The 70,910-nt window shown below is 29.0% G+C and overlaps 1 protein-coding gene across 1 annotated transcript; it reads left to right on the top strand.

Moving 5' to 3' along the window:
- The first annotated feature begins 10,377 nt into the window (after positions 1-10,377).
- On the top strand, positions 10,378-39,781 carry LOC111675498 (neuroligin-4, X-linked). Its single transcript, XM_046947962.1, has 10 exons — positions 10,378-10,468; positions 14,205-14,441; positions 17,162-17,359; positions 17,544-17,924; positions 18,069-18,105; positions 28,283-28,495; positions 34,167-34,305; positions 34,887-35,038; positions 35,154-35,266; positions 36,405-39,781. The coding sequence occupies exons 1-10, from the start codon at positions 10,378-10,380 to the stop codon at positions 37,541-37,543; spliced, it is 2,700 nt and encodes an 899-aa protein (XP_046803918.1). The 3' UTR covers positions 37,544-39,781.
- The last annotated feature ends 31,129 nt before the right edge of the window (positions 39,782-70,910 follow it).

The following is a 70,910-nucleotide window of genomic DNA, read 5'->3' as shown; positions in this document are numbered from 1 at the left end:
TAGACTAGACTATATACTAGACTATAGACTAGACTATAGACTAGACTATAGACTAGACTATAGACTAGACTATAGACTAGACTATAGACTTGACTATAGACTAGACTACAGAGTAGACTATAGACTAGACTATAGAATAGACTATAGACTAGACTATATACTAAATTATAACTAGATTAGTTAATAAACTAAATTATAACTAGATTACTTAATAGACTAAACTATGTACTAGATTTGTCTATAGACTAGACTATATATTAGACTATTGACTAGACTATGGAATATATTATAGTCTATATTTTTTAGCACGTTTATTTAACCTTTACTGTATTTTACAACATTTTCCAGCTAAAGCATTTTAACTTTTTCATCAACTTCCGGTTCGAATTTTGTCTCCAACTCTTGCTGCACATATAGATATATAAATGAATATGGGAAAGAAAGGTTGTTTCAACTTTTTTTTTGCAATTTTTCGCTTATTTTCTCATCTTAAAATTGAATACATTTAGAAGATTTTTTTTGCTTACAACTTTATTTCTTCATATCAGCCACAAGAAATAATGTACTGGTATAGAGAGCAAAAAAAAACATAAGAAAAGTTTAAAGTCTTTAGGTCTTCTTTCGCTTGTCAAGTATCTTTATGTGTAATATAACATACATTAAGTAGAAAATAAGGTGATATACAGGTTTCTTATTGCATACTTTGTTAAATAGTGTTTCTTTCTTACTCAGCTTCCCTACCCTATTTGATAAAACTTCTTTATCGTTTTTTGTTTTGCGTTTTTTTTTTTTGTGCCATTTACCTTGTGAGTTCTTTTTTTAATAGAAAATTTTTCAATTTACTTAAGCAGTTTTACGCTTGAACGCCATATTATATTGTTAAATGTTAATATGAGCAACATGTAGCAACAAATACCCGGTTCAAATAAATACACCCAAACACTCGTGTGTGGATATTGTTATTTTGTGGGAAAGCAGTAGTAGCTGTAGTAGATATGAGGGAGAAAGAGACAAGGAACCGCAAAATCCTTACGACAAATTGCATAAATTTCAACAGTAATGTTATTCTATGGTATCCCATTAAAACTTGAGACTCAAAATGTTTTTCTTTCATTTTGTTAACTGAAAATGAGTTTAGGAAAAAAATGTAAATTAAATAAAATTGATTGCTAATGATGAGAGTAAAAGAAATTCGGGTTTAATTTTGTAAGAAAAAAATAGGTATTAAAATTGAATTCACGACAAGGGATAAATGAGTTGAATTTTAGGTTTATTTTAATAAAAACTTTGTTTTGCTTCAAAAAAACTAATTTTAAAATATAATTACATTACACATACTTATATTTAGGAAAATAAATTGACTATCGAAGGCGTATGATTGATATTGATATGATAAAAAAATGTGGTATACTTTCAGGTGTCATAATAATTTCGTTAACTTAAATGTTTTGGTAATTCAATATATATAAAATCTTACAAATTCTAATCAACTGTCTGAAACATATGTTTTATAAAATATTTTTATATTGTTTTGTTTTTTTTTAGCAAAAGATTATTTGCTTTTATTCAAAATATATGCTTTATTTTGGCAATTATATTTTCTTGGCATCACAACTTCTCGGTTATTGTCTTCTTATTGAATGAGAAACAGGTGTTGAAATGTAGTGTTCAATTAAAGCAGTCTAAAGTATACCTTTACAATATTTTCATATTTTGTTTGTATATATTTCAGCCTCATACATATTTTATGCATTTGTCAGGCCACAGCAAACAACGAATCAGAAATGATATTATTGTTGTTATTTCTTACTGATTTAATAGACCTTAAATTACAATAACGTGCCGTTAAGCAAATAAAGTTAGTTGTTATTACATGTTATTTGTATAATAATCATCATCATAGAAATAATAATTTTCTTTTTTGAAATAATTGAGAAAAAATGGTTGTGAATTTTGTTTTCCATTAAGTTTTATATCAAGAATTTATACACACTTTCTACAATAAAATATTCTTATAAACATCAAACAAATAGATTGATGAAATTTTCGAAAAATAGATGAATGTTTGCTTTTGAAAAGTTTTCCAAAATACTTTGACACAAAACACACTGTCATATACTTGTGTTTGTGTGAGAAAAAACAAGCATTAGCTGACATGTAACAGGAGAAAAACAGCAGCAGCTAAATAAAAACTTTTAAACTATTAACAAGTTTTATATTGGTATTGTTATTGTTGTTGACACCATTTCTCAACTATAAATTGAAGTTTACAAGAAAACCCGAACACAAGTATCATAATCATATTAAATAAAATATCATTATAATAGCTTGTGTCTTTTTCTTTCTCTCTCTCTCTTCTTATTTAAGTAATTCATTGTAAATATAAAATAAGTGATTTTTATTAAGTTTTTTTTTTTGCCACAGAAAAACTAATAACAGCAGTTAAAACAAAAGAGTTTAGAGAACAAGAAATTATTTAAGTTTTTAAAACTTTTTATTTATTTTTAAGATACATAGTATATATGTATGTAAGTGGTGTGTGGCACAGAAAAAATATTAAGGGTTTTTTATTTTTTATTGTCAGATGCGATCAAGGACAAATTAATGAATTACTCTCATTCTGCAACACATATATTGAAAAATTTGGCATTAATTTAAGAAAATAGTACCATTTATATTTCAGTTCTAGTTCAATTTCAGTTTAGTTCTAGTTCAGTTCTAGTTCAGTTCTAGTTCAGTTCTAGTTCAGTTCTAGTTCAGTTCTAGTTCAGTTCTAGTTCAGTTCTAGTTCAGTTCAGTTCTAGTTCAGTTCTAGTTCAGTTCTAGTTCAGTTCTAGTTCAGTTGAGATTCATCTTATAAGGCATTACATTTTCCAAAATACTCAACACATATTTATATATACTTAACATCTATGTAATATACATAAGAATACTACTAAGATTTTACATATTCCCAAAATATAAAAGTACAAGTATTAAAAAGTATAGCAGCAAATGTTGCTATATGCAAAAGATGACAAAAGTTAAAAGTTTTTTCTTTTAAATGGTGTTTACATGTTACATTCTCTGTGGTAAAGTTCTTGTTGTTTTAGTTACCAATACCAATTTTGCTGATTGTGTTGTTATTGTAGCCAAAAACTTAAATAAAAAATATTCCATTTACTTCGTACACTTTCTTGTATCTTAAGAATGTGTACACTTTTTTCTCAGCATACAAATCGTGTTTTTGCTTTATATTTGTTGGCAGTAAAAGGATTTTATTCTATTTTTTCACTTTGTGCTTTAAAAAAAGGGTAAAAGGCACTGATTTCTAAAGATTTGTTAAAACAATTTTTGTGGCTTAATAATGTTAGAAAAGAAAATTTGTAAAAGTTTCATTTCTTTAGTAAAATGTTTGCATTTTTTCCCAGAATTTTTGTGGTTTTTTATATAAGAAAATTACATTATTATAATAAAACCCCTTAAGTGTATTGGAAATAAAATAAGAATTTTTCATACATATAGTATATACATTGTATTTTGATATTTAGATACATGTCATTTTCATGGCTTATTAAATTTTTGATACACACGCAGCCATATGCATGTATATACACATACATATGTCTATTGTATATACCAAAATAGTAAACATACCTGGAGTATAGTTGAATGTTGAAAATAGATGATTAAGCTTTGAAAAAATTAATAAAGTTTTTATTTAGATTTTGTAATCTTTCTTTGATATATTTAACGTTAAAAATTAAGGGTTAGTAATTTTATTTACATTTTTTGCCAAATATTCAGTTCTAGTTTAGTTCTAGTTCAGTTCTAGTTCAGTTCTAGTTCAGTTCTAGTTCAGTTCTAGTTCAGTTCTAGTTCAGTTCTAGTTCAGTTCTAGTTCAGTTCTAGTTCAGTTCTAGTTCAGTTCTAGTTCAGTTCTAGTTCAGTTCTAGTTCAGTTCTAGTTCAGTTCTAGTTCAGTTCTAGTTCAGTTCTAGTTCAGTTCTAGTTCAGTTCTAGTTCAGTTCTAGTTCAGTTCCAGTTCAATTCTTTGAAATATACGTTATACAAATATACATATTTATATAAATGTATCTAAAGCATTTCCGTAAATCCGTAAAACATTTAACCCTCTTATTTATTTCATGTATTTAAACAGCATATTTTATTTTTTTATATTTTAAACCTTTCTGCTCAAATTGTTAGTATCATATGAAATCATTGAAGCTTAAATAGGGCGTGAAGAGAAATATTTCCCGCCAATATATAGTACTTCTCGGAAACTTCATTGGCTTTTGTGTATAGATTTTTCTTCTCACTAAGCCTGACATATTCATATTGATTCATTAAATTAGCGCTAGGTGTGAATAACACGAATGAATACTTTGTGTATTGACATTAGTCAGAGAGAAATAGTAGAACGCTTGGTGGGATTACTAATGTGAACAAGAGGAATATATAGTAAAGTAGGAAGTTGAAATGATATGATGTTATTGTGTCACCACTTACGTTTGATAGTGATTTATATTAAGTTTTAGGTAGAATAATTTTTTTTCATATAATTCAAGAGATATTATTAAATAAAATGTTTTAAAAGATTAGTTATGTTTTTATTAACTAAGCAAATTAAATTATAATATATATTGAGAAAGAAATACAATCATTTATGCTATTCCTCCTTTTAGTAACCCACTGAGCATTGGCTTATAAGGTGCTAAGTATATTAAATGTATTAAAAATTTTATATATTAATTTTTCAAAAGTTTGTTGTGTCTGTTTAAAGCTAGTAAAGATATTAAAGTAACCTCTGGCTTTTGTATGCCTACGGGCTTATAAAAAAACTAAGATATTCAAATCCAATGACCATAAAATATATTTATTAATGCAAATTATTAATGAAAAGCTTTGTCTCCGAAAAATAACTACCAAATTTCCTAAAATATATATCCATATAGCTAATGTAAATATTTGTGCACCATTTAACAGACAAACAAATAATTACGTGCGAGTTAGTTTAATCATAAAACTACATATTTTTACATAAAGTTACTGACTAACTTATACACAATAAGAACATTTTAACGCTTTGATAAACGATTTAAATTTTCTTCCGTTTTTATTTTATTTAAATTCTTAATATCCTTTTGTGTTGTATTCAGTACTGATACGTATTTGTTAAGTGGAAATTTGGTAAAGTGTTTTTTTTTTCTTTGATTGTGTGTGATGTAGTGGAAACAAACAATACGCTGAAGTAAGAAAAACATGTTTTTTTGTTTGGCTGTAGCAGTTATTATTCACAACATTCATAGCTTCTGTTAAAGTTAAAATAAAAAATACGTTTTCTATATAGTTTCTGTCTTCTTTTATTACTCCTTTTTTCTTTATATTAAATTTGAATCTATTTAACTAATATATATGTCGGTTTCAAACTGCTTTACCATTTAGTTTGTTACTTAATCTTAATTTTGGTTACATCCAAGAACTAATTTGATATCACTATTGAGAATTCTCATGAGGTTTAAAGTGAGGTATGGATCTATTTCAGTTCTAGTTCAGTTCTAGTTCAGTTCTAGTTCAGTTCTAGTTCAGTTCTAGTTCAGTTCTAGTTCAGTTCTAGTTCAGTTCAAGTTCAGTTCTAGTTCAGCACCATTTAACAGACAAACAAATAATTACGTGCGAGTTAGTTTAATCATAAAACTACATATTTTTACATAAAGTTACTGACTAACTTATACACAATAAGAACATTTTAACGCTTTGATAAACGATTTAAATTTTCTTCCGTTTTTATTTTATTTAAATTCTTAATATCCTTTTGTGTTGTATTCAGTACTGATACGTATTTGTTAAGTGGAAATTTGGTAAAGTGTTTTTTTTTTCTTTGATTGTTGTGTGTGATGTAGTGGAAACAAACAATACGCTGAAGTAAGAAAAACATGTTTTTTTGTTTGGCTGTAGCAGTTATTATTCACAACATTCATAGCTTCTGTTAAAGTTAAAATAAAAAATACGTTTTCTATATAGTTTCTGTCTTCTTTTATTACTCCTTTTTTCTTTATATTAAATTTGAATCTATTTAACTAATATATATGTCGGTTTCAAACTGCTTTACCATTTAGTTTGTTACTTAATCTTAATTTTGGTTACATCCAAGAACTAATTTGATATCACTATTGAGAATTCTCATGAGGTTTAAAGTGAGGTATGGATCTATTTCAGTTCTAGTTCAGTTCTAGTTCAGTTCTAGTTCAGTTCTAGTTCAGTTCTAGTTCAGTTCTAGTTCAGTTCTAGTTCAGTTCAAGTTCAGTTCTAGTTCAGTTCTAGTTCAGTTCTAGTTCAGTTCTAGTTCAGTTCTAGTTCAGTTCTAGTTCAGTTCTAGTTCAGTTCTAGTTCAGTTCTAGTTCAGTTCTAGTTCAGTTTTAGTTCAGTTTTAGTTCAGTTTTAGTTCAGTTCTAGTTCAGTTCTAGTTCAGTTCTAGTTCAGTTCTAGTTGCGTTCTAGTTCAGTTCTAGTTCAGTTCTTGTTCAGTTCTAGTTCAGTTCTAGTTCAGTTCTAGTTCAGTTCTAGTTCAGTTCTAGTTCAGTTCTAGTTCAGTTCTAGTTCAGTTCTAGTTCAGTTCTAGTTCAGTTCTAGTTCAGTTCTAGTTCAGTTCTAGTTCAGTTCTAGTTCAGTTCTAGTTCAGTTCTAGTTCAGTTCTAGTTCAGTTCTAGTTCAGTTCTAGTTCAGTTCTAGTTCAGTTCTAGTTCAGTTCTAGTTCAGTTCTAGTTCAGTTCTAGTTCAGTTCTAGTTCAGTTCTAGTTCAGTTCTAGTTCAGTTCTAGTTCAGTTCTAGTTCAGTTCTAGTTCAGTTCTAGTTCAGTTCTAGTTCAGTTCTAGTTCAGTTCTAGTTCAGTTCTAGTTCAGTTCTAGTTCAGTTCTAGTTCAGTTCTAGTTCAGTTCTAGTTCAGTTCTAGTTCAGTTCTAGTTCAGTTCTAGTTCAGTTCTAGTTCAGTTCTAGTTCAGTTCTAGTTCTGTTCTAGTTCAGTTCTAGTTCAGTTCTAGTTCAGTTCTAGTTCAGTTCTAGTTCAGTTCTAGTTCAGTTCTAGTTCAGTTCTAGTTCAGTTCTAGTTCAGTTCTAGTTCAGTTCTAGTTCAGTGCTAGTTCAGTTCTAGTTCAGTTCTAGTTCAGTTCTAGTTCAGTTCTAGTTCAGTTCTAGTTCAGTTCTAGTTCAGTTCTAGTTCAGTTCTAGTTCAGTTCTAGTTCAGTTCTAGTTCAGTTCTAGTTCAGTTCTAGTTCAGTTCTAGTTCAGTTCTAGTTCAGTTCTAGTTCAGTTCTAGTTCAGTTCTAGTTCAGTTCTAGTTCAGTTCTAGTTCAGTTCTAGTTCAGTTCTAGTTCAGTTCTAGTTCAGTTCTAGTTCAGTTCTAGTTCAGTTCTAGTTCAGTTCTAGTTCAGTTCTAGTTCAGTTCTAGTTCAGTTCTAGTTCAGTTCTAGTTCAGTTCTAGTTCAGTTCTAGTTCAGTTCTAGTTCAGTTCTAGTTCAGTTCTAGTTCAGTTCTAGTTCAGTTCTAGTTCAGTTCTAGTTCAGTTCTAGTTCAGTTCTAGTTCAGTTCTAGTTCAGTTCTAGTTCAGTTCTAGTTCAGTTCTAGTTCAGTTCTAGTTCAGTTCTAGCTCAGTTCTAGTTCAGTTCTAGCTCAGTTCTAGCTCAGTTCTAGCTCAGTTCTAGTTCAGTTCTAGTTCAGTTCTAGTTCAGTTCTAGTTCAGTTCTAGTTCAGTTCTAGTTCAGTTCTAGTTCAGTTCTAGTTCAGTTCTAGTTCAGTTCTAGTTCAGTTCTAGTTCAGTTCTAGTTCAGTTCTAGTTCAGTTCTAGTTCAGTTCTAGTTCAGTTCTAGTTCAGTTCCAGTTCAGTTCTAGTTCAGTTCTAGTTCAGTTCTAGTTCTGTTCTAGTTCTGTTCTAGTTCTGTTCTAGTTCTGTTCTAGTTCAGTTCTATTTTCTTTCTGCAACTCCATTATTTTTTATGCACTTAATTTGATTTTATTATTTACATTTCCTTTAAATTTACCATTTTTATTTTCTAGTTGAAAATCAATAATTTCCATTCGTTATTAGCTTTGAGAGCAAAAACATTTTTTTTCTTCTGTCAAAAAAGTTCAGTTTCTTCTTAAAAGAAATCATTGAATACAAAAACAAAACAAAAAAAAAAAAAAAAAAAACAAATCAAAGGCTTACAGTATAGAAAACGTAAAAAAAGTTCTTCAATATTTTGTTAAGAGTTGGAAAAAATTCCTTTGAGCACAATTTCACTTAATGTTGAACTACAAATACTTTCACACAAACACTCTTTAGAAGAAAAAGTACACATGATGATGAGCAACGATTGTATTGTCAATAAAACACATACACATATACACACCATCACTTAGACTAATGTCCTGTACGCTAGAGCTCAGTACTGGAAGTAGTTGTGTTCCTAAGTTTATGGTGACTTTTGGAATTGGTTTTGTATATAGTTGTAAAAGTATAATTTTAGTTAAATTCTACTACATCTTTCGCAGCGGAATAATCCTCTTCCGTTCGTATGTCAAAATATAGATCACAATTTTGAAGATCACGCTTCCATTGTTTCGCGGTCAGTAAAACACTGCTATACTTTCTTGTCTTAAAATTATTTAAATTCAACCAAATATTGAAAAAATTTTGGCTTACATTGACTACCCAAAAACTGCTGAAAATTTATCTTTTTTGAACAAAAAGAATTAGGTATAAAAAAATCGTAATACTTTTAGTAAATGAATAGTTCGAATTGATTTTCATCTAAAAAAGAAAAGCATTTTTGAAATAAAAGAAGATTTGCAAAAAAAATTTTCAAAGAAAAATTAAAATGTGCTAAATAAAAAACACGTTCTAGCTGTTAAAAAAAATAGCAGCAGAAAATGTTTATTCTTAAGCAATAGAAAATTGATCACGAATAAAAGTTTTTCTTTTTTCATTGGTTTTCATAAAAATTCCTGAAAAGTAAATTTGAGAATGGAAACAAATTTTATTCTTTAGAACTAGATTAGATATTTTGTAGTGAAGTTTTAATGCTATGCAAATGCATTTGTTAAAAATACAAAACAAAGAAACAAGATTGAATTAGGATATGCAAAAGAAGTTCATTTTATGATTTGTTGGAAAACTTAAATGTTTTATTGTTAGTTTTATTTATTTCTTAAATTTTGAAAAACCAAAAAAATATTGGTCACATCATCAACTATATTTGTGTCCAATATTGAGGGAAAATAACCACCATAAAATTTATTTAATAATTAAGTTAAGCAATTTGCAAATTTAAGTGCCATTAATTTGAAATATTCGTAAAAAATTTTATTCCAACATTTCGTGCTAAAATTAATTTCATTTACAAAATTCTTTAGTAATTCACATTTTATTCCATTTTGTTATTTTATGTGTCTATAACCTTCATTTTGATTCGTTTTTATTTCCGACAAAAATTACGATAAATAATAAACATTTTATTACCTTTATAAATATTACGGTTTTATAAATCACAAACATACATCCAGTATATATATACCGGTGTTAGAAGTAAAATAAACTCGTAACACACTAACACAGAAAATCAAAATTAAAGTGCAGACATATAAATATACACACACACAAACACAGTAACTCATTTAAATGTAGATTCGTATAAAAGAAGAAATTAAAGCAATCAAATTCTACACATTTATATTGCAAAAATACACGCAAAAGTAATAAACATAAATTTACACCTTACTACAAATCTTTCTTTCTTTTTATACGTTCTATAGAAAATCATTATAATGATGAAAAGAATATGCATATTTTATGTAGACATGATATATTTGAAAATAAAAGCAGACGTTTTCTGTTGTTGTGGTAGTGTAATAAAATTAAAATATTTCAAATGTGTGTGTGTGTGTTTTTTTATTTGTTAACGATGTTTGTATTGGAAGGCTTTTACAATTGAGTTATTTCGTTTTAATTTCGATTTAAAAATGTTGAAACGAAAATCATCTCAAATAACTGTAGATTATAAGATTAAAGCTTAAAAATATGGAGGATGCCATGGAATTCCTGATTGATACTTTTTTCTCAGTTGGTATAACGAATAACGGGGAGAAGGGTTTTAGGCCAATGGAGAGAAAGTCCTTAAATCTTGTACATAAGGCGAAACTCAACTTATCTATCCATAATAAATAAGTAACGCGCGTTAAAAGTTCTTATTTATACCAGAGATTTGGGAATTTGTGCCTAATTCCCAAATCTGTCGAGATATGAATAGATGTGTAGGCAGGAAGTTGTACGTTATTGTAATAGAGGTACTATATATCATAATTTTGGAGGCTAACCAGGACTATATTTTACAAAATCTTGCGACTTTTAAAATTGCAATAGTATGTCACAGACAACTTCGTGGACACAGCAAGAGGATAATAATAAGAAGAGGATAGTACCTAAAATGCAGATGGATCATAGGAATAAAATGGGTTCGTAATCGTGCTGTTCTATACTGATTTTATTAATGCTCGACTAAACGTATTCTATTTTACTTATCATTAATAGTGCAACAATGTGTGTGCCATTTTTAAATCATAAGACAAAGTTGTAGTTTTGTCATAAAGAACTAAATCTGTGAACATATAGTTCAAATTTGTGTTTTTGGCACAGGAACAAAGACTAATGAATGTCGAAGTGCTTTACGTAAGTACCTGTTTCCCAATCTCACGGTGGTACTTTTTTAACCACTTTTACAACACAGCCCCTTTGTGTATATTACACGCAGGTTGCAATTTTTTAACATGGATTGAGCTGTACAAGCATTTTGCTCGAGTACTTGAGCTATCTAATCTCTGACCATTGTTGCTTCGTTGCTTAACTTCCGAGATGTAAAACATCACTTCCGTTTACAACACCAGATGAGATGGCCTCTAATGATTTGGTAACAGCACCTAGAGACGTAACCTGTAGATCGAAGTACGAATCCATCAAACATTCCAAGACTTTATTCTTACTCACAGGGACATACTGTGGTAATTCTGATATGAACAGAGTATACTCTGAACACATCTGAACAAGTAAGGAAAATTCATAGTTATCATTTGTATATAATACCTTTTATCCATTATCAGACAACCCAGCACAAATCCCATTTACACGACACATTCATAAGAGAAAAACATACGACACATTCATTATAGGTAGTCGGGTAGGTGAGGCCCGTCGTACCCCACATTCATCCCGTACCATATAAAATTAATACTAACTTATTTCCAACGCTTAGTCCCACAGTCACTCCTTTGTGGTTGTTTCGTCAACAGCACCGAACTTATCCCGAAATATTGACTTTAACTTAACCGCAACTCACTTTTCCCAGGAATTTGGGTTTTAATCACAGCCACTACGTGCCAGGACATAGTCCTGCGGGCAACTGTCCACCGTTAGTACCATGAGGTGCTCTGGTTCGACTTCTATTCTAAGCCAGACAGTATACTGTAATACCAATTTATACTCCGGGCCGACTAGAGGTGTTGGTATCACCTCTGTTCTCCGGGAATGCAATAACACCAAGGTTGAGGTTTTACCAAGGTAACATGCCTCGGGGGAACAGGAACAAAGGCTGTTGAAAAATATTGAATTCGGTCCATTTTTTGCCATAAAAGCCACTGCCGGTTTTTGTAGCGATCCTGCCATATTTGATCCCTTAACCCCATATAAACCCCCTTTAAAAAATATCTTAAACGTGCAAAATTTACTTAAAACCATTAAAATAGTATTGAAAATTTGAAAATAAATTCTTTCCCTTTATAAGGATCGGCCCATGTTTGATCCTAACTCCCACATAAATCCTTTTTAAGAAAACTTAAATTCTAATCAAAAAATTAAGTTAAAATATAACAAAAGTTTCTTTATAAAAAAAATTTAAATATACTCGTGGTAAAGGGTATCATATGGTTGCACATGCCCAACTATACCTTCCTATATATTTAATTTCAAGTTTAAAGTTTTACATTGTAAAATTGCTTGATTTTATTAAAGACACTTGTAAGTATACGTGTGATATATTTAGTTGTTATTACAAATATTAAGTATACGCCTAATTACGAGAAGCATTTTAAATATTTTAAAACACGTATTCAAATTTTGCATTGTGATATTGCCTGCATTTATTAAAGACACTTGTACGTATACGTGTGATAGATTGATTTGTTATTACAAATATTAAGTATACGCCTAATTGAGATGAATTTGAATTTTTTTTAACACGTAAAAAAATTTATATTTTAAACTTTTTTGCGATTTTGATCTTGAAGATAAATTATTTTTTTCTCTAGGACAAGAGATTTGCTTCAAAAAGTCAATCAAAAGCTTCGAACGATTTGCAAGTTTCACATAGATCGCAAAACTTTAAGGGCCCATAGAGAAGAGAACTGTGTTTTTTTTCTTTTTATAACATGCTTTTGCTCGTATATGGTAATATTTTTTCCGTATTGCACTGTACAATACTACTAGGGTGGAATTTTTTGGGTAAAAGAGGGAACAATACTGCCTTGACCGAAGCTCTAGCGCGATATGCTAAAAACGAAACAAATATAAGTAATGAGGAGACTTCTATTTTTAAGTAAATTATTAAGTAATTAATTAAGAGAGGACTAGGGTTATGACATCAATATAAACCGAACATTTTTTAAGGCTATACACAGTTTTACGTTATTACGTAACCGATCAAATACAAAAAATAGAAATTTTAGGAATTTGTGACAAATAGCATCAAAGACATTACCAGACGAATACGTATGAAAGTTAATAATTAATTCAAAACTTTCGATTCAGTGAGAGTGCTTAACCTTTTAGCTTACTAAAAAAAGAACATGTCCCCTATTGTCCTCACACATATTCCCAAATCCTGCATATCTCTAATGATTGACAATTACTCTTTTAACATTTTCACTTAAAAATATAAATATTCTATAAATATAAATATTACATAAAACAGATAAAGTGTTTTAAATCTTTCCGTTTTTTACTTCAAACAATAGTAAAATTAATGAGTGGTTTTTAAAAACTTCCACCTCAATTTCCACAAAATAAAGTAAAGTTGAACCTTCGTAATGCATTAATCAAATATTCTAAAAAAATAGCACACACTCATACACAATCAAAGGTATTCATTGGACTTTTAAATGAAATATTCAAAAAATAAATACGAACAATATTCATTAAAATTACTTTTATTTTTGGAGTCATACAGAAAATATATATTAAATTCGTTTCAGTTGTCCAGTTTTTTTTCTCTATACACATTAAAAGTGATTTTTGTTTTTGTTATATTAAACATATGCCAAGTTTTTTGGATAACTTTTTTTTTTTAAATAAATATAAATGTGAATGTAGATATACATTGACAAATGGATTTACATTTTATATGGACAAAAGCAAACATAACTACAACAGCAAAATACACCAATACCTCGATTTACAGAATTCTTTATTAATTATAGACATTGTTTAAAGTCATGTATACACAGCTGTTAGATCTTACAATGTTGGCAGAAAAAGAAAGAATCAAACAACTGTGTTAACTTATAATTTTTGTCTTGTTTGTCGCAAAACAAAAAAAAAAAAAAATAAGTTCACACGATTGTTGGATATGTTTTGAACATTTTTCTGCCAACTTTGTAATATCTGACAATAGAGTATCACAGCTTTTAGACTGAAAAAAATAATAATTTTACACAAAATTAAACTGATTTACATTTTTTATTTTTTTTTTCGATAATCGAGGTATAGATTTACAAAAAAATACAACTGCCACTTTGACAGATGAAATAATACAAAAAAAAAACACTATCACACAAACAAGAAAAAAAAAAGAATAAATGTAAGACTTCTGACATATAAATGCTGTTGATAATTGACAGCTGGCAATTTTTAATCAAACACAAATGAAATGTAAAGAGCAACAGAAAAAAACTCTACAAATATATAAAGTGTGCAAAAAAAAACACAAAGCTAAAAGTGGCAAAAGGGAATAAAAAAATAAATAAAATACATTAATTAATGCTCTTAAACTGTCTTAGCTAAATTTTTTTGTGTATTTGATGGACTAAACAAATTAATAGTGAAACAAAAACTGAACTAAACTTAATGGTTATTTTATGCTAACAACAATTTGATTTCATTCTCATACCTAATTTCTCCTTTTTTTCCTCTAAATCTTTGCAGTTGCCTCAAGAGATTCTTCATCAAATAGCGGTGGCAGTTCAAGCTCTTCATCGAGTAGCAGCAGTAGTAGCAGTAGTTCATCTTCCACAGCATCATCACAAGCTAAATTGCCAGTTATGGTATTTGTTCATGGTGAATCATACGAATGGAATAGTGGCAATCCATATGATGGTTCAGTATTAGCCAGTTTTGGTCAAATGTTAGTTGTTACTATTAACTATCGTTTGGGTTTATTAGGTAAGTTATTGTTGTTTTTTGCTTGACAAATATATTTAAGAAAAAATCAATTTGTTTAAATTCAATTTTTATTAGCAAAATAATTTGAATATAACTAATATTTTGATAAGAAAACATATAAATTGTTGTAAATTTAATATACATGAAAAAATTTTTATAAAACATAACATATAAAATAAACAATACTCAATGTAAATTATTAGATACAAATTATTTGAAAGAAAACATAAAGTAACATTATAGCTACATGTTATTTATTTAATCAATAATATTATAGTTTTCACATACATTTGTATGTGTACAATAAGGTGCAGGTGAATCACATGGAGAAGATTATAGAATCTTACATAATTACAAAAAAAATATATACTTAGTTCTTTTGTTGCAAGATTTAACAAGATATATCTATAAATGTTAAAGGAATACTACGAGGTTGGTATTGATATCGATACTGACTGGTTTAAATATAAAGTTGCTACGTATTAGTATCGTATTAGTATCGATATTAATTGGTGCTAATATAAAGGTCATATGATTTCTGAATTGTCCCATATTAGGTATTTAAATTTGAAACATTAAAACTTTTATTTGAGATTTTTATAATATTCTAAATATTTTTAATAAGTTTTCTTAGAAATTATTTGTTTTTAAAACTTTTACTTGAATGAAATAAATAACGCTAAAAAATGCTAATTGAAAAATTTTTTAGACTTATTTTCAAATTGATATTATCTTATCAAAAATGATGATAACACTATATATCAGATGCAAGCAGAAAAACAACCTGTCCTATCAAAACAAAAATCGATATAAATGAGTTTTCTGCAATCCTTAAGCTATGAGAGAAGTCGTTAGATTTTTATTTTGTATTGCCAAAACAAAATAAAACAAGTAAAAAGTTATAGTCGGGTTTTCATAATAAAGCATTTAAGTTCAATTGTATCTTGCCTCAGATATACTAAAGCCATTTATTGTTTAATAAAACTGTGGATATTTAAGGAAAATTTTGATGGGGGCTTTTTAGAGGGTCTAGGTTCAAAGTCCTATTTGGCGGGTTCAGTTCTATAGGGTCTAGGTGAAATAATAGACCAATATTAACTATTTTCAATAAACTTTGCCTACAGTACCATACAAGATCATGTGCCAAATTTCATTGAGTTATCTCCAAAATTACAACCTGTAGTTTGATTACAAGGTTTACAAGCTCTATTCGGAGGTTCAGTTGTATGGGGGCTAGGTGAAACAATGGACCGATCTTAATCATTTGTTCGTCCCTGGGACAATAGAAGATCATGTGCCAAATTTCATTCAATTATCTTCAAAATTGCGGCCTGTAGATTGATTACATTGTTTACATGGATGGACAGACGGATGGACAGACGGACAGACGGACGGACAGACGAACGGACAGACGAACGGACGTAGCTAAATCGACTCAACAATGATTATGAGCATAAAAAACATCAGCACAAACCCAATATACCCTCCCCACTAAAGTAGGTATGATTTAAAAGAAATCAAATTGAAATAATATGAAACTTTAATTTAAAAAAAAAAAATCAAAGAAAAAACGTAAATTTTCATTTTGTCAATTAAAAAATCCAATCGATTTGAAAATTTTCAAAAACATTTAATATATTTTTCAACAATACAAATAGAGTACTAATTTAGCAAAATTTTTCCATAAAATTTTCATTACAATTTTTTTGTATGAAGTTTTTAAAAATTTCGCGTGAAATTTGAACAGAGTACTAGCAGAGCACCAGTCAGCCACTAAGTTAGCTAGTTACTTAGTTCTTTATTTAGTTAGTTGGTTGGTTGGTTAGTTGGTTAGTTAGTTAGTTAGTTAGTTAGTTGGTTAGTTGGTTAGTTAGTTAGTTAGTTAGTTAGTTAGTTAGTTAGTTAGTTAGTTAGTTAGTTAGTTAGTTAGTTATTTAGTTAGTTAGTTAGTTAGTTAGTTAGTTAGTTAGTTAGTTAGTTAGTTAGTTAGTTAGTTAGTTAGTTAGTTAGTTATTATATCGTCGTAAACGCTTTATAAATTTAAAACAGCAGCACAAATTCCTACATCTGTATATTGTACTTGTCTGCATTAATATAATCCTCACACATGCACTCCTTGAAATTCATAACATTACTAGTTAATCAAAATTACCTTGAACTAATTATTATTCTCGTACATATTTGCAGCAGTCTACTGTACATATGTCTTTAAATAGTTTTATATTGAAAGTTTATTTTTAGTACAAACATATTCTAGTTTATCAGAAGGAAGTCATGTGGAAATTCATTGATAAAGAAAGAAACAATTTTCTCTTTTTTAGTATTTATTATATTTAAACAAAATCAATATTAAAAAATAAGAAAAAATATGGCAAAAAAGAAATTTTGTTATTTAAGTGTTCTACTAAATAAATCAGAAATATATAAAATGATTGAGACAAATTAAGTTTTTTTTTTCAGTAAAATGCAAAACTTAACTAAATTACTTTTTAGTTGAATCAATTTTGTCCAAGGATATAGTTTTAAACTTATACATTCCATTTCTTTTGTTATAATTGTGCACATCTTACTTTTATACCATTTGATACACATACTTATAGAAAAGATTTAATCGTAATTGCCACACAATTACAACATAAAAGACTATTATTTCTTTTTTACTATTTTCACTCATACACACACAATATAATATGTTACGAAACATTTAATTTTTATTAAAGGTTTCTTAAATGCCAACACCGATCGTTATTCAAAGCTGCCAGCCAACTATGGTTTGATGGACATTATAGCAGCATTACATTGGTTAAAGGAAAATATAGCTGCTTTTGGCGGTGACCCGCAAAGTATAACATTAGCTGGCCATGGCACTGGAGCAGCATGTGTTCATTTTCTAATATCATCAATGGCAGTGCCAGAAGGTAAATTTTAAAAAATGTTAGCACACAACCACTAACAATGGCCACAAAAACCACAATATAAATAAAATTCTATGCAATACATTTAAATTTTAATTTCTTTCCTTTTCCACTTATTTTCTCTCTCTCTTCTTCATCCTTTTAACGTTTTGTTTGCCCGCAAAAAAAAAAACTGTACAAAAAAAAGGTTTACTATTCAATCGTGCGATATTAATGTCTGGCTCAGGTTTGACACCTTGGTCTTTGGTTAGTAATCCAGCCAAATATGCTGCCATTGTAGCACATCATGTTAACTGTGCACCCGATCTGCCGCATGCACATTTTATGAAGTGTTTAAGAGAAAAACCTTTAGAACAATTGTTAAGTGTACCGATTAGACAACCTGAGTTTGGTTTTGCCTTTGGCCCCAGCATTGATGGTGTTGTTATAGATGGTGGTGACTATGTTCCACCACCAGCTGGCTCTTTAAATGCACAAGCTTCAACGTTGGCCGGTGGTGGTTTGGGTGGTGAGGCTGGCAATGCAGCGCATGGTGGTTGGGGTACACCGGGACAATTGGAAAATATAGGTAGGTTACTTACAAACATATTAATTGGATTTATTTTTATAAATTGTCACTTTTGTAATCAAGTTTATTAATATGACATGATTTTATTTCCCTAAACTTCCTGCTGCTTTGGTAATCTTTTGCCACTAATTATAATTAACTTAGTGTTAATGAGGAAAACAGCTATAAATAAATTATCCAGGTATGTATTTTATTTATAAGATAATATATTTTTTTATGGGTAATTATTGCAAAATCATTAAGCATGTTATTCTTTTTAAATAGAAGACTGAAAATATATAATTAGAAAACAAGCAATTGAAAGTGTTATATTGAGACAATTTTTATATAGAAAAAGCCCAGAATGTGAAAAAAACTAAAAAAGAATAGTAGGTCAAGATGAAAACTAACTCAGAAATTGGAGAATTTTCTATAGAAACGTAGTTCAGTAACCCAAAAAATTTTATAAATAGAAAAATATCTCAAAAAGTTACACAATTTGCTAAAATAAACTTAAAACCTGAGGAAATTTTTAATAGAAAAATATTTTAAAAAGTAAAAAAAAATTCTATCGAGATTGGAAACCAAGACAATTTTCTATAGAAAAATATTTTAGGAACATAGAAATTATTTCAACAAAAGGAATTCATATATTTTTCATATACATTGCCGACCATATGATACCCTACACAAGGCAGTATGTTAAAATTTTGAATTTTTTTTTAATAAAGCATTTATTTTATTTGTTGTGGAATATTTTTACAAAAAAAGAGATTTTCTACAAGAGGGCTCATAGGGGAGAAGGTGTAAATATGGCCTTATCCTTATAAATTTAGGTAGATGAATTTACGTCTACTTCAAATGTAGATTTTAATCGTTTTATAAGTAATTATATGTTAATTTTGACCTTCAAGTCATTTTCTGAAAGGGGAGTCTATGAGGCCCGATCACAATAAAAATTAGTATTGTCATTTATTTTTCTATAAAACTAATTTTGGCTGATTTTTGTTGACATTATAAAACATTTAACGTAATTATGAGCCTAAAGGACCGATTCGGGGGGTACGGATGTATGGGGGCTAGGAGAAATAATGGACCGATTTCAACCATTTTGAATATCAATCGTCCTTGAACCAAAAAAAGAGTATGTGCCAAATTTCATCAAATTATCTTGAAAATTGCGACCTGTAGTGTTCGCACAAGGTTTACATGGACACACAGACAGGCGGACGGAGGGACAGACGGACAGACGGACGGACAGACGGACCTAGATAAATCGACTCAGAAAGTGATTCTGAGGCGATTGGTATAGTTTAAGGTGCGTCTAGGACCAATATTTTTAGGTGTTACAAACTTCAGCACAAACGCATAATACCCTCCTTACTATAGTGGTGTAGGGTACAAAATAATTTAATAAATTTACTCGAGTACTTTTATTCCAATATCAATGTTAATTTATATAATAGTAATTTATCTCTACATACACATACACACAAACAGAGTGCATGAGTACTTTTATTGATTGATAGAGAATAAATTTACATACAAGATTTAAACACATACGCCTATATACACATAAACAATTAGATATCAGTATATAAATACATTAAAATTTTACATTTTTTATACGCATCATTTACAATTTTCAGTTTTCAATTTTATTATAATATTACATTCATTTCGTTTCAATTCAATTTCATCAAATACATTTAAATTCAATTATGTATATAATTCTATACAATTACAAATAAACGCACATATGTACATATACATGTAAATTTTAATCATATTGGAACATATTTATTTGTTTCTTTTTTTTCCAAGCTACAATCACTTGTAATTTATTTGAATAGGGTACATTTATTTAAAACCCTATTGGGAATTTCTTAAACTCTTCTAGCGTGTCTTATAAATAAGGTGTCATCTTTTTTTCATTTATCACTATTTAATAAAAATATTACTCTGACACACCTTAACTTTTTAAAGATTTAATTGAGAGTCAATATGTTGTATGACCTTTATCTAAAGAATTTTACCTAAATTCACTTTTAGGCCTTAATTTTCTGTTGGGCAATATCACATATCACCGTGCAACAATAATTGTCACAAATAGAAAAGTCTATATGTACAGAAAATTGTGTGAAAGATTTTTATTCCAAAATTGTTACAGGGTGTAATATGCCTCTATATACTTCATCATTTTATTGAATTATTTAACACATACAACTGATTTAAAATAATACATAGAAAAAAAAGTATTTGCATGAATTATTTTCAATCACGACTTCTTTTGTCGTAAATTATCATATACAAATATGTTTTTCTCTTGTTTCGCATAGAAAAACTCGCTGAATTTCTCAATGAACTGTTAAACGTACGAATGAATGATTTTTTTAGTTAAATGGTTGAACGAATAAATGAATGAATAAGTGATGATTACATGTACGTATGTATGTATGTACATATGTTATAGGCTTATTAGGTTTTAGTTGAATATAATTTGTTGTCATAATAAATTTATTAGAGATTTTGTTAATTAGCTGCTTGAAGCTGATTAACATGACATAATCATATTTAATAAATTACATTTTGAGTAGCTCAGCATATCATATATGTACGTATGTATGTGTATGAAGAAGCACTGAAGAGTTATGTCAGCAGAAATAAGCTGCTCTGCTGATAAACCATTCAAGGGGAAGGTATCTATGTTTTTTCAGCACAACATATAGTAAAATTAGTTAAATAATAAACTTAATTAGGTAATCTTAAATAATTAAAATATATAACTGTCTTAAAATTGTTAAGCAAACTTCCCTAGCTAAATAAGCATTTAAGCTATTTACTTATGTTTAGATATATGTATGTAATTATCATATGTCTATATACCCAGTTATTTACACACTCTTTTACACACCAAATCACAATGTTGAATTAACACTGAATGATAGCTTAAGTTTCAAATCAAATTAGTTTAAATTTTTTTGTTTAAAATTAATATGACTATAGTGTTTAATTTAGTTTTGTATACCGGAGATGGTGGCTTCGATTCTTATTTGAGGTATTGATTAAGGAGCACACAACAGCTACGATTTCTTCGTATTTGATTTATAAACATACATTTGGGTATATTTTTCTCCGGTCATTTTGGTGCAAAAACTCTCCATGCAAAACCATTTACGAACAAATTTATGTGAATTTTCCATAGTCTAATCTGCATATGTTGCAGCTAATTTTGAAAGGGTTGTAAACAGCAGTCCGTATAATTTTTTCCCGTTTATAACAAAACATCAAAAATAATGCTTTTGCCGCGGAAATTTTTTAACGGTCGGGAAAGAGTAAAATACTTTTCGCTGTATATTTGTATGCCTTATTGGGATGATAGGGCCGATTTAAAATTCCAAAAATTGTATAAAAGTTTTTTATTTCTTGCATCCTTCTTTAAAAATAAACTAACTAAATAACTAACTAATTACCTTAGGATTATAAAATTTTTCTCAGATTTTGCTTATTTTTCTCTAGACTATTATTTTAGTTTTTGCTGAAAATTTTATCTCTATATGTAAGAAAATTTGCTATAAATAATTCTTTTAAATCCGTTTTAGATTCTAATGAAATTTTCTCAATTTGCTTCAAATCTGAAAAACTTTTATATAGAAACTTCTTATAGTAACTTTCTTATATATAAACTGATCAGTTTCTGAGAATCTGGTCTATTATAAATTATTTCAGACTTATGAGCAACGTTTTAGTGAAAATTGTTTCTGATTCTGATTCTAAGTAATTTTTTTCCAGAAAATTATCTTATATTTTGTGCAATTTACGCATTATCCTACATTAGACTAGTTTTTCATAGAAGATTGTTTCTGATTCTTAGAAAATTTTTCTATAAAAATTAATCTGAAGTAAGTTTTTGTAGAAAATTCTTGTTATACAGAGTAAGATTTCTAGATTAAATTTTTGCAGAGTCTCTAAGAATTCTGAGCCACTTTTCTATAGAAAATTGTTTCCGAATCTGCAAAACTATAATATAGGTTTCAAACTCTGGGGTATTTCGAACACCGGCTTCGCTAAACTAAGACTTCTTTTTGATAAATGAACTCTTTGAAATCCATGGATCTAATGTAGCATTGCTCATGAACATTGTGACACTTTTGAAATTTTCATAACGTCCATAGACATTATGACTCAATTTAGTGTGTCATAGCATCTATTGACATTATGACATACCACCACTTTTATACAAAAAATTGTTTCCGATTCTAAGTATTTTTTCCAGAAAATTATTTTATATTTTGTGAAATTTACGCATTATCTTGCATTACACTCTAAGCAATTTTTTATAGAAAATTGTCTTAGAGTCCGAGTAATATTTCTATAGAAAATTGGGTTTTATTCTAAGGAACTTTTCTAAAGAAGATTTTTTTTTAAGTTTCTGTCAAACTTTTGTACAAGTTGTACAATTGTTTGAGATTCTGAACAAATTTTTCATATTTTCTATAAAAAAATTAATTTGAAGCATGTTTTTGTAGAAAATTATTGTGATACTGAGCAAGATTTCTATATTAAATTTTTGCAGAGTCTTTGAAAACTCTGAGCCACTTTTTTATAGAGATTTGTTTTCGAAACTGCAAAAATTTTGTTGGTCCTGAGGAACTTTTCTGTAGAGAAGTTTTTCTCATTCTGAGTTACTTTTTTCCAAAAAATTATCTCCAGTATATAAAATTGTATAGAATATAGAATAGTATATAAAATTATAGAGAAAGTTGCATCAGAATATTATAAGGAACTTTTTGTTAAAAAATTGACTTCTAAATATTTTATTTTTTTTAATTTTCTTAACTTGTCCTAATATTCTAAGCACTTTTTTAGAAAAAAATATTCTTAGATTCTAAAAAACATTACTTCTTGGATTGTACTAATTTAAATTTATTATTTAGACAGTAATACAAAATTAAAATTTTCTACATTTTTATCGACATGACTACAAAATTTGTTCACAAATTACGTATTTATAATTTACATTTTCTCTTACGTGCCTTTACCATGTTATAGATGTGTGTGCGTGTGTGTTTTTTTTTTTTCCTCTCAAATTCTACTATTTGAGTTCCAATGTCGTGATTTATTTCTATATCAGTATGTGTATGTAAACAAAATTTGCAAACATTAACTAAAAATAATATTTTATTAAGGAAAAAAATACTAGTTATCAAAATCCTAAAATCAAGTGTTTATTGCAGCCATGTAAATGTATTAGTATTTTAGGTTAAATTCCCAGTTACTACGCAAATTTATTGAATCAATTATAATTGTCGCGCTACAGTTATATTAATTATAGCAGCACTAATTATATACAAGTAGATGTACATTCAAATACATACGCACACACATACACACATGGTAAAATAAACCACAACATTAACATACTTACAAGTATGTAGTTACATATGTATGTATATATAGAAAATTATGTGGTTGTATTTTAGAGGAAATGCATGTAGACAAATACACATACATACATTACAAATATTTACGAGAACTACGTACTAAATACAAGCCTACAAACAACCAACAAAACTTACAAATTCTATAATGTAATATTAGTTAAAGGCATTACATAGTTAAGGTTACACTGTGAGAAAAATAGATAAGTAAACAAAAATTATAAAAACAAAATATATTATACAATGGGAATTACTATTATACAAAAATCTCTAAACCATAGTTATATTGGGTTTAAGTTATATTTTAAATTTTTATATTATTGTGTCTCTATTCCAATAGCAATGTAGTGTTATTGTGTAAGCAAGTTTGTATTTCTGCTTACAACAACGACCAGGTAAACTTTTTATGCCTACATGCATTGGAGTATTTGGTAATGGGCGTAGTTTATGTTTATATGCATGTTAAACATACATGTTGATTTAGATTAATAATGATAAAACATGTAGCTAAAATATAAGTGGAGTAAATTTAACTTGACACAATTAAAAACAAGTGTCTGAAGTACCTGGTAGAAGAAAAGTTTAAGTACTTTTTGGTAAAGGTAAAACTAAGCTTTAAAATGGTAAACAGAGGCCAATTTTTTCAAAAAAAAAAAAAACTTTGTTAAATATCATCAGACTTTGAATTCATTTCTTAAGAAAAATTGATAAGAATCTGAGAAAATTTGAACAGAATTTAAGGAAACTTTCATTAGAAAACTTTAGATGAATCTGAGAAAAATTTCATTAGAAAATGTGCTGCTGAAAATATCGTTAAAAAATTTGCTCAGAATCTGAGAAAAAATTTAATAGAAAATTAACTCACAAAGTAAAATTGCATTAAAAAATTTTCTCAAAATCTGAGAAAACTTCTATTTAGAATCTGAGAAAAATTGCCTAAACAGTTCTTTCAAAATTTTAGGAAATGTTCATTAGATTTACTCAGAATATAAATAATTTATCAGAATTTGAGTAAAAATTTTTTTAGAAAAATATTTTGTCATCTGAGTAAAGTTTCTTTAGGAATTTGAGGTATATTAAAGCAAAAAATTTACCATATTTTTTTTTCTTTTTATACCCACTATCATTACCTGTCGCCTCTTTGTCTGTATGTCCGTCTTTCCGTCTGCACGTAGAGGCCGAACGGAAAGAGCTAAAGGACTGAAATTTTCCAAAAATATTTCTTGTAGCTAAGGATATATTAAAAATGCACATTTTCGAATAGCTCTCATACAAGTGGACCCCCGAAAAACAACTTTAATGGGCATAACTTATTTACGAGTATAGCAATGAAATTCGACATAGATGTGATAAATATTGTAGTAAAATTTCTGTACAAAATTTTATTAGAATCGGTTGCTATCTACCATCAGGAAATTAAACCAAGGTACCCTTCACTATAACGCTTATTACTAGCATAAAAACATGAATATAATGTTGGAAATGGAATTTATGGAAGCCAAACTCTTCGTACCATTTTTTTAGAATCGGTCCATACTCTACCCCACATAAAAAGTTCCGCTTCAGAAAATGACTGTAACTCCCATTAATGCACAAGTATGGTGATGAAATTTGACATAAGAAAGTTTCTTACGAGAAAACACTTGAAAATGAAAATTATAATAAGTCTATAATCGGCCCGTAATTGACCCTATTTCGAATATAAGATCCACTTTTGAAAATGACTTTAACGTTCATTACTAGTTTAGAAATACTAGGATAACATAAGTTTCCAACGAACCTAAAACTCTCTACCAAATTAAGCGAGGATTGGACCAGAAGCGTTTCAACCCCTCATATAAATCCCCTTCAGATTACTGGCATGAAAACTAGTTTTACACGAACCAGAATCGGTCAATAATTGACCACAAGTGACCCCTCCTATATAAGCCCCCTTCAGATTAGTACTTTAACGCTAATTACTCGCATGAAAACTAGTTTTACACGACCCTACACCTGAAATCCTCTTCTGGAAATTTAATGACGAGGATTCAAAATAATACTGCAGCTGACCCTTGCCCCTATGGTCTTCCAAAAAAGATTTTGCTGAATTGCGAATACAAGTATAGCGATGAAATTCAAAATAAATATGTATTATATGAACCGAAACCTTTATAATCTGTCCTACATATTTTATTTAAAAATAATTTATTGCTAATTTAAAAGGACTCGATTTATAGAGGAAAATTCCCTTTACTACATAGGGTTTAATGGTGTTTATATGAAACTCAGCACAGCCGAATATAGCACTCTTACTTGTTACATTTCAGATAAAAAAACAAAAAATTCTTTTCCAACTACTTTTTATACGTAGTTGTCTATAGAATTTTTGTAATATTATACTCCTCATTGGCCAACTCCGCATGAAAATATTTCTGGAAAATAAAAAACTTTTAACTATATTCATCAAATACCTAAAAAAATATTATGTAATCAAGGAAATTCCCATAATATAAAAAAATTCTAAATATGAATATTCATAGTACCACCACTACAAGACTAGAAGATTAATCTAGTATTTGATGTTAAACGAATGATTTGAATGAATGATAGATACATATATACATATATACATAGATACATATATACATACAACAATAAAACTAAAAAACTCCTCAATCGTAGTAGTAGTAAAAATAAATTGCCGTTACAAAAACTATTATTTGTGACAAAGGAAAACTAACTATGCATACAATTCAGTAGAACAGTTTTTGTTAAACATTTCTTTCAGCATTTCTGACTGGCCACAAATGATTGTATAGAACACAATTTACAACAACAAAGAAAAATTAAATAAATATTTTATGTACACAAAAAAAAAGAGCAAATGTAAAATTATGACTTATTTTTGGACAATAATATACAAAAAAGAATAACCCAAACCAAAAGAGCTAACCAAAATGTACTTTAGTTGACAAGCTATTGTTAAACAAAAAAAAGAGAAAAAGAGTTCACAAAAAAGGCCAACAACCCAATTGTTAAAAACACTTCCGTTTTAAAAGGATGGTAGTCCATTTATACACTCACATATACCTACACATTACTAAATTGTTTTTTTTTTTTTTTTAATGGGACATCACATTTTGGGGTAAACATCATAAATAAATCTCTAGTAATAAATGATATATAAGTAATCAAAGATATTCTTTTTTATACAAAATTTTGTTTATTATAGAATTTTTTTCCGCAAGCATTTTTTTCTTTGTATTGAAATGCTTTTTTGTAGAAAGGGAAAACCTTTAACATTTTACACGAACCAGAAAAAAAATTGGTTCAGACCTTTTAAAATTTGCTTAAGCAATTTTATTGGAATACTAAACAATCTCCAGGGATCCAATTATGATGAAAAGTATTTTTGAACTTCATTATAATATGTGTGTGGGTGTATTTAGACTTTGATTAAATGTGTAATGATTTTTTGAATTGTTTTAAGATTTTGTATTTACTGGAAATTAAACAAAAAAAAAGAAGAACAATCTTTTTAAAAGATTTGCTTTATGTGGGAATATGATTTGTACTGAAAGTATTTTTTTAAAACTATTTTTATTGTTTTTGTCATTACGTTTGTAATACATTGTAATATTACTCTAAGACTTATAAAAAACATATAAGACGATCCAGCTATATTCGTTCTTCTGTCTGTCCTCTGACTGTCTGTCTGTCTATCTGTTTGTCTGTCTGCCTGTCAGTCTGTTTGTCTTTCTATTTGTCTGTCTGTTTGTCTGTCTGTTTGTCTGTCTGTTTGTCTGTCTGTTTGTCTGTTTGTCTGTCTGTTTGTCTGTTTGTCTGACTGTTTGTCTGTCTGTTTTTCTGTCTGTCTGTCTGTCTGTCTGTTTGTCTGTCTGTCTGTCTATTTGTCTGTTTGTCTGTTTGTCTGTTTGTCTGTTTGTCTGTTTGTCTGTTTGTCTGTTTGTTTGTCTGTCTGTTTGTCCGTCTGTCTGTCTGTTTGTCTGTCTGTTTGTTTGTCTGTTTGTTTGTCTGTTTGTTTGTCTATTTCTCTGTCTGTTTGTCCGTCTTTCTGTTGAATAATTATGTTGAAAAATTGACCGGAGCCCTGATAAAAGTCACTAATCCGAATATCTTCCTAATTTTTAAAACCACGATATATGTATGTAGTATATGTTAAAATAAAATCATTACTGCAAAAAAAAAATAAAAATAATTTTATAGATTATTATTTGATGGCCGAATATAAAACTCCTGCTTGTTCCATTTAATTTAGTTTATGTGATTGGTCTTCCAAATTTAAATACTAACAAAATCTCAAAATTCCCTAAAGCATTATTTGAATAATTTTTTTAAATAACTAGACCAATTCAGTTTGATTCCATCACTTATTATTGACTTTTAAAGATTACACAGAATATTAATTATACACATTTTCCCGAAAAATATCTTTAATTTTCAAAAGAATTTTTTTGTTTGCTTTTAAAATATTCTTCAACCAATATTATTGACTTTATCATTAATTTCTTGTAATTTCTTTCTTTCATTTTTTTCACAATATACATACATTCAAATAATCATTAATACACCAGAAATATAAGAAAAAAGTAATACAAATTAACATATATTTATTATTTCTTCAACGAATTTTCTTTCAATTATCTTGAGTCTGAACGGCGACGAGTACTTACAAATTCTTATTACCAACTCTTCTTTGCCTCTTAGACTTCTCGTTTTAAGTCATCATTATATAGCAATATCATCAGCACTTTCATTCAACTTTGTATGTTGATTGTATTTACTTATTTTATTACATTTCACATTTTTTTTAGGAAAGGGGGCGTGAAACTGACAGCAAAAACTCCATCATTTTCAGTTATTTTTTCCCCATTTTTTATACGTAATTCTTTGGCATGAAAATAATGTACATTTTCGTTGTGAATATATTTACAGATATGATTTAATGGCTGGCGTAACACGTGCTGAGGCGTTTTTCTCCTTCAATTCGGGTGATGTTCAATATGGTATTGAAGCCGATAGACGTTCAAAAATCTTAAAGGCCTACGTGCGTAATACATACACGTATCACTTAAATGAAATATTCGCAACGATTGTTAATGAGTATACGGATTGGGAGAGACCAGTACAGCATCCAATCAATATCAGGTAACCCGACAAATTACTTTTTTATTAATAATAAAATCTTAAGAGGGAAAATAATTGTGCTTCTTTTTGTGTAAATATTATTAACAAAGATGATTTAAGATTAATTTAGTAAAGCAAAAAAAGAAAAAACAAAAATCTTAAATCTCATTACTAGAAATGAAGCTATCATAGTCGGTTCAGTTTGCCTTTATATATTTTTTTCCTTTTTATGATAGTGATGATGATGATGTTTAATTACAGAATACCCCGCTTTGGTTATTTATGAAAATTATACACTTGTATGTATTAATGCGTGTAACAGGTTATAATTGTTATTTTCAAATATCTTACAATGGAATTTAATTAAGATTTTCGTTTGATGTAGTATGAGTAATATGGTTATGTGCTTTCATTAAAGCTCATACGTATTATAGGGTCAATTTTATTTTCTTATTAAAATTTCATTAAAATATTTAAAGTCTTCAAATACTTAGATGTCGATATAAGACAGAAATAGATTAAGAAGTAATTATTATCAATAAAGAAAAAAATGTTCAGTTCTAGTTCAGTTCTAATTCAGTTCTAGTTCAGTTCTAGTTCAGTTCTAGTTCAGTTCTAGTTCAGTTCTAGTTCAGTTCTAGTTCAGTTCTAGTTCAGTTCTAGTTCAGTTCTAGTTCAGTTCTAGTTCAGTTCTAGTTCAGTTCTAGTTCAGTTCTAGTTCAGTTCTAGTTCAGTTCTAGTTCAGTTCTAGTTCAGTTCTAGTTCAGTTCTAGTTCAGTTCTAGTTTAGTTCTAGTCTATTTTATAGAATATTCCATAGTCTAGTCTATAATCTTGTCTATGTAAATTATATAGCTAATCTACAGAGTAGTTATATTTTCCATAATATCACCTCGTTTTTGGAAATTCAGTTTAAAAGTGCAAAAGTCCGCACCTAAACCTGTACCCGTTAATGACCTAAAATGTTAAAAAATGTTCTCGTATTGATTGATTTACAAGTTATTGAGTGTGTAATAAATTTTTACCAATAAATACATCACCTAATACTGCAATATAAAATCGTAAGAAAAAAAACGTTCATGTAATTTCCTTCGCAAGTACCAACGACAATTTTCAAATAAAACTGATAAAATCATAAAATCACAAAAAGCAGAAACATGAAAAAAGCGCGAAAGCCAAAAAATTTCTATAAAACCAATCAACTTTATATTTTGTACATGCCACATTTACACAAAACACACATAAACCTGAACACCATTATAAATATATAAGTATGTATGTAGTTACAACAGCAGCACAAACAGCAGTCGAATAAAAAAAAACTTTTAACAATTTCCCACAAATTACAAATTTTACACACACTTTTCAAATGCCGCAACAATATATTTTGAACAACAAAAAAAAAAAGAACATTTATTTTTTGCTCGTTTTTACCAATATAACCAAAATCAGCATCCTAGTAAAAAAATGAAAAACGTAATAAGAGCGACTTTCAACACCTTTTAATGGCAAAAATTTGTAGGGTGTTTACCAAATAACACACCCTTAAATATACAACTTGTTTAGGTATTATTTAGTGTTCGTAGGTATTGATGTGTGTATTCTGTTAGTTTAGTTTTTTTTGTTGTTTCTTTATTGTTGTTAATATTTTGTCCTTCCTGCTTTTATCATTTGGGGTCCAAACACCTGCATTTGAACCATTAGTCCTTTTCTAGTTTTTTTTTATTTCTCTAGCGTTTGTTTATTTTTTACCTCCTATTTTCATTCATATTTCATATATGTGTGTCTGATTTATTTATATTTAAACGGAAGTTAGATAAAAAATAAATTTTTTATATTGGTATTTTTTTACTACCTTTCAATAGTCTATAACTGATAATTTTTTATGGAGAAAGAATAAGAGAACAAAAATAACTACAACGTTTATATGTGACAAAATATGTACTGATAATGTTAAATTTATAAATCGAACAAGATTTTTTTTTCTCCAAACCATTTTATTCAGAATCTTAAAAATTTATAAAATGTATGAATTTTTATTTGAAGAAATGTTTTTGAATTTCTGCATTTATTCTTTGAAACTAATAAAAAAAACTGTGAGAAAAATCCATATTATATTTCACACATTTAGTAGACAGTAATTTTATTTTAACGAATTCTGTAAAATAAAGATACAAAACAATGTCCGTCTGTCTGTATGTTTGTTGAAAACACTTTAGGACTCAAATGGACAGATATACAGGGTTTACTCAACTATTTTCTATATAAAAATAAGTTTGGTATTTAAAAGGGACAATATTGGTCCACGTTTTCGCATAGTTCCAATACAATGTCCCACTGGAAGACAATTTTATAAGTCATACCTGGCAAATTTTGGTATTTAAAAGGGACAATATCGGTCCACGTTTTCACATAGTTCCAATACAAGTGTCCCCCTGGAAGACAGTTTCATAAGTCATACCTGGCTTAAAAATTCCAGTAAAGTGTTGAATGAATGTCGAAGTTGTTTAACATCGAAGTTGTGAACACCTGCCGTCTGCGAATTTATCTCTTGCTAAGTAACACCGATGGGAAATGACAGATGTCATGAGTCAAGCCCAATCTAAAACCGACAAAGGTGAAGTCAATCACCGGCGATAGAAGGGGTGGACCAAACATCTGGTGAAAACAACCTATTGAGGAGTACTTTGTCCCTACAAACATTCTTATCATCCAAAGACTAAGTTCAGTGCATTCCTAAATCTCTTATATTCACCCAACCATACTACTGAGTCTTCCGTTGTTTCTGCAATTGCACCTAGCCAATTATATCCCATTGGGGGTTCGAAAAACACAGATCTACATTTAATTAGGCAGACTTATTTCAATGGCCACAAGGTGGTTTACTGTGATAAGTTAAGATTGTTTAGAGTAAACTCCAACACTTTCAAGACAAATCGCCAACAAATTAAAGATTAAGGTATTACTCCGCAACGTATCCACCAACTTCATTGAAACTTTAACCATAATTTCTTTCGTTATATTAATGCACAGCCTAGAAACTAGGAGCGGTTCAAACTACAGGACAAGTCTGTACATTAATAAAATAAAAGGAAGGAGTGATTGTTGAAATGTCGGTGGAGTTGGTTGAAAAACTTAACTTACACTTCAACCATCATTTCTTCCGTTTTATTAATGCACAGCCTAGAAACTAGGAACGGTTCAAACTACAGGTCCAGGCTGTGCATTAATAAAACAGAAGGAAGGTGTGACGTTTGAAATATCGGTGGAGTTTGTTGAGAAACTTATCTATATTTTAACCAACTAATCCCTTTCACCGAATTTGATTTTGAACTAGAGCCACTAGAAGGATCCTGAAGGAACCTTAAACAAATGATCAACAAGGATAAAGTTTTGTGAGCAACTGGCAACACGCAGTTTCAGTTTATGAAGTGGTCTCGATTTCGACCCCATGTCAAATTATTCCTAAGAAAGACCGAGGATACATTTGACATCACCTGTTTGTATTCCCAGTAGATTAGAGCTACTGGTAGCAATACAACAAGATAAGGGACGTTCATTTAAAGGGCAAATTTGGTATAAGCAAGTTTTGTACGAACACAATTATTTAAGGTCACCTTCATGAAAATGAGTTTCACACTTGTTACTAACGTCATTGTCGAATTAAAGTTATCCTTTTATTATATTTTTAAGGATTAAAATTAAAACCACCGAAACCAAAAAAAATAAATAAATAACAAAATAAATAAACTAACTTAACACATATCGCTTTAAAGTGTTTAAATGCTTAAAATGTTGTCATTTAAATAACAGTTTAATACTATATGTTATCGTTAGTTTAAATTTCATCATGTTTGTTATTTTTGCTTTCTCGATTTTTCTTTCATTTATTTAAAATTTTTATTGAATATACATTTTTGCGGTTATTTATTATTATGTCATTTCTGGCCATGCTCTACATTGTTGAAAACTTTCCAAAAAATTTTATGTTTTTTCTATTTGTTTTCACCATTAAAATACATGTTGTTTAATATCTTTTGCGGATATTAAATTTTTTTTGCTTTAATTTCTGTTGCACTATTGTTAATGTACGCCATGAATACTTAAAATTATTGTTTAATTTTTAGAAATAATTCAATAGAAACTCAATTTAAATATTGTGTTATGTATGTGGTAAAAACTAAATTGGAAAAAATTAACATTGCAAAAAAAAAAAAAAGAAACGACATGAAAATTTAATTGATTTAAAAAAACGTGTGTTTTTTGTCTCTATATAATTTAAATGGAATAAAATATTAATTTGGTTTGTATTAAATTTCAACTAAAAAAAATAAATATAATTCAATTTATTAGAGATGTGTTTTATTAGTAATAACAAGTAAGAAATTATAGTTGGGTGAAGCTGACCATATAATACCCCTCTTCTTGTTACGAAAATAAAATGTTATATAGTTTTCATAATAAAACATTTAAGTTGAATTGCACCTTGGCCATTTATTTTTGAATAGAGTTCTGGATATTTAGGTCATATTTTGAAGGGGTCAAATAAGCCCTATAATTATAAAAAATCATGAGGGTCATCAAGGCTTGTATAGAACTTGGTTGTGCAGCTTTTTGTTGAGATACATAATTATGAACATAAAAGCCCTATTCGGCGAGTTCATTTATACGGTGGCTAGCTGAAATAATGGTTCCATTTTAACCACTTTCAACATGCTTTAACCCTGGATCAATTGATGATCATGTGCCAAATTTCATTGCCAAAATGACGACCTGTAGTTTGATTACAAGGTTTACATGACAGAATGATAGATAGACAGACAGACAGACAGACAGACAGACAGGCAGACAGGCAGACAGATAGACAGATGGACAGATATAGCTAAATCGACTAAGAAAATTATTCTAAACCGATCGATATACTTTAAGGATCAATATTAATTTTCCATACAAACATGCCCTACTAAAGTGGTGTAGGGTATTAACACGTGTGGGGAAAATTATCAAGTCGTTTAAAAAGTTACCAAATAATTGTTTATTCAGTCATGTTAAATTATATGTTTCTATGTAAAATTTAAAAATTAGGTGCCAAAAATATCTCTTTTTCTTGTTAAATCAGAATGGTGTACATAAGGGTGGACCACCCATGGACCAATTTTTAGGAGGAATACCTCTAAAATGATGCGTTTCAATTAACTAAATACGAAAAAAATAAAAAAAAAAATTTTAAAAGTTCTCAGTTAACTACCTGGGATTAAAAATTTTTGCAGTCTTTTCGAATTGGGTATCAAAATTTCTGCAATTTTAAGCTTGTCGCAGGAAAATGGTTTAAATGGACTAAACCAAATGCCAAACAATTTTTGGAATATTTTTCTGAATGAGCTAAAAATAACGACAATTTTGACACCCATTTCTATAAAAAGCGAAAACAAAATTACTCTCCAACCCAATAAAAATCATTTTGTGGATCAAAAATATTCTACAAAATTTTTTTAAATTATTTTTCCCGTAATCAGCACAAAATTACGGAATTTTCAAGACCGATTTCAAATTTTATTTTTCTCGTGTTCAGTACATCAATAGATTATTTAAAAATTGGAAATATACAAAAATTTTGTCAAAATGGAATTTAATATTTTTGAGTATATAGTAATTCAAAGCTAATAACTTTTTTAAACTTTTATTACTTACAGAGACGAAACTTTAGAGGCCTTAAGTGATGCTCAAGTAGTTGCACCAGCTGCTCAAACTGTAGACCTGCATTCCGCTGATCATCGAAATTCGTATTTATATGTATTTGATTATCAGACTAGATATGGTGATTATCCACAGGTAAGTTAAAAAAAAAAAAACATAAACAAAGAGACTCCTTAAAATTTTGAATTTTTTTTTAATGTAAATTTAAAAAAAATATAACATTAACAACTATTATATTTTATTTGTTTAACTAATATTTACCAATGAAAAATTAATTCAATTTAAATAAAATTTTAAAATAAATAATCCAACAAATAACACAAATATAATTTATAATGCAATAGTAAATTAATAATAGTAAACCAAACCCTTGCTAACGTATGAGTGTTATATAATTTAATAATACATTAAGTATCAATCATACGTCTAGTATAAATACAAAACTAAAACCATGAAATATCAATCAATTATTAAGTGGTTTATATAAAAATTCACAAAAATAAAATAATTCATATGCAAAAGTAAAATAAAAAAGTGGGAGAACACCAACCATCATGACATTTTACATACAATGTATAATAATGAAAGCAGGAGCAGTAATATCAATCAAACAATTTATCTAAAAATATTTTATTAAAATTAATGTTTGACACAGACACACACACAAACTTTGTTTTAAAAATTTCATGCAAATTTTGAATTTTTATTTATTTTAGCGTCAAGGTTGTATACATGGTGAGGATTTGCCATATATATTCGGTGCTCCACTGGTGGGTGGTTTCAATCATTTTACTCGTAATTATACAAAAACAGAGATAAGCCTGTCGGAGATAGTCATGCTATACTGGTCAAATTTTGTGAGAACGGGGTAGGTGTTGGAAAATTTTTCTAAAATAATTATATTTAATTAAAAATTAAGCTAAATATTTGATTGGGTTATTTTATTTAAATTTTGTTTTTTTTTTACATTTTTTTTATTATAGTAATCCTAATGAGCAAATGGAAAGTGATCATGGTAGTCGACAGGAGAGAAGTCGCTATAAAATTATCGAATGGACTGCCTATGAGAGTGTACATAAGAAATATTTAAATTTTGGTAAGTTTTGCATGTTTGAATAACAACATTTTTAACAAATATTTTTGTTTTTTAAATTTTGTTGACTTTTATTAAAAAAATATTACAAAAAAAATGGTAAAAAAAATTGTAGAATTTTTTTCCACTAAAAATTTGAATAAATTTTGCTTTTGCTACAAATTTTGTTGTTTTTCATAAAAAAAAATTCACAAGAATTAAGTAAAAATAAATAAAATTTTATCTCTAAAATTTGGTGAAAAAAATGTGAAATTTTCTTTACTTAATATTTGGAGAAATTTCATTTTTATAAATATAAATAAGTTTTTCCCACTGAAATGCGAAGAAGAAACAAATGGTACTGCAAAATTGTTTTCACTCGAATTTTTGTGTTTTCTGTTTAATTTGGTAAACACTTTTCACTTTAAATTAAAGATTGAATTAATAACTTTTTTAAAAAATTTAAGGGATATTTTTCATTAAAATGTTTTTTAATTTTTTTTATTAAAAATTTAATGTTTTTTTTTAAATTCAATAATTTTTTTTATTCAAAATTCAATGAAATTTTTTAATTGAAAATTTAATGATTTTTTTTTATTAAAAAATCAATGAATTTTGTTTTATTAAAAATTCAATGAATTTTGTTTTATTAAAAATTCAATGATTTTTTTTTTCATTCATTAAAAATTCAATGATTATTTTTCATTAAATATTCAGTAATTTTTTTCATAAAAAATTTTATAATTTATTTATTTAGTTAGAATTTTTTCAATTTAAAATTCCTCAAATTTTTTCATTAAAAATTTAATGAAATTATTTTATTTAAAATTTGGTTAAATTTTTTTGATCAAAATTCAATGAGTTTTATAATCAAAATTCAGTGAAATTTTTTTTAATTTAATATCCAATTAAATTTCAATCAAAATTCAGTGAAATTTTCCCTTAAATCTAGTAAATCTAGATAATATACAATGTAATTTTTTTTTACAAAAATTAAGGAAATGTTTCATAAAAAATACGATCACATTTATTCAATTTAAATTAATTAATCTTTTTATTAAGATTCATAGATTTTAAAAAATTTTACTATAATTTAGCTGAATTTGCTCTTTTCATATTTATCATAAAATTTCAATTTTTTTATATAATTTTTAATATTTAGACACTAAACCCAAACTGAAAAATCACTATCGCGCCCATCGCTTATCATTTTGGCTAAATCTAATACCTGATCTACACAAGCCTGGTGGTGACAATGTACCCGCCTCACATCATCAACTAAGCGATGATGATGAAATGGACAATAATATTGCCAGTGATGCTTCCATTAAGCCCCTCAATCCACCCTATTCACCGGGTATAGGAAATCCAGCTTTAGGGAATTTCAGTATATTCACCAATCAGGTCTTCTCCTTGTTAAATCTTAGTTCACCATCATCATCGCTACAGCGGAATGGTACACGTTATACTGGCAGTAAAATGTATCCAGATGATATGATGGACGGTGATGGTCATGGTGGATCACAGGCTTCACAAGATAGTGATGGTTTTGCTGCCTATTCAACAGCTTTAAGTGTAACTATAGCTATAGGTTGCAGTTTGCTAATACTGAATGTTCTGATATTTGCTGGTGTTTATTATCAACGTGACAAGACTAGACTAAATGAGCCGAGATCACAGACGAAACTGAAAAGACAAGAGAGTGGACAAATGCCTAATAATATATGTGGTGACCTCGAGACTTTAACCATACACAGTAAAAGTGATCCTGCCACTATATTATCACATCATCATGCTTTACAGCATCATCAACTGCCGCCGCCAGAATTTGCGGATATACCTCATCGAGCACCACCACCACCAAAACACATGAAATCTCTGCAGGACCCTGGAGGTGGAGGAGGTGTGGGTGGTAATGGCTCTGCATCTACAGCTACAATTATGGGTTTAATGCCACCACCACATGCGCTGCAGGTAATGGGCAATCAGTGTGGTACTTTAACGAAAAAAAGTTGCATGAAACAATCTTCTATGCAGCAGCAACAGCAACAACTTAGCCATCAACAGCAGCAACAACAACAACAGCAGCAGCAACAACAAATGATTGTAACACATCAGCATCAAATGCAAAATTCTCATAATCAAACAATGACAACCTCATTGACTGGTGCGGGTCCACCGCCGCCTCCACCCACCGTACAAGTTAGTACAGCTCAATCAATGCAACAACATCAGTTGCAACAACAACAACAGCAGCAGCAACAACAACAACATCCATTAATGGACGAACTAAGAGTGTGACATTAATTAACCGTACGTTTTAAATGTGATCTCTAATATAAAACAACAACTAACCACAAAACAAAAATACTCAAACTAAATCAAATTTTCCTCTTCCCGACAACTTGTCTTGTGTTAATTTTGAACTTTTTTGTCTTAACTAGAGATTACATTAGCGTGCGTTTAACTTTTTTTAATTTTATAGATTTTTATTTTCTAGCTAAAATAGTCGAAAAAAAAACAAACAAAGCAACAAGAAAAAAATGTTAAAACAAACATTTCAAATACTAATTACTTAAATATACCAAAGAGGAAAACCAAATATCCTTTAACGAAAAATTATTGTAAATGTTAAGTTACTAACTGAAAGAAAAAAATATATATTTTTCTTGATGTTTAAACTGTTGTTTCTTACCTTTCCCCTATTTAGAAATTCTGTGTATATAAATAGCATAAATAATTAAGTGAAAATAAACGTAAGTAAGTGTTAGTTTATTATTTAATAAAAGTAAAAAAAGACAAATGAAATCCTTTTTACTATTAGGACCAACAAAAAAATAAGAGAAATATTTCATTACTTATTTCAATATTTTATACGAGTATATAGTTATTGAACCTAGTTTTTATAAGCGACTAATTTAATTATTTTAAAAATCTTTACTTTCTTAACGTTAATAACGTCCTACTTAGTTAATTCAATTTTCTGTTTTCTTTATTCCATTTATTTTTTAACATATCTGTAACCTAAGTTGCTGGTGACCTCTGATAGGTTGGAGGTTAATGTGCTAGTCTTGTAGACCGGAGGTTGTGGGTTCGATTCCCATCCGAGGCTCTGGTTGAGGAGCGCACAACAGGCCCGATAGAGGCCCAGGTGTATTTCTTCGGATTTCGTGTGTATACATCCTCCTTTCAAACTATGCAACTAACTAAGTTGCTGCTTTGTAAGATGCATTTTAAAAAAATTCTTTTTGACTCCAGCTACGCAGAAACGTATGCCCAAAAGTTCTTTTTGGTTCTCATGAATGTCTCGAATGATCTTAGTGTGTAACAGTGTGTACCATCCTAAAGTAAACCAAATTCGCCGCAGAACTATGTCCTGGCTACTCAGTTGGTTGAGGTTCCATGAGGGTCCTCGCGTGAAAATTAAGTTGCTGTTAAAAGACTGATGCATTATAAAGATTATATTTCGGTATAAGTCCGGACAGGAGTGACTGACGGACTAAGCTTTTGCAAATAAATTGGTGTTAAATGTATATAATACAGGCTATACGAGAAGTGTGAAGGATCGACGGATGAAAGATATTATATTTAAGTGATACCATTGAATTTCCCTTGTTTGCCCAGGTGTGTTCAGAGAAAACTTTGTTCATATCAGATTTACCACAGTGTGTTCTCCATAAGTAAGGACAAAGTCATCGGCTTATTTGATGGATTTGTACTTCGATCTACGGAAGTAGCTCAATTACTTAAGCGAAGTGCACGTATACTGAACCGGAAATTCCATTTAGTCAGGTTTTGCTGGATTGTCTTTTCAAATGATTCTGTATTTGAGGGCTAGAATGGCGAATACGGCATTTTTTTAATTTTCTAAAGGGAGCTTTGATTGGTCTACTCAAATGATATCCAATCATTTAGGCTTATATTAAGCAGTTATTTCATTTAATGACCAATATCGAGAACTATCAATAGATTTCATTTGAGTCAAAAATTATATGTGTAGAAAATTTCATGGACAGACATGTAATGAACTCAGAGCAAGATTTTGAACGTTATTTTGGGAATAAATTTCCTAATAAGATTTCCTCATCTGATCTGAAAGTATTAACTTGTCTATCAGATTTATGGCTAAGATACAAAGCCAATTATGATTTAGTCACTAAAAATCTCAAAACTAATTTAAAAATTTTTCTCATTGATGAAATGAATTCTAACATTTTGAAACATTGGATTATAGTTGACCCTAGCTGTCCACTTCACAAAATGACTTTAGAATTTTTAAGCAGTATACAGCAAACTTATTATTTACTTATTTAAAATTCATTTATTTTACCAGTAACTTTCCCCTAAAGTTTAAAAAATTCTAATTTTTAAAATTAACATTTTTATTTAAAATTTCATTAAATATTTATTAAATGTTGTTCTTCCAAAGACTGAATTATTATGTATGTAAATTAAAAATTTAGCTAGATAATAAGATTAGTAATAAACATAATATATTATAAATTATAAACTTTTTTTTAGTTTAATAATTTACAAAAAAAAAAAACGCACACATACACAAACAAATAAAAAGTATAATAAGTAAAACAAAATTGTAAAAATAATAAACCTAACTGACATAAACAAAACATTCTGTGTATTTTTAAAATTATGAGAAAATTAAAACAAAAATAATGAAAAAAAAACACAAAAATTTATAATTTAAAATAAACGAAATAATTGAAAAATTTAAATAAAAAAGAAAACTTAAAAAATTGTTAATTAAGTTATAAATAATAAAAATTATGTACGAAACGTATAACGTAAAAAATATAAAAAAGAAAAATATTATTAAAAATAAAAATGTTAATTTATGCAGTTAGAAAATAGTAAAAGTTTAATGGAAAGATGTAAACAACTAAGTTTTAGTTAGCTAACTTAGAGAAAATGTCAAGGCAACTAAAATATTTTAAAAAAAAGCTTATTTGTTTATTATATCATAATTACAACTATTTTCTAAATACATAAATAAACATAAAAATTATATTAGTTATTAATATTTAATTCTAATATAGTACAATATACATATTTAACAAAGTAATAGTAATTATAATTATATAATACTAAAATAAATGTTAATAAACTAAAAACGAAAAATAAAACCAACAAACAAAAAAAACTACATATAATTAGCTATTAAATAAATTAAAAATGTAAACAATTAGTATAAGTTAATAAAACTAATTAATTTAGGATAAAACCTAAATAAAACTAAACAAAAAAAAATTAATTGAAAAAAGTCAAATATTAGAATAAAGTTATTTAGTTTGTATTCGTACGATTAAACCTTTATATAAAATAAAAAAAATTAAAAATTAGTTTAAATAACATTTAGAATTTTTTTTTTTATTTAAAATTCGAACATAATAAAAATGAAATCATTATTACTAACTACAGTTAAACTAGTCCTTGATTATACATAAATGCATATAAATTATAATAATGAAGAAAACCCGAAACCAACTAAACTAGTAAAAAAAAACAGAAAACAAATATTACAGTTAAATGTAATTAAAAAAGATAAATTATTATTTATATAATATTATTATTTCAAATATTATTTAAACTAAGAAAAAATGTTGCAAAAACCAAAAAAAAATCATATAATAGTAAATGAAACAGAAAAAAAAAATCATATGTAAATTAAATACCCTACAAAGAAAAAAAATAATAAAACTCTTTAATTATAATAGAATTAAAGAAAAACAAACATTATAAAAATAATTATAATAAATTCAATTGTGGTATACAAAAGAAAACCAAATGAAAAAACTATATACGAAAAATAAAAAAAAAATATTTAAAAAATAAAATCAAGTTTTTTGCTACTTAGGAATTGTGGGAAATTGAAAGGTAAGTCACTTTATATTAAGACATTTCAATCAATTGTCAGCGCTTATGAAGGACTGTGTATTCTTTCATAAGCGCTGACACGTCCATCTAGATTACTTTATAAGTAAAAAGTGTAAGAGTGTTTTACTGAGCAAAAGCATTTGAAATTTAGTTACTTATTTAGTAAGTAGTTAGTTAGGTAAATTTTTGATCGCAAACTTTTGCAATCGATTTTGAATTTGTATATATTTTTAGGAAGAAAATTTTATACAGATTACTATTTACATATAAGAAAATGCAAATTTTAAATATTTGTAGCACAGTCTCTGCAAAAAGTTAATAAAATTTTCATATTTAAACATATTTTCAACGATTAGATACTGTTTGGAACGGGTTAGTATTATCCGATTTGCCTCAAATGCTCTGCATTGCAATTGTAAAGCATGCTCTTCTACAAATTTTTAAAAACATGCTTTATATGACCACCCTAATGAATATTTGGGTAGTCATAGAAACATTTATGAAATTGTACAAATATTTGCAAATAATTGAATACAACATTAACGAACAATTTATACTCCAATTAAAATTTAAAATATAATATAAATTCCGCGGTTTTTATAAAGAAAAAAATAAATTATGGAAATTTAATTACTATAAATCTGGAAATTTAATTATTATTAATTAACAGAGATGGGGTCGTGCACTAATTTTTAACTATCACTAATTATTAGTGGTAGTTCAAAATTATTCACTACTTTTATTTAAGTTTACTGATGATTTGAAAAATATAAGTCTCACTCAATAATAGTGATAGTGATATTTCAAAATTTTTAACTAAAAATATTTTAAAAATAGTTAAAATATTTGTTTTTAGAGCCTAGTGAAACAAATTTTTCTACACTAAATTATTAGTTCAAAAAATATTCCTGCACTAAAGTTTAAGTTAATAGGTTATTATATTTAAGGAAAAAAGTTGTAAAACAAGTATTTAAATACAACAAGTTAGAGTGCTATATTCGGCTGTGCCGAATCTTAGATACCCTCCACCAGCTACTTTTATATTATTACTTTTCTAATTGATCAAATATTTGTAGAAATAAGTTTTCTCATGTCTTTAATGGAAAATATCCCAAAAGTTAAATTTAATAAAATTCCAAGATTTATTGAACATTATAAATTTAGTAATTTACATGTATGTATGTATGTATGTATGTATGTATGTATGTATGTATGTATGTATGTATGTATGTATGTATGTATGTATGTATGTATGTATGTATGTATGTATGTATGTATGTATGTATGTATGTATGTATGTATGTATATGTGTGAAAGATTTAAAGATTTTCAAAATACAAATACATATATAATTATGTTGTACACAAAATTTTGTTCAACACAAATTGATAATGCTCTTTAAATACGGTTAAAGCGCTTTTAGGGGCAGGACCTAATATATGAGAAATAGAAGTATACTAAACTAATATTTTTGCCAAATTATGTATCAATAGCTTAATTTGGTAATAAGTAATATGCGTTTGAGATTTTCGTAAAAGGACTTTGTATGGGAGCTATGTCCAATTATGTATATAAAGACAAAATTTCAGAATTTTGTGTCTATATCATTACTTGGTAATAAATATTGTGAATCTAAGTGATTTTCTGGACCTAGTATGAGAGCTTTGACCAAATATGGACCGATCGTAAAACAATTTTATAATGAATTTATGTATACAAGAGCAATATTTTTGATAAATGTATGAATATCAATATTTGGTTATGAGTTATGTGCGTTTTTTCTGATTTTCGGATGGGAATTTTGTATGTGTGTTTTTCTAAGAGGGACCTTGTGTGGGAGCTATGATCAATTATGGACCGATCAGAAAAACATTTCATAATATTATTTCTCTGTATATGAGCAACACTTGTGCCAAACTTTATATGGATATTTTAATTTAGTAATGAGTTATGTGCGTTTTAGTTATTTTCGGGAGAAGACTATGACCAGTCTTCTTCCATCGGTCTATGACCAGTTATAGACCGATGGAAAAAAGTTTCTTAGTAATATTTTTTGTATATGATCAATACTTGTACCAAATTTTATATGAATATCTTAATTAAGTAATGAGTTGTACGTGTTTAAGTGTTTTTCGGAAGGGGAACTAATATGGGAGCTATGACGAATTATGGACCGATCAGAAAAAGATTTCGTGGTAGTTTTCATTTATGTGAGAACAATGCATGCAACAAATTTTATTTCTTAATGAAATATGTGCGTTTAGGTGATTTTCGGGAGGGGACCTTATATGGGAGCTATGACTAAATATGGACCGATCCAAAAAATCTTTCATTGTAATATTTCTGTATATAAAAGCAATACTAGTACCAAATTTTATATGGATACCTTAATTAAGTAATGAGTTATGTGCGTTTTAGTTATTTTCGGGAGGGGACCTTGTATGACCAATTATGGACCCATTCAAAAAATGTTTCCTTTGTATAAATTCTATTATAACAAAACTTTAATTTCTAAAATTTTGTGAAGATGTCGACATTACGACGGATGTTATTAACAAAAAACCAAATTTCCGGGAATTTGTACTTTTGTATGGGAGGTATATGAAATTGTGGACCGATTCTAGCGATTTTACGCAGAGATTAATCTCTTGTATGGAAACGAATGTATGCCGATTTTTATGGAATTATCTTACATAGTTTTCGAGAAAATTGCATCAGAATGTGTAAAAAATGCTTATTTTTTTCGAGGTTGTTTCAAATTTTGATTCATAACTTTTCCCGATGTGAACCGATTTTGCCCATTTTCAATACCAAACAACTTAGGAAAACTAAGAACATTTTGGGTGAATTTGGTTAAATTCTATTGCTTCGTTTTATCGTGAGCGTGTTTTACACAGACAGACGGACAGACGGACATAGCTAGATCGACTCAGAATTTGATAAGGACCCAGAATATATATACTTTGTTGGGTCTTAGATGAATATTTCTTGGTGTTACACACGGAATGACAAAGTTATATATATCCTCTATCACCACTTATGGTGGTGGAGGGTATAAAAATTACACAATTACAATAAAAACAGAAATAAACAAAACATAATACAGTAAAAATTAGCCATTATTGGTTTTAAGTAAAACAAGTTTTTCGAAACTGGAATTTTAATATTTTTTTGAAGCATGAGATGTCGTTGGGGTAACTGCATATGTAGGGTCCAACAAACGATCCATAAAACTTTAATTATTTAATGTCTTACAAATTCTATAATTCCTTTTTTATTAAGTTTCTTAAGTCAAAATTATTTATTATATATATGTATGTATGTACATTTATTCAATAATCGTATTTCAATTAGAATAATTCCGTTATCCAATTATTGAAGCCTTTTGTTAGTGACTGTTCAAATGTTTAACTATTTGATTGTAGTGTTTTTTTCTACATGTATATGGATTTATACCTTCATTTTCCACTATATTCTATACAAAATTTCTAGGAATATATTTTTCATGCTATATAAGAAATAAGAGTTAATCATTGTTATCCAAAATTTTCCATATAAACCATTAACAATTTTTTAATCGTTTTTAAACACAAAATACAATATTAAATTAATATTATTTTATTTTGATAAATACGATTTTAGTACACATCTTATAATAATATCACAAACAATTTCTTCATTTAATTCAGATTGTTAAAATGTTTATAAGCACATTATACTCATCATATAAATATTTCATTATTAAGATATAAATTATTGTATATCCATTGAAATTATAATAAGCATAAGCTTAAAATATTCCACTGTATTCATATAAACGTCTTTCACTGTCTGTCATTCTCAGTACAAATTAACAGTTGTCATTACAGTGTTCATGTTTTAATCACAACAATTATTAATATGTATATATATTTTTTCATATTTATTTAGATATCGTACTGCAGCATCTTAATGACGAGTATAATCATCAGCAGTTTCGTCATCATCACCATCTTCAGAATAATTGTGAGATTTTTGCTTTATGTAAATTTACCACTACCAAGACATTAAAAATTATACTTACTTATTTATGTATACATAACTGTTCATAAATACGTACATACGAACGATATGTATGTACTTTGTCTTTTACCTAAATAAACATTATCTGAATAATGTAAGAATTTTCAATGTTTCTACTAGATTTAGTTAATATATCCTTGACCATTTCAAATATTTGTAACTATCATTACAGATATAAACTACTCTATAAATCGAAAATAACTCTTAAGTAAGTAATTTAATATGAAGGTAACCTAGCATGTATTTTAATTGAATTTATTGCTAAATAAGTTAAAATAACTAGGTAGTGCATATTATAGGGAAGAAAGCTAGTTATAATACTATGTCATGCACTAGACACTAGGCGACACTATAGCCATTTCTATAAACCTGACAGACTACACTTAGACTAGACTATAAACTACACTATAGACTAGACTTTAGACTAGACTATAGACTAGACTATAGACTAGACTATAGACTAGACTACAGACTAGACTATAGACTAGACTGTAGACTAGACTATAGACTAGACTATAGACTATATAGACTAGACTATAGACTATATAGACTAGACTATAGACTAGACTATAGACTAGACAATAGTCTAGACTATGGTCTAGACTATAGACTAGACTATATAGACTATAGACTAGACTATATAGACTATAGACTAGACTATAGATTATACTATAGATTAGACTATAGACTAGACTATAGACTAGACTATAGACTAGACTATAGACTAGACTATAGACTAGACTATAGACTAGACTATAGACTAGACTATAGACTGGACTATAGACTAGACTATAGACTAGACTATAGTCTGGACTATAGACTAGACTATAGACTAGACTATAGACTAGACTATGGACTAGACTATAGACTAGACTATAGACTACCCTATAGACTGGACTATAGGCTTAACTATATACTATACTATTAACGAGACTATACCCTAGATTATAGATTAAATTTTAGACTAGGATATAGACTACACTATATACTGGACTATAGACTATGGACTAGACTATAGACAGGATTATAAACTAGGTTATAGACTAGGCTATATACTAAACTATACTAAAGACAAGAATATTGATTAGTATTGATTGTAGAATAGACTTTAAACTATACTATAGATTGTACTATAGACCTATATGTACATTAGACCATATATAGTACCATTGACTCGACTGTAGACTACGCTAAAGACAAAACATGGCTGGGCTGTAGACTAAACTATAGAATAGATAGTACGCTCTAAACTATCCAATTTACTAACTTACTACTTGTAAGTGGAAGTGGTTACACTTATATACATACATATATACAATTCTTGTTTATGTATATTGGGAACAAATTTTGTTGTTTGGTCTTATGTAATGTTTTTTGACATTTGTTAAAATCAAATTTAAATCTCTTTTGTGGCAGAATTAAAAGAAAACATTTTTGCACAAAATATTTATTTCCAATTTTAACAAAATGCGTTTAAATTCAATATATTCAAATGGGATAACCTTCTCATTAAGAATTCATTAGTCAACATTGTTGGTATTTGCTGCTGATGATGTTTGTGATGATGTTATTTTTCTTCTATATGTTGTTGTTATTTTTGCTGTTGTGTTGTTTTATACCCAAACAACTGGTGTTTTGTTTGAATCAAAGGTTTTAGACAAGTACTTGACAAGCTTTCATATAGTGTCCTATACAAAATATCTTTAGTAAAGTGTAGTAGCAGTAGTAGCAATAGTAGCAATAGCATTGGTAGTACAAGTAGTTTTGTTTGTGATGATGAATTTTAATAATTTATCAAATTTTCTCTATTTAGGTGTGTTTGTTTATATTTCTATATATAATATAATGGTCCTGTTCACACAAAAACTTAGGGGTGTTTGTGGGTGTTATAACTGAAGTGCGAGTTTGTTGAAGATATTAATATTTTAGTACTGGTTGTGAACTCTTAGCTCTTGTTAATACTAACTGAGGGGTTTTTTTAATGTTTGTGTCCTTACTGTTATATTTATTTTGTTTCTAAGTTTATATGTATGCATGTAGTAGTTGACCCATATTGCTGGTAGCTGCTTATACTCTGCTCTTCAGTAGAACATGTTGTTGAATAGCTATTGTATTCTAAGGGGAAATTTCATGATTTTTTTCAACTATGTGTTTTCTGTTTGGTTTTTGTTGTGCGTGTGTTAGTGTTAGGGATTTTAAAGGAAACTTGTACTTTGTTACAGGTAGAAAAAGACATTTTTGATTTGCTGTTGTATTTTCTTTTATATTTTATTTCTTTATTAAAGTAGTGGCCATTGTTGAGGCTTGTCGAGTTGGTGTGAAATCTCAGTTTACTTGTCGTAATCTTTAATTGCTTTTAATTAATTTTCTTTCCTTTTCGGTGTGCTGTTTTTCTTTTTTTTTTTTTTTCCTACCGAGACATAGAGATATTATAATCTGACTTATTTATCTTACGACTATACATTCATTTATTCGTACACAACTAGAGAGATTGCAGAGTCATCAATGTTAATAATAATTGGTATTTGTCTATACGAATTTGTTTCGTAAGAATCGTCATCTTCTTATTTGAGTTAGTATTGGTATTAGTTGTTTTTAACAATACAAACATTCAATTGTACATAGTTATAAATCGTTTGTCTACACATTCTTACGGTGTTGAATTTCCTAGGTAACTGGAGTAACATGTTGTCACGTACCAGTCAACTACAAAGGTCATCAAATATGTATTTATATTGAAATACATATGTATATGTATAGGTTGGTATGCTTCATTAATTGTTCCAGGAATTTCGAGAGATATTTCGAGTGTGAACAAAAATGAGTTAGAAACGAAAGCGAGAAAAATTATTTATGCTTTAATGATTTCCATGAATTTCAATACATTTTTGTTGATTTTTTGGAAAATTAATTTTTTCCCAGTGTGAGTTAATGACAATTTGAATAATTACAATTTCACATACAATTATTACATTCGACAAAAACAATTTTATAGCAGAATGAAATTTTGTGAATAAGTTAATAACATCTACGTAAGGTCTAGTTCTAAAAAATATGTGATTGGGAGAAAATCTTTTTATACCCTTCACATTCGTGAGAAGGGTATATATAAGTTTGTCATTCCGTTTGTAATTTATATAATATAATTTTGTATCCTTATAGATAGCGGAGTCGATTAAGCCATGTCCGTCTGGCTGTCTGTCTGTCTGTTGTAATCAGTTTTTAGAGGACCCCAGATGTCGGCGAGTTCCGAAACTTCAATAATTCTGTTAGACATGCTTTCGAGAATATCGCAAAAATCGGTCTATAAATAACGGAGATATCAGCGAAAATCCGAGACAACCTCTGAAAATTTCATTCATGCTTTGTTAATAAGGCAACAACAATACAGTGAATTGGATAAAGATGTATATGTGCGTGTGTAGATGAATTTTTTTTATTTAGCAGTGTTTTTTGTTTTGTAAGTTTGGATGCTATTGGCTTCATTTCTTTTTGTGAATTCTGTTTTGTTTTTTATTTTGTTTAGCGTTGTTGTTGTTCATTTAAAAATTTAAATTTTGTAAAACAAATATGTTTAAAATACACTATGGTGAAGGGTATATAAGATTCGGCACAGCCGAATATAGCACTCTTACTTGTTTTAACTTCAATTGTTTTTATATTAAGAATCTATTTAGAAATGTAACAATGCTTAATTTGTTAAAAAATTTTCTGCATATGTATGTATGTACCTACCTAACATCCTTGATGTATTTCCTCATATCAAATTTGTAAACAAACTAAATAAATAACTAAATAACTACTTATTGTATTTAACTTACCAAAGTTGCAGAGGAGTAGAATGCCGTTGAACTTTTATAATGATGTTAACAGTTGATTCCATTCTCTCCACATAATTTTATAAAATATTATATTTTTTTGCCACTATAATTCCTATAAACTTGACCTACTTAAAATTTTTAAACTATAAACTAAGTTTACGATATCCTTTCAAAAAGAATCTAATTAAAGCATCTCCAAAACTACAAAGATAAACACATACATAAATATGTATCCATTACAAACACCAGCCTTTTTATTCCCCACTCCTACCCCAGCAAGAGACATGATTACTTTCTAAACAGCTTGAAACTATAACCAAAACGTTTCTTTATATAAAACAAAGTCTAATGTAAATAAGATAGTGTTTTTACAAGCTATTTATGTATGTACGTACGTATAGCTCAAAAAACAACAGTTGAATAATAATATTTGAATATGCAAATAAATAAATTTGTTGTTATTGTCACTGTTGTTTACAAAACTTTGAAAAGTTCGAAAAAAAGATTAATACAAATAAAACAGTCACCCACAAACGACACTGAAATGTCAGTTACACAAACATACAACAACAGTCAGTCACAAATTGTGCTGATCATAATGATATTTTTCGTTTTTCGTGGGATGATGTGTTCTGGTTATTATTGTTGTTGTTTGTTTGTTAATTTTCTATTCGTATTTTAAAACCCCTTTCTGAGTTGTACCACAGATTATTTTTTTGCAAAAAATATCTCTGTAATACGAAAATAGAAAATAAATTTAAATAAAAAACACAACAAACTGGGCGTTAGTATGATTGTGTAAATAATAGAAAAGTGTTCATAGAATAAACAACAACAGCATCATCATGAATTGCTGTAGAGGAGAAAATAATTTTGTGTAAATTGAAAGAGTATGAAAAAAATGTGTTAACTTATACTATTAAAATATGACAGAATATTTAATAGTCTAGTCTATAATCTAGCTTAAAATATAGTGTAAAGTCTAGTATATAGTTTGGTCTATAGTCTAGTCTATAGTTTAGTATAAAGTCTAGTATATAGTGCAGTATATAGTCTAGTCTTTAGTTTAGCTTATAGTCAAGTCTAGAATAGACTAGAATGTATACTTGACTATAGACTACACTGTAGACTTGACTATAGACTAGACTGTAGTCTAGTCTGTAGTCTAGTCTATAGTCTAGTCTAAAGTTTAGTCTATAATCTAGTCTATAGTCTATTCTATAATTAGACTATATTCTAGATAAGACTATAGACTATAGACTAGACTGTAGAATAGAGTAGAACTAGACTGTAGAATAGAGTCTAGTCTATAGTCTAGTCTATAGTCTAGTCTATAGTCTAGTCTATAGTCTAGTCTATAGTCTAGTCTATAGTCTAGTCTATAGTCTAGTCTATAGTCTAGTCTATAGTCTAGTCTATAGTCTAGTCTTTAGTCTAGTCTATAGTCTAGTCTATAGTCTAGTCTATAGTATAGTCTATAGTCTAGTCCATAGTCGAGTCTATAGTCTAGTCTATAGTCTAGTCTATAGTCTATTCTATAGTCTAGTCTATAGTCTAGTCTATAGTCTAATCTGTAGTCTAGTCTATGGTCTAATCTGTAGTCTAGTCTATGGTCTAATCTATAGTCTAGTCTATAGTCTAGTTCATAATGTAATCTTGCAAACCTTTTGCATTGTAACACAATTTTTTTGATAACTCTGTAATTTCAGTTTGGCCTAATAAAACATGTACATTGGTCGTGGTAGCAATGGCCTTTGTGTAAGCATCTCTCTTACCATAATATCTATTTCCGTTAACTTGCTCTGATTGTTTTATATCCTGTCGCGCTGTCACTCTGCTATTAAATGAAAAATAAAAAAAAATATATTAAGGCGAACCAGCACACAAAAAATGTAATCTAAATAAATAGAAAACAACCATAAAACATACACTTTCAATGACATGGAGAAATATTTCTTTTAAGTATTTTTTGTACTAGATATTATTTAAATTTTATATGAAGTAATTTAGTTGCTCGTTTTTTTTTTTTCAATTTAGTTGTGCAAATTTCTTTAGAAATATGTATAAGAAGAGAGGAAGATGTAATTTAGTTTTAGTTTAATATACAACATTTTTTGAAACAACAACAGCAACACATTTCTTAAATTAAAACTATAGTCTAGAACAGTAAGAAGAATGAGTAAATAGTATATACTTAGTTGATTGAAATGGCCTTGAGTTTATAGTTAAAGTTTTGAGCTGCTCTTGATGGTTTTGAATTTTTTCTATATAGTTGCATATTATTACGTGTGCTTTTATATACTTATACATACATGCATATTTACACATATAATATTATTATTTGTTTCATAATGAATTCATGTTTGCACAACAACTGGCAAATAGTTTCTATACCATGGCATTCTTAAAATATTTTTAAAAATATGTTTTAAAGTATTCTATAGAATTATTTAGCAAAGCAATTAGAGTATGAATATTTGAGATTCTGTTTTAACATTGTTAATTAAAGCACTTGAAAAAAATCGAAATTTATTAAAACTATGAAAATTTAATTTTGTTGTTTTGAGTTAAGTACAAAATATAAGATTTCAATTATTTTTATTAGTTTTATAAAAATTTAGTATTTGCCAATATGAACAAAGAAAACTAATGGAGTGATGTTAAAGAGTTGTTAAAGAAAATAAGTTGTTACATAAATTTTGATTTCAAACTCTTAATTAAGGCTTTTTAGATAAATGGACTCTTTTAAATCCATAAACATGTTATTTTGCTTATAGACGTTGAATGTCAAAGTGCTTTTCGTAAACACATACCGTGTTGGCCTTATTGAATGGTGGTATTTTTTAATCATTGTGGTTCAGCTTTTGTGACGACTCATTACCAGCCTATTTTGCTTCTTTTACGCCGTTGGAAATTTATGTAAGTATATGCAATTTCCGATACAGTGCTATGTAATCACTGAACATTGCTGATCCGTTTGCTAAACTTTTGAGGTGAAAAAACATTACATCCGCTTACAACCGCGCAGTTGGCTTTGCCTCTGTTATTCCGGCAACAGCTTCTAGAGACGTAACCTGCAGACCGCAGTACAAATATATGGACATCGTATCAGCTGTATAAAATGGCTTTTGTTCATTATCTTTCACTTCCCATTCGTCCGTCACACTCATAGAGAACAATATCCGACATATTCGTTTGAGGTATACGGGTTGGCAAGACCCACCCGTATACACCTTCATTTATCCTGTATCATATACATTTAACACCAACTCATTTCCAATGCTTAGACCCACAGTCACTCCTCTATGAGGTATAGTTGTCACTGGAAAAAACAGCACCTAACTTAACCCTACATATAGACTTTACCGTGTATCAGTCTTTTAACCTAAACACACTATTCCCGTGAATTTGGGTTCAAACTAAATTGTTTCACTTTTGACATCGTCACACTAGAACTCAATTTAGTGTGGCATAACGTCCATGGACATTATGTCACTGGTCATTATACGGAGAAGTGACTGTTATACTGAATATTGGAAATTATTTATTGTGTATTTTAGGTATATTCTGTTTATAAAGATCGTACAGTGATCTGCAGTTACCATAACAACGGATGGCATCAGGAGCCTACAGATGCTATTATCTATAAAATTCCATACTTTGTTAGGGTGTGTTTTAGGTATATTCCCTTTATAAAGATCGTACTTCGATCTAAAGTTATAATAACAATGGATACTCTCTAAGCAGTGTGTAGGTATCGAAGATTACTGACATGATCTGATATTAAATTGCTCCTTTGCAAAAATAAAGAACTACACTGGAGTCATATACTCACGAAAATAAAATGTCCTGAGAAGTTGCAATGGTCATTCTGTGGTTAAAAAGACTACAAAGCTTCATTGACATAAAATTATCCGTGCACTGTTCTTAAGTTCGAAAATATTTTCTCTGCAGGTAGGTTGCAATGTAATAAAATTTTTGTAACTAAATTTAGAAAATGAAAACTTTTCCACTGTAAGTTGGATGGACGGACACTGTCACAAAAAAAACAAATAAGAAATCTCAATTTGTTTTCAAATCGTTAAATAATTTCCTGAATAAAAGTGCAAAAAAACAACTGTTTTTTAATACCAATACCATAAAAATGTTGCATACTTATTTGGTTGCATCAAGGCGTATGAGTGATATTATGTAACACGAGTGTAAGTAAATAAGGGCATATGTTATTAAATAATAATAAGGCGTATGAGTATTATTTAATGTTTCTTTTTTTTTTTGAAAAATAATGACTCGTCCACATTTCATATTTCACTTAATAAATTTAAGAAACACTAACATTTTTCTGACTTGCAAAATTTCCATAAAAACAATATATTTATTACATCATTAAATAATCCTTAGATTTAATCCCCCATAACACAATTTTTAATTCATGTTATGAATTCATAATACATTTCCTTCACTCGCTTAAAAAGTGGACTTTAAATTTCCTACACATTGTATGTATGTATTCGTATTTACATGCCCACAATCAAGAGTCTATAAAGAATGGTCAATTAAATTTTATTTGAAAATTCGTTACAATTTTATTTCAAAGTAATGAAGTATGAAGAAAAAGTCTAAAATAAAAACATTCATATCAAATAGCATAAATTGTTATAGGGAATTAAAATAATGTTTTTGTATATTTAAATATTTAAATTTATTTATGTATTTGAAATGTTGAAGATTTTTGATTTAAAATTCTTTACCATAGAAAAGATACTCAAAGGATTAATGACGAATGAAGATGAATGGCGGTTATTTAAGGAATTAATGTTAAGCTTTAAATTTGTTTAACATTGTATTTCTTTTTTTTTTTTTTGCTTTAATATCCTTTTCTATTTTTGTCATTTCCAGTTTAATACACTTTACACTCAATGTATTTGTAACGATTATACATATACTACATGATGCTATACATTTGCGCATATGATGGGTTTATGCTGATGTTTGTAAATATTAGAAATAGTGAGTTTTTAACAATCTACTTAAAAAAGTATATACTACTAGGTTTTATCTCAGTTAAAGTCCAATGATCACTTTTACAAAATTAATTTAATTTTATCTTAAAATAACTCCTTAATTTATGTGATATATAGGGTTTTATGTAGTCTAGCTAGACAGACTATATTTTATAATATGTTTTTTTTTAAGTTTTCATCATTTCCACTTCGTACTTTTTTCCAGTTTTTCTTTAGCTTTGTGAAAATTAATAAGCTCTCTAGAGAACAGCAAAATAACATCCTTTTCTGCGAGGAGAAAAAAAAATATATGTGTCTTCATGTTTTAGTGAAAGTAAATACGAGTTGGTTTCTTATTTTATGGTTTTTAGGGCTTAAAATGAAAGTGTTGTAGCAAAAACCCAAAACGTGCAGAGACATGGTGTGAAAGGGAAATTGAAAATACTTTGTTAATTTATAAAAGGAATGGAAATAACTTCAGGCTTTGTCAATTTCAAAAGTATAAAATTTCTTCATATTGTTGAGATTCTTTTTACATTTTATGTCAAACTTCATCACATATATCTCAGTGTCAAATTCACCCATCATATCTTCACTTTTCCCACACGCCTCTGATATTAACCCTGAAATTCATACTTTTATAAACTTATTTATTTGTGACAAGAAAACTGAAATTTTCTTAACATTACAAGCACATCCAAATCGATTTATGCCTTTGGGGTACAAGCATAAATTTTAAGGGTTAATTATAAATTCAATGTTAAAGTAACAATACAAGAAAAAAGAACTCATTGTTCTCTACCCAGCTCAAACAATAATTTACAGACTATAACTGGTAAGAAATTTTTTAGTAATTAAATATTTAAGCCACATCTAAATCAATTTACATTAAACTACAACTTGAAATTGTTAAACCATTTAAAAACAAATTTCCACTTTTTCCTCAACATTATTAATCACTTTCATTCGTTGTAAGAATATTTTACCATATAATTTTATTTATTTTTCTTAAGTGTATAAAATCATTTTAACACACGTGTTAGAACTTATAGTTTAAACATTTATCCTTTTTGCTTTGTATAAATACGAGCAAAATATGTATAATCAAATAATATTTAATTTGTATTCGAAAATTTAATTATAAGCATTTTAGCATTGGGGTATATATACTTAATGCAGCAGTTGGTTGTAATGGTAAATTAGCTGCTGTAGTTATTGATTAACACTAGGCAACAGAAGAAATATGAACATGAGATATAAAATGTTATATAATCTATTCTTATGTATATAAAAATGAAATTTTTGTAGTGTATTCCTTAAGTTTTGAAAGAGGTTATACACAGAAAAAAATGATGACAAATCAATTGTCATAATAATTACTCTTCCTCCGGGGGCATGTTTCCATAATGAAATCCCCTTCATGGTGTATTGCAATCCCGAGAACTATAAACTGGTGATGTCAAATGTATCCTTGGCTTTGCCTCGAAATGATTTGGTATGAGGTCTAACCAGAGCAGTATATAAACTGGCACTACGGGTGGTCAATTGCCCGCAGTACTATATCCTGGCTGGTCAGTTGGTTGAGGTTCCTGCGGGATCCACGTAGTGGCTGTGGTTTAATACCCAAAATCGCGGGGAGAGAATGTTGGTTTAAGGAATGATATATCCTATACCTAATGGGTTAGATAATTCTCTCTTCGAACAGGTCTGTGTACAAAGCAGCATATGCTGGATTCCTAAACCCGATCGGTATCTTTTACCGTTCGTGTAGTGTGACGCCAGTATATGCTGGGGAATTCTCATGCCAGTATTTAATGGTTGCCTGTCATCCCGTAAATCGATCTTTATGATCATGTAAATGAAACTGATGATAAAATTGGTGAAAGATCGGGAAACTCTCCATTTATTGGAAATGAGGACTGATTTAGTATGCCTTATTACGCTTCGGGAAAGTTCTTCGGTGCTGTTGTCATCTCAACAGGATACATTGATATATGCGCGACTATTTGTCCGGACAATTTTTGGAATAAATTGACTTTGGAAATTCCTTTTTCCTTTATTGCATTGACCGGTTCATAAAAAAGGGATCCTGATCCATATTGTTGGGTATTTCGGACTACCAAATATGTTGCGCGGGCTTTAAGAGGTTAAGAAATGTACTAAAATGGATGATTAGATGATAGAGGTTGCATTTTTAATAATGCAATTCTTTCATGACATCATTAAGGGTGGTCACTTCAGCATTGCCGGAAGATTGATTTAACCTGGGACTTGTTACCCCCGTCTATTGACTTTAGACCAGTGATTGCTTTTTCCTTGTCGGGGTTCGCATTAAGGATTTAATCATATGCTGCCTGTCATTCCGCAACGGAGCTACTATGGCAAGAGATTAGATAGCTCGAGTACTTCAACAAAGTGCTTATACGTGGACCGGATCATCCATGTACAAAAATTGCTACCGGAGTTCTTAATTGAGGAATTCAGGGGCGCATGGTAGACCGTCTCTAGTCTACCCAGTGGATGAAAAAGGCCACCGTGAGGAATCGGTGGTCTCGTCCAGCTCATTGGAAACTGACCAGATGCTATAAATAATGTACGTATTTTAAAACGATCAGCATTTTCGAAGGCTTTCGATGGTCTTGGGAAACGATCTCGATGCCTCATTTTATTTGCACAAATTGAGCAATAACGAAACAACAGGCAGCGGAAAATTTCATTTTATGCAGTTAGTCATGAAAACCTGTCTTAATCAACAACAACAACTAGTTGCAACATTTCCTTTATATCCCCACAAACAGCTACAGAACCGAATATAAAATTGAAATGAACATATGATTGTACGGCTAAGGACCTTTAATAACTTTAAATTAAAAGAGATAACTTATACCTTTGCTGCTGCATTAAACACATACACATAGCAACAAAAACATGTCAGAAAGAGTCATATACATAAAAAAATATTTACACCAAATTAAGTTTGCGTTTTTTGCAGTAATACAAAAATTATTGCGACAGATAAAATAAAAGTGACATCGAAAATTTTCGTATAATTTTTCTAAACAAGTTGGACCAAATGACATACCAGTCAAACTTTTCAAAAAAAAAACTTTCATTGAAAGCCTATTAAAAGTTTTACTTAGTTTGAAGTATTTTTTATGTCATTTTGTTGTTCCGTGTAATTAAAAGTTTTTCATTTGTTTGTATTTTTTTTTTTTGTATTTTTTACAGACTGGCAAACATGTTCGGTTGGTTCGTTTGTTCGAACACTTATTTGTTTGGCAAATAGAATTTGTTACAATTTCAATTCTGTTGAAACAAAATATTTATTTATTTTATAAATATTTTAATATTTGCTTATATTGGCTTTTTATTTATTTATTTGCTGCTAGAGTTTTTTTTTTGTATTTTTTTATTATTATTATTATTCATTATAAAACTGTATATATGAAGTATTTTTGGGAGGTTTTTTACTCATTTCATTACTTTTAATAGATTTTCTGTTTGTTTTGCATAAAATTTATCGTCAATTTTCATAGTTTATTGAATAATTAACAATAAACAAGAATTTAATATATAAAACAAATTTGCATATATAATAATGAACGAAATTAAATTAAACGTTTTAAACGGCAAATGCTGCAAAAGCTAAATAAATTAAATAGTATATAATTTGAATTTTATGAATATTAACAATATTTAATGTGTGTGTAATTAACATTTTAATATTGTGTAGAATAAACATTGTAAAAGCACTTGGAATATAAAGTGTGAAATGCCACACGCACAAAATTGAAAATATTTTTTTATGTAAAAAATTAACATTTTATTAGGAAAATATGTAAATAACATTTTTTATTGAAAAATTTAAAGAAACTTTTAATTAACTAATGTGATTACTTCAAGATATAATATAGATAATCCTGGGTTATATTTAAAAATGCTAATTTATTCATAATCAATCCATCGCTTAAAATTAATACAAATAAACAAGTATGAATGTGTAGTCGTACATAGCCGACGCTATGATACCCTGTACCAGTCAGTATGTTAAAAATTGATTAAAAAATAAAACATTTGATTTGTTTTTTTTTAAACTTTATCCCAGAATATTTTTACTTATTGTTGAAAAATAGGAGATTTTCTACAAGAGGAGTAAATATGGGCCTATCGTTATAAGTGTATGTTTGGAGGCTAGGCGAAAAAATGGGCCGATTACAACCGTTTTCATTAGCGTTTGTCAATGGACAAAAAGAATAGTATATTCCAAATTTCATAAAATTATCTTAGAAATTGAGACCTATAGCGTCCGCACAAGGTTTACATAGACAGACAGACAGACAGACAGACAGACACACGGACGGATGGACATAGCTAAATCAACTGAGAGAGTGATTCTGAGCCGATTGGTATATTTTAAGTTGGCGTTACAAACATCAGCACAAATTTTAGTGGATAAATCAACTCAATTACATAAAGATATTATTATGCAACTACTCCCTCTTCGGATGTTCAGTTTTATGGGATCTAGGTAAAATAATAAAGCCTTTTCAACAAACTGCATTGAAATATATTTAAAATTGCGAATTGTTATTTGATAACAAAATGTAAATTGACGGACAGACAAGCGGAAATAAAGACGGATGGACATAGCTAAATTGACTCCAACAATTATTCTAAGCCGATAGTTATATGTACTTTAAGGTGTAGGACGAATATTATTGTACGTTACAAACATCACCACAAATCCAATATACCATCCATTCTAAAGTAGTGAAGAATATAATTAATTGTATTCAATATGTTATCGATTTATCGCAATAATGACTGTCACCTAACTTTCTGTTACAATAACTCTGAGAGTACAAAAGATACCTTAAAAATCACTGCTCATAGAATAAATTTAAAACTTTAATGTTGTTATTCATAAACATCTATCAAAAGTTTAAAGGACAAATTTTGTATGAACATTTGATTTATAAACCTTTGATAAATTTATCACAGGTTAACAAGACAATTTTTCATATAAAATGTATTCAATAAACCTTTGTTATGAATAAGGCAGTAAATATATAACACTATAATAACACATGTTAAATATCTGTTTAACTGAGGCCATACATATGTGTGTTTATATTTTGCAAATAATATAAAAGTTTTATTCGAAACATTTGCATTTATATATTTTCTTATATGGTTTTATTTTATTCTAAATTTAAAACCACTAATTGGCTTTGGTTTTTATTTTATTTCTTTTTTTTTCATGTGTGGTTTTTTCACCTGACATTCAAACCTGGTGATAGTTGTTTCATAAAATAAATTAAAACTATGTTCATACTAGCTATACCCAGTGTGCGTCGCTACCCTAGAAAAAGTATAAATAAAAATCTTTTTACAATTTTTTATAATTACATTTTAAACTTCGGTAAACGATGACTTAGAAATTAATTTCATAGACCTTCTCGCAATACGTACAATATATTAGGATTCTAGTTTCTATATTTTCCCAGGTTTAAAAATTTAATTCCTTTGTCTAGTTCGCCCATGTTTGTCTTAAATGTTTATATTGATATCAAAGTGGTTCGGACGAAATTTCAGCATTGGGAATCTATTTTAGATATATACATTATTCTACTAATTTTATTGCATACAATTTTCATATTGAGACTAATGCTTATAGTACAAAATTTGTTAAACTGTTAGAGTTTTCCTATATTTCGTCACTTGTTATTGCTAAGCAAAAAAGGCAAGACATCAAATAAACATACGTTAATATGAACAAACATAATTTTTATGTATATATATTTGTGTACGTCAGGCGCGGATCTGCATGAAGGAAGAAAAAATTCCCAAAAAACCTTACATTTTTCATACAAAAAAAAAATGAGGAAATAAGAAATTAAGTTCCATAAACATAGTTTAGAAGTTTCGCCTTACATGTCCTGCACCGCAGCACTTAAAATTTTCCAGTCGATGCAGAATGCGCTTTAACTAACCCTTCGGTACTCGCTTCCGCAATTATATAATTTTCATCTAAAAAGATGCACATTTTTATTGGCATTCGAATCTAAATTTCCCAGCAAAGAAAAAAAAGAACTTTCAATCTTCAGTACAAAAAATATATTTAAAAAAACTGGATTTTTTTCGCTTCTTGTAAAGTAAATAATCACAATATCACTTCCACAGAAGGTAAAAAATTCACTTATTATTCTTTTTGAAGTACTTCATTTTATGTTTGCTGGGATATGTGGAAAGAAAGATAAACAGGGGCCAAAAATTTAAATAAATTTTATATTAGCAATATTAAAAGGCAAAGCTTTTTTTATATATATAGTAGATTATATTAATCATGTATGTCAATATGTCTGTCTGTCTATCTGTCCATCGGTTTGTCTGTTGTAATACAATTTTTGAAGACCAGATATCTTCTGGATCCAAATCTTTCACACGTTATTGGAATCCCTCCTTAAATAACGAAGATATGAGATAGCAACTGAAAATTTCATTAAAAATTTTTACATGCTTTGCCAGAAAAGTAACAATATTGCTTATTTCAAAAAACGTATAAGTGAATGTTGCGTATTTCGTTTTAGTTTTTGTTAGTGACATTAACATTAAATTTTATAATACATATCTTTTTCTAAACACACTATGATGAAGGATAAGATAAACTTGACCCACCCTAATATATAATCATACAATAAGCTAATAGAAACTTGTTCTTGGTATTCAAAGTATCTAACAAAAAACATTTAGAAAAAAAAATAATTTATAACAACAATTCCAAAGTTTTAGCTTGTATGTGGTTTCCATTTTTCTAAAATTTATTTTGTTTATTCCTAACAGACAGTCGAGAGTTTTAACGTGAGCACCTGCCGTGTCGGCCTTATCTCACGGTGGTCTTTTTCATCCACAGGGTAGACTTGAGAACGGTCTACCACCGCCCCTTTGTCTTCAATGAAGACTCAGGTGGCAATTTTTGCACATTAGCTATGACCGGTACCATGCGCAAGTACTTTGCTGGAGTACTCGAGCTATCTAATCTCTTGCCAAAGTAGTCACGTTGAAAGACAACCACACTACTATGGCTCTGTTGATTCGGCAACAGCACCTAGAGACGTAACCGGTGGACCGAAGCACGATCCATCAATAAGCCATAGACATTGTTCTTACTCACAGTGACACGCTGTGGCAAGTCTGATATGAACAGAGTAAACTCTGAACATATCTGGACAAGGAAGGAAAATTAATTGGTATCACTTGTATATGATACCTTTCATCCATCATCATTCAACCCAGCTCACATCTCATTTATTCGACACATTCATAAAGAAAAACATACGACACACTCATTTAGATATACGGGTGGATCAGTCCAGCATACCTCTACATTCATTCCGTATCATATACAATTTTCGGCAACAGCACCGAAATTATCCCGAAATATTGACTATTATCATGCATCAGTTTTTTAAACGCCACTTATACTCTTCCCGCGAATTTGGGTTCAACCACAGCCACTACGTGGATCCCGAAGGAACCTCAACTAACTGACCAGCCAGGACATAGTCCTGCGGGCAACTGGCCACCCGTAATACCAGATTATGCGGTGCTCTGGTCTGACCTCTGGCAATCTATGCAAGGACTAAGCCAAACAGTAGACTGAGACAACCAATTTTTCAGTCCCGGTCAGACTGGAGGTATTGGGCCCTCTTTATACCCCGGGATTGCAATAACACCAAGACGGAGGTCTCGCCAAGGTAACATGCCCCCGGGGGGAGGTTTATTCCTAACAATTGTAACTACATATAATGCTGTAAATTTTTAATAAAAAAAATGTATATAAGGAAAATTTAATATTATCATTAGTTTGTATAGTCGCCATTACATTTGTAATATAACGAAATATCTGTATATCTATAAAGTTATTTTGTTTCCTAATCTCCTTTTTTTGTTGAACACATGAAAGGACCAAATCAGAAAAGTTTGAAAATTGATATTCTGCATAAAATTTGGTATTAAAAATTTGAAATTAGATACGTGAAATGAGTCAGCGATATTTTATACACAACAACCTCATCTCAAATGCTTATTAAATTCCATTCTTTCCTATCTCTGCAAAAAGTGAATCGAAAAATTTCTTAGCTAAAAATTGATTTTACTTGCCGCTAAAAAATTTAATATAAAAACCTATAAAATTTCTCAAAAAGAAACATATTTGCATTTATTTTCATACTTTGTGTCACCACCAACGTATGATTGATATTAATTAATTTGATATGAATATCACTCATACGTAAAACTACATAAACAAAGCGAAAAAATGAACTAATTAAACACATTGTTGTTTTCCTTTACCTTGTCCTTTTCCATATAACAAAATTCATTAATTTTCTGTAAAAACATCGCGCAGCAAAACTACATGTTTTGTTATTTTTAATTTTACCACACCCTGAACTAAAATGAAACTTTGTTTAACAAAAAAAAAAAAACTTAAAAAAACAATTTCTTTACCACTTTATAAAATCATCAACCATAAACATCTAACAAAATGAATGAACAACAGAAAAAACTACATAAAAAAGCTGTAGTAACAAAATATTCATAATATGAATAAAGGAAAATTATATAACAGCTAAAACAACAACAGTGATGAGGACAATAACAACAACAGCAACAACAACAAGAAGAACAGCAGGAGCAACAACAACTCTAACAATAAAAAACTTAACAGCAACAAAAACAATATGAACAATCATCATACTAGCAGTTTTTGCTACAGCAACAACAGCAGTAGCAAAGCATGGCTAAGAGTATGAGTGGAAAAAAGGACTATTTCAAACAGTTAGTTACATTAGCAATATCCCCTGGTTTTTAATTAAATTAAGTACCTGAGTAAAGAAGAAACAACAAAACTCGCGACCGTTAAGCAAGAGCTGCTTACAATAGCTACAGTAGTCGTAGTAGTGGCAGTTACAAAAATACATAACAAACGAAAGACCAAAACTAACAAAAGCTTAACACTATAACTGCCAAGAAGATTATTGATATTTTATACAAATTTATCGTATACGGGTTAGTTATCGAGTTAATTTGCAGCGATTCCGCTTCATGGTTATAATGGAAGAGTGTGGGTGAGAGTTCAAACGTGTTTAGTTTGTTTCTAAATTTTGCTGCTTTTATTTCAAAATTGATTAACTATAATCATTTTCCATCTTTCTAGCTACATATGGATTCCTGTTCAAAAGACCTTGTTTCGAAATGAAAAGTTTCCCAAAGGGTATGTTCTGCATCAACCGAAAAATACAATATAGTTGTTGGGTTTCACATTATTCTAGCTACATAAGTATTCCTGTCGAAAAATACATTAACGATATTATGCTTCACATGACCCAGTTTTCTTGATAATTTCGAACATGTAAAATCTTCCTACAGGGGAGGTTACATTTTGTCTAGTGGGACAAAAAACAGGTGGTGTTAAACTTTTCTTGGAATGGGTTGGCCTGGTTAAATCTGGAATCTTTTGTTACAAATCAGCCACTAGCCCAAAGGGTAGAGTTTTGTATTTTGTCGTTTCTTATTTATTGGGACTTGAATGTCGAAAGAATAACGTGAGCACCTGCCTTGACGGTCTTATCTCACCGTGGTCTTTTTCAATCACTGGTCTAAAGTCGATAGAAGGGAGTGACGAGTCCCAACATCAGGTGAAATCAATCTTCCGACAATGCGGAAGCGACCACCCTTAATTATGTGCATTTTCTAACCTCTTAAAGCTCGCCCAACCACATTACTGAGATGGCTCTGCATTTCCCCAGCATATACTGGCGTCCCACTACACGAACGGTAAGAGATACCGATCGGGAAAGCATATGCTGCTTTGTACACAGACCTGTTCGAAGAGAGATTTATCCAACCCATTAGGTATAGGATATATATGTCCTTAAACCAACATTTTCTCCCCGGGATTTTGGGTATTAAACCAAAGCCACTACGTGGATCTCGAAGGAACCTCAACCAACTGACCAGCCAGGACATAGTCCTGCGGGCAACTGGCCACCCATAGTGCCAGATTATATGGTGCTCTGGTTAGACCTCATACTAATTCAATCCGAGGCGAAGCCAAGAATAGATTTGATTTTGATAGATTTATAGTAGTAGAGGCATTGGTAGCAACTCTTTACCCGGGGATTGCAATATACCATGATGGAAATTTCATCATGGAAACATGCCCCCGAGGGGATTTATTGGGACTATAAACTTGTGATGATTAATTATATCATCGACCTTTTCTTGGAATTATTTGACATTGGTTTGATCACAATTTTGTACCATGTCTAGCCAGTGGCCGTCAGAACTTGTTCCTTATTTTTCAGTTGGTTTACATTACTTGGGATTCACGTAGTGGCTGTGTTATTTCCTTTTTGCTGTTGCCGAAACAACAATGCCAGCTCAGTAGTTTGGTTTTGCGACTTTAAGAGAAGTGCACGTGTTCGTTTTGGTTTAAACCCAAACTCTCAAGAAGAGAATGGTGGAATCCAGTGATATTTCCGAGACAATAGATACTCCGCTGAGGTGTGACTGTGGGGCTTGTTACATAGATGACCTAGAAGGGTCAAGCAGGCGGAAAAAAGGGTCTTATCTACGGGACTATAAACTGCTGATGAGCAAAGTTTGATTGTTATAATTTAACATGGGGTTGTCTAGTTGCTAGATGTTTCTTCGGGATCCAAATCGTAGCTATGTTTACTTAAACCACTATATCCATAGGCTCTGTTGCCGAAATAACAATGTCTACTCATTGACATGGTTGTGCGACTTTTTACGCCTTTTCTATTGACTATAAACTAGTGATGCTTGCTCGAGTTTAGATAGTTCGAGTACCTAAGCGAAGTCTTTGTAAATGGACCGCTATGTACAAAAATTGCCAGTGGTGTATAAAAAATACAGAAAAGCTCACCTTGTGAATAAACAAAGATAAACAATCGTCATACGTTACTTAAAATCCTCAGTATTCCTCACTATAGAAAAGTTTTAAGAGCAATATTTTAACAATTTGTTAAAAGCATTCATAAAACCGTTCTATTCTACGGTTTTTATAGTGTTAAAATAAATACAATAACCAGCCAGTAGATAGTTGTACACGTGAATAAACGACAATATTTTTTTCATTCAGTTTTTTGGAGGCGTTAGTTAGAGATGGGTTAGAAAGTATGTCATTAAAATAGCATAAATTAGAGCAGTTTGATGAAACACGTTTAACTAGAAGAAACAACAATTTACTATCCATTCACACTTACCTTTCAAACTGTTGTTACATAGTATACTTACACCACAAAATGTACACACTTAGTGATACAACAGTCATGGCTAATGCGAAAAGGGTTGGACGTGAAAATGTCTTTCAATGGTTTTTATTATTTTACTATTAGTTTAACAATTTCACGATGCATATAAATGTGCCTACTCTTAAAAATAAATAGAAAATTAAAAGTTTTTATTTTTTTAATTTAATATAACGATATTTTATAAGGAAGTCTTTCAATTACAGTACCAGCAGCAATAGCAGTGAGTTAATATTTGTTGGGGTGGTTAAATAAAATTTCTTTCTCTTTATAATGAATTTCACCATAAAGCTGGAGAAAAGTATTTCTTTTAATTATATTGAAATAAAAGTTATTGCGGAAATATGTTATTAATGATAAACTGGATTAAGTATATTTTTAAAAATACTTGAATTTGAAAATATTTAAATGGAAATACTTAAGGTTGTTGTTTTGTTAAAAATACAATAAGAGATTTTCTTCTTTGATGTTTAAATATTACAAGGACGAAATTTTTAGCAGACTTCTTTTTGTTTTAATAAAAAATGACTCAACTATTTTTATAAGAAGCCAAAATATAATCTCATAATTAAACGCTTTTAATAAGTTAATTACACTTAACTTAAAAAAAAACACTGTCACCAATTATAATAGCCCTTCATTATGTAGTCTAACCTATTAATTTTTAAAATGTTTCCATTTTCTGAAAGGGAGTTTGTATGGGGGATAGGGTCAAATGAAACCCGATCATTACAAAAATCGGTAGTGTCATTTAAAGTTCTATAAAACTAAGTTTTGTCGACTTTTGTTAACATAATAGATCATTTAAATTAATTATAAGCCAAAAGGCCCTATGTGGGGGGTACGGTTTTATGGGTGCTAGTTGAAATAATGGACCGATTTTAACCATTTTAGGCTTCGTCCTTGGGCCAAGAGAAGCGTGTGTGCCAAATTTCATCCAATTATCTTGAAAATTGTGACCTGCATCTTGCGCACAAGGTTTACATGGACAGCCAGCCAGACGGACGGACGGACGGACATAGCTTAATCGACTCAGAAAATGATTCTAAGCCGATTGGTATACTTTAAGTATAGGACGAATATTTTTGTATGTTACAAAAATTAGCACAAACCCAATATACCCTCCCCACTCAAGTGGTGCAGGGTATAAAAAGATTTTAAAATAAACGTCCTTAGCAAATTTGTAAAAAACTATCTGCAATTTTAATTCAATACGCCACTATAGTGGTGAGGGTATTATGCATTTGTGCTGATTTTTGTAGCACCCAAAAAAATTGGTCCTACATTCGGTATGTCTGTCCATGAAAAGTTTGTGCGCACATAGAGGTTGCAATTTTCAAGACAAAAATTTAGCACATACTCTTATTTTGGCCCAAGGACGAACGCTATTGAAAATGGTTGAAATCGATCCAATATTTCACTTTGCGCCATAAAACCGTACATCAGATAGGGCTTTTAAACTCATATAATTATTTTAAATTTACTATTATATCAACAAAAATCTACAAAACTTTGTTTTCTACATTCTAGTCCCCATACAAACTCCCTTTCCAGAAAATGATTTGATGGTAAAAATTTTCTTACAGACACTAATAACACCATTAAATTTTACATAAATATTTTGAAGTAGATGCTCTACTAAAATTTAAAAGGATAGGCCCATATTTACCCCTACTTTCTTCTGAGCCATCTTGTAGAAAATCTTGCTTTTGTATGCAATAATAATTCCGGAATTAAAGTAAAAAGCATGTTGGTGTAGGGTATCACATATTTGGAAATGCCCAAATATATATTCATATTTGAATCTTAAACATATTTGTTCAATTCACAAACAAGTTGTATATTGTACCTACAGTGATTGCGAACAGATCTTTGCAGCAAATCATAAGTTTATGTTCTCAATGAAAAAAAGGTTTATTACGCACATTTTCCATACGAAATTCTTACAATAAACCATCAATAAATTTATAATTATTTATTTTATTAAACCTATGTAATCAGAACGATATGTAGTAAACCCCGTATTCATAAATATATTTATCGCTTATTTTAGGTTCATTACGCACATTTTCCATACGAAATTCCTACAATAAGCCATCAATAATTATCAGAGTATTCAAGAATTGGCAATAGTTCATATTGCTAATCAAGAAGAAAAAAACATTCACATGACCAGTGTTCGATATAAACCAGATACTAATAATAATATTTTTAAAAAATAAAATACTATTCATTAATTTTCTGACAACAACTATTAGATTCTCAATTTATATTAAATATGAAATCAGCTTTCATTAAGCCATACTACTTAAGATTACTTTTACAAAATGTACTTAATATTAAACATAATACAAATAGTGTCTAAATTTTTCATAAACAAAAGCAATAATTTTATGAAATTTTACACTTTAACTTAATAAACATTAAATAAATTTTATAAAATCATTCATAAACTAAAATATATTAGAAGGTTACCATACTACCCAAGAAGCAAAGGTACTTTGGCTTAACTAAGAAAATACAAATACAGGACATTGCTAAAATTTATAATTTCTAGAAAACATAATGTTGTTGTGAGTATATGAGTGTGAGTGCAAATACTTTTGTTGGCATCTGAGAAGGACACAATGTTTGCTTTGGTTCTATAATGGAAACGAAAGATATATAACATTTATTAAAACAGCAGCAACAGCAGCAACAACAGCAACAGCAGTTACCTTTAACAATTTATTTTATGAGCAAATATAAAATTTCATTTTCTAAAATAAACACTATACAAAATCTCATCTAGTACAACTACTGCTGCTACTAATACTACGACTACTACTACTGTTGCTCTTAATATTAAGGTTGCTTTTAATACTTCTACAACTTTATCATATTTATGTTGCTTGTTCAGGGTACAAATATCATCGACAAGAACAACAACAACAACAGCAGCAAGAACTATCCTGTATGTAGTAAAATCTATACTCTTAAGAATCATATATCTCAGATTTAATAAATTCCCTTAAGGTGTATGGTGTATTATACATGTTTGGAAAAATAACCAGAAGGTAAATAGGTTTTTTGCCTAAAACAAATTCTAATTATTATTTACAAGAAAATTCGTTTGAAGACGCACCACTGCACACAGACAGTTACAAATTTACGCATACAATTTAAAATAGACAACAGCAGCATCAATTTATACCCGACAGATTTTAAAGGAATCGGTTTTTAACATATGATTTAATATCCAATGTTTTATGTTTAAGATTTTTTACCAATTGATTCTAGTTAGTTTGATTTATTACTCGCCACCTGTAAAATAGAGTTGGAACTTATTTGTACTATTTCATGTGTCTAGATTATTAAAAAAATTTTAAGCTAATTGTTAATTAGTAATTGCATCTATTACCCAGAACTGTTGGGTAGTATCTAACTTTGTTTGCATGTGTATGCGTATCCTTTTGAGGCAAGTAAACTATGAAGTGCCTATCGAAATATTACAAGTATTTTACAGTATATATTCGTATAATCTTTTACATTATTATAATTATTATTATTTTTTCTTTTTCCTATGCAAAATGTGGAAAATCAAAGCTTACATATAAATTTTTACTTGAAACAAAATAAATAAATAAATACTAAATACCAAGGGGATTGTGTTGAATATTTTTGTAAAAAAAATCTACAAACTAATGTAGAGAAAAAAAAGAACAAGTAAAAGTGTTATTTTCGTCTGTGCCGATATACCTACCATCAAATCATTGTCGAAAATTAATGCTTTCTTATATGGGGACTAGGCGAAATTGTTAACCGATATTGAACATTTTCAATAACAAACAAACTGCAACAATATAAAATGTCTGCGCAAAACTTGAGCCAGCTAGCTGCTTCCATTTGGACTCTATCTTGTTTTCAACAGACAGACGACGGACATGGCTAAATCGTCCAGAATATATTTACATTTATGGGTTTTAGATGAATATTTTAATGTGTTACAAACGGAATGACAAAAACAAAATATATCCCCCATCTTTTTTGATCGTGGATATAAAAAGTTAAAATAAGAAAATTTGAACAAGTTTCATTATACATATTAAGGGTCTTCTTCATAATAATTTATCACAGGTTTATAAGACAATTTTTCATACAAAATTTGTTCAATAAACCTTTGATAAATTGTTATGAATAAGGCAATAAGAATATAAACATGCACAACAATTAGATTTTCCAGGGAAGTGAAATTGTATTGAAATACATTAAAGTATCTATGATTTAACTCATTGATTGTATAAACCCTATATTTATTATTAGAAAGATATCTATTTAGTTCTTTATGGCTGACCCTATAATATTCACCAGTGATTATGTTAAAAATGTGGATTTTTTAAATTAAAGCATTAATTGCGAATTTTAGCTTAATTCGAAAATGTTTAACAATCTGTTGACCAAACAAGAGATTTTCTTAGAGGCGGATAGGGCTTAACTTGCATCTACATTAAAGCTACTGATGTAGAATTCATGCTTCTAAATAAATTTTAACATTCAAGTAATTTTCTGAAGGAAAAGGTTGACATGGACACATAGACGTACAGACTGAGAGACAGATGGACATATGTAGCTGAACCGACTCAGAAAGTGATTCTAAATCAATTAGTATATTTTAAGGTGAATATAGGAACAATATTTTTGGGGTTTGTCTTGAAAATTGCGATATGTAGCGTGCGCACAAGGGCGGACAGACGGACATACATATAAAATAAATGGATTTAGAAAATAATTTTACGTCAAACGTATACGTATTTTTCTGTCAATATTTTATAAATTTACCAATATATGCCAAAAGAGCGAGGTAGAAGGTTCATATATCAATGAATTGAAAATTTTGTTTACTTTTCATAAATTTATAAATTTTTAATCAATTTATTAAAAAATGCAACCAAAATTGATGTTTGTTAAATGAAATTTTTAAATTTTAATAAAACTTCTATTAATAAATATAAATTAATGACTAAAACTAAAAGGAAATTGTAAAATTTTTAAAGCAAATCCCTTTATTCAAAAAATGTTTTGAAAAGCTCTAAAAAGTGATTTTTTAGTTTTTAGGGCATAATTTCTATACTAAGCGCGAAGAGAAAAAAATGGTTATTAAAATTTAACATACACATGGGTCATCTACTTTGTGAACACCTGACTACGCCACTGTTAGTGTCATGAGGTCAAAATACGAAACTTAAACTTGGCTTCCCCGTTTTGTTACCTCAAGTTTTTTAAATTATCGACAATTAAACATTTATAAGTAACCAGCTATACCAAGTGTGCTAACCTAAACTTGACGATTTTGAAGATTCCAACTACAATAGTTTTCCAAATTAACAATATTATGAATCTAATCTATATATTTAGTACCAAGCCTCTCATTGAAAGTCCGCCATTTATTCTCTAAATGTTCACATTAATATCAAAATTCTTCATATAAAATTTGATGATTCTAACTCTAATAGTTTCTCAGATTTTTTATTTTTCTATTTAAATCATGCGGGGGCTTCAAGTCCCACCGAGA

Source organism: Lucilia cuprina, chromosome 4 (assembly GCF_022045245.1).
Source record: "Lucilia cuprina isolate Lc7/37 chromosome 4, ASM2204524v1, whole genome shotgun sequence".
Taxonomy (NCBI): domain Eukaryota; kingdom Metazoa; phylum Arthropoda; class Insecta; order Diptera; family Calliphoridae; genus Lucilia; species Lucilia cuprina.
This window is presented reverse-complemented; position numbering and strand designations above follow the sequence as displayed.

Bases quoted from the DNA above. Each gene is read 5' to 3' on its own strand.
- LOC111675498 (XM_046947962.1), top strand. From the start codon at position 10,378: ATGTCACAGACAACTTCGTGGACACAGCAAGAGGATAATAATAAGAAG. The intron at 35,039-35,153 runs GTAGGTGTTGGA...TTTTTATTATAG, and splicing joins TCAAATTTTGTGAGAACGGG to TAATCCTAATGAGCAAATGG. The intron at 35,267-36,404 runs GTAAGTTTTGCA...TTTAATATTTAG, and splicing joins TAAGAAATATTTAAATTTTG to ACACTAAACCCAAACTGAAA.